Genomic DNA, 69,627 nt, shown 5'->3' with positions numbered 1-69,627 from the left:
TGGAGGTGGAGCTTGCAGTGAGCTGAGATCGTGCCACTGCACTCCAGCCTTGGCGACAGAGTGAGACTCCATCTCAAAAAAACAAAACAAAACAAAACAAAAAACACTAAAAAATATATTCTATGACTTCACTGGAATAGAGAGAAATATAATTCGTTAGTCATCCACTCACCCATTCATCCCCTGCCCATCTACCTATCCCTTTGACTCCATTCACTCACCTCGCCAACCACCCACCCATCCATCCATCCATCTATTCATCCATCCATCCATCCATTCATCCATCCATCCATCCATTCATCCATCCACTTACCCACCCATGCATCCACCCATTCATTCATCTATCCACCCTTTCACCAATTCACCCATCCACCCATTCACCCACTCATTTATTCATCCATCAATATATCCATCTACCCACCCACCCATCCATTCACCCATTCATCTATCTGTCCACTCACTCATACATCCATCCATCTTACCCACCAACCCATCCACTTACCCATTCATCTATCTATCCATTCATTTATCCACCCACCATTCATCTACGCATCCAGTCATCCATGCACCTTCTCACCAATCCCCCACCCATCCATTCATCCATCAATTCATCCATCTATCTATACACCCACCCATCCACTCATCCATCCATCCATCTGTATATCCTTCTTAGCACTCCTGCTCACTCCATTCAATTGTCTGTTTCCCTGTAAATATACTCACCCATCTGCCCACTCATCCATCTACTCATATTCCCTTTGTTTCCATTCTCCATTATTTACTATATCAGCCTCTGCAGTCATCTCTTTTCTCTGGAGATTTTTCTAGCATCTGATCCCGACCTTCCCATCATAAGCCCTCTCTTCAGATACAAATCCAAACTTCAGACTTAGCTGGCTTTCAAGGCCCTGAAACCATCTTGTCTCTCCTCTCGCTGCTCCCACCACGGATCCTGGAAGTTGTGTGGGCCCTGGGCACTGTGCCTACTGTGCCCTCCCTGGCTTTCCCTGCCAGCTGCGGCCTGTGCCTAGGGGCTTGAGTCCAGAGAGGAGAAGTGAACCACGAACATGGGAACAAGAGGGGGAAAGGTGAATGGGACCAGATTAATGCACCAGCCTCAGCTCCCCGCTTCTAATGAGGGAATGGAGTGCCGATGTCCTCCCCCACATTCTAGGCTGATTTCTGGGCTCACTGAGCTACCTTGAGGGCCAAGGTGGTGGGGATAATGGAGGGGGCTGATCACTCTTCCCGCTCTCCTGCCACTTACCCCTTAACAGCCTAGCCGACCTGGAACAGAAGGGAAGGGCTTGCTGTGGGAGGGGCAGCCCCATTAGCACTGTTTCCAGCCCCTAGGGAGCCAGGGGTCACCAGAGCCCAGCTGCAGGGCCATTAGCAGCACATTAGCCCTGCCCCTCCTTCCCAGCCCCCACTCTGGCTCCATTCAGGACCTGCCCTTCACGGCAGAGCTTCTGCCCCTTCACCAACTCCTGCAGGCCTCAGAGGCCCCCTCCAAGGTCAACATGTCAAGTTGTGGTCAGCCTGGGCAGGGCTGCAGCTGACCCTTGCAGAGCTGGGGAGGACAAAGGAAAAGGAGCCTCTTCAGGTGTAAGTGGCTGGACCCACTGAGAGGGCTTCACCCATCTCTGAGGCAGGTGGTGATGGCTAGTGGAGAGGTGTGTGAGCCGTGGGGCCAGCGAGTCAGGTGCCTCTGTCGTCTTTGCCAAGAAAGGGTTGCATTGCTGATTTCTGGCTCCCTTAGTGTATGTGAATTGCTTTTTAAGGAGGAGCTGTGCCCCATCAGTCAGTCAATCAACAAACTTTTGCTTGCTGAGCTAACAAAGTATAGGACCTCGAGAGGGAGAGCCAAGACCTTAGGCTCTCCTGGTTACATCATTCATTCATTTACTAGCAGATATTCAGTGAGTGCTCACTGTATGCCAGGCCCTGGAGCACAGCAGCAAGAGACACTCCAGTAGAGGAGAGGACAGTGAACACAGAAAACAATCAGTGGGACGATTTCTGGAAGGAAAGGGCTGTGCAGGAGATGAAGCAGGCGTCACGAGACAGGCATGGGGCGGCTGTTATAGTCTGAGGGTTTGGGGCAGCCTCTTACAGGAGACCTTTGAGCTGAGCCTGGGTGGTGAGAAGGAGCCTGCCAAGTGGAGGGCAAGGACTGAAGGTCACAGGCAGTGGGAAAGCAAGTGCAAGGGTCCCCTAGATGGGGGAGCAAGCAAGCCCTGGAGGCTGGGGGAGTGGGAGGGAGGTGGGAGTTGGCAGAGGGAGGTCATAGATTCTTACTGCTATGCCAAGCCTTGAGGGCTCAGGTCTGACTCCAGTCTCCTCGAACTTCCTTGGCTGTGCATGGGGCTCACGGGGGCAGCAGGGAGGCCTGCAGGGGGCGGCCACTTCCTGAGTCCTGGTGAGCAACCATAGGGGCTCCGACCAGGTGGAGGTAGCAAAGGAGGGACTTGCATCTGCTGAGATCTGAGCAGCCAGGAGTCAGAATCTTGTGAACCTCAGAATCAGACTCTCAGCATTAGAATTAGAATTAGGAGCTCTTAGCCCTGGCATTTGAGGCCGGCGGGAAGCTCAGCGGGGACCGCACGATCTGGGCTGAGCCACACCCTAAAGCGAGCTATCTCACCCAGAACACATTCCAGGCTGTGAAGGGCCGGATCCAGCCTGACTCGTGCTAAGTGCTTCACACATGTGTTATTCGTTCCTCATGAGGACCTGATGAGACAGATGCCATTCTTCTCCCCATTTCCTAGATGAAGTCACTTGGTCCAGGTCACTAAGGGAGGGATAGGGTCCTCCTCCCCCAGGGGTGCCTGACCTCTGGGTGGGGTCAGCGTGGGGAGGGGGAAGGCGTGGCAGAAAGAGAGTGTGCCTGCCTGAAACAGTATTTTTAGCGCTGCCTGCCCTGCCTGCGAGGGGAGGGGAATTAGAGACGGCCTTCAGGGGAGGAAGAGCATGAAGTGATGTCTTAATTGGGATTCTCATGGAGAAATAGTGTTACAAGCGCTCAATTATTTTATAATGAGCCTGCAGTGTGCAGGGAGAGCCACAGACATCTTCGGAGCTGAAGTGTGTGCCTGCATGTGTGTGTGTCTGTGTGTGCATATGTGTGTGTGTGCATGCGTGTGCGTGCACGTGCCCACAGGTGTATGGTGCTGACGCAGGACTGTGGCAGGGTGGGACGGGCTCTTTCTCCTGGTTTTGAGGAGTGGGCCCCTCTCTTGTGCTGCCTTCTGCCCCTCAAGCCTCTTGTGGTGCTCCCGCCCACCAAGTCGCTCCCACAATGAGCCACCAGTGCGAGAATTTCAGGCTTTGCTGGGCAAGAGGATGCTAGAGCCTCAACAGGCCCTCCAGGAAGGGGACACCTTGGGGAATTTCCCCTAAGCTTCAAGACCCTTTCTCCTTGCTGGGTAGAAAGGGGACTGGTTGTGAGCATCACTGCTGAGCACAGGGAGATGGCTGCGCTGGGAAGGAAGGACCCACACTCAGCTCCATCGGGGCCAGGACCCAGCTGACCACCCTGCCACAGTTCCCCACAGCCCTCCTGATGAGGCCCCGGCTCACCGGGGGAACTTCTGTGACCTGCCTGCTGCCCCATGATGACCCTGCCCCACGCTCATCCAGCCAGGTTCCCGCCTCCAGGCCTTTGCCAATGCTTTGCCACCACCTTGTCTCTGTTTAGGGCTGAAAAGCCTTCAGTCTCTTCCTTCGTGGCCTGGTTCAACTGCTTCTTCCTCTTTAGCAAAGCCCTTGTGTTTAACCTCACCCTAGTAGGGAGTCCCCAGCATGTCCCTGTCCCTGCCATCCCTGCGTAAATCAGCTCCTGCCAGGCCACTCGGGTCAGCGCATCTTGTTAATGGAAGCTGGGCTAAACTTGAGGAATTCTGAAATGAAGATTTCCACAGCAGTGGGGTAGAGATCAGACCCTTTCCCCTAGGTGCTTTGGGGAAAGCTCAGCCCCCCAACATAGCAACCCTGGGCTGAGGCAAAGCAGAACAGGACATTAGTGCTTCTATTTTACATTGAAAATGTTAAATTTCAAACTAACTTTTGAAAACATGATTTTTGTCTTCACAGCTACAGATAGGAATGAAACAGTGGCTGGGAAATGGGAAGTGGACAGAGAAGCATTGCTGAAAGGGGCTTGGGAGCTGGCCCCAGGGTCCTCCACTTCCCCGTCTGTGAAATGGAGACTCTTAATGATAATTGCCCTCCTGGTCCCCAGGCCAAGATGAGGCCTCCAGGGAGGGAGAAGCTCTCATTACTGAGGCTAGCAGTTCCTGAGAGTGGCTGTAATGGCATTGTGGGGGTGGCAGGGGAAGCAACCCAGCGTCTCTAGACAGGGGTGGGGGCCCCTTGGAGTCCTTCCCACTCTCCTCCCCAGCCTTAGGGACCAGGTATCTAGATGCAGCTGCTGGAGTGGATGGAAGGACTTCTTGACCTCCAGCAGGAGCGGGGGTCTCCAGCGCTGTCACCTGAGGCCTGTAGAGGCTGGCTGCAGCTTGAGGCTGTCGGGGCCTCGGAGCTCTGGGTGGGGAGCATTATACAATTTAGCAAGCTGGAGAGTGGGGCTCCCAGAGGCCTGGGAAGAGGATAAGGAGGGAGCCCCCAGCCTGTGGCCTCAGTCACTCACTAGCCATTCATTCCTTTGCTCACTGATTCTCTTGTTCTTACCATCTGTTCCTCCCCCACCTTCATCTCAGCAAATGTTTCCCATTGCCTTTCATAGCCAAGCCCCTGCTGAGTGCTGGGGATGCAGACACAGTCTCTGGCCTTAGGCACCTCCAGTTGTTGGGAGAGGCAGACATGTTCCAGGAACCATCCAAAAGTGCAAGTGCAGCAGCAGCTACCCTGAGGGCTTGCAGGGGAGCCAAGGGGGCTCCAGAAGCCTCTCCTCTGCCTTTGGACACCCAAATCGGCTCAGGTCACCCTTCTGTCAAACTTTCCCATGGATCCACTCTTTCCAGAAACAAAAGCAATGGCTCCCCAAGGCCTCGAGGCCCCCTGAACCCCGCCCTAGCTCCCACCCCGCTGGCCCCCGCTCCCTCCGCTCAGCCACATAGGCTTTCCCTGGAGCTCCCCACACCAGTCCCATCTCAGGGCCTTTGCACATGCTGTTCCCTCTACCTGGTGCTGTTCCCCCATGCTCCTCCCTACCTCCTTCCGGTCTTTCTCAGTGAAACAATTGGTTCAACCTGACAGTGCAACCCCTCCCCCTGTTTTTCTCCATAACACCTTATGCTCTAATTCCTCACTCAGCTTGTTTGTTCTCTCTCTCTCCTGAACTAGAACTCCACCTGCACAAGGGTGGGGATTCTGTTTTGTTCACTGTCTTGTCCCCAGTAGTGGGCACTGTGCCTGGCATCTAGTGAGTGCCTAACAAATATCACTTCAATGATTGATTTATTGATTAATTACCTGCAGGGCAGGCTGCCTGCTCCCAGTTGCTAGCCTGGAGTGGAGAGAAAGGGCTGATGGGTGGGTGGCTGCCCTACTGCCTCCTCTTTCTTCTTCTACCATGTGAGCCTTGAGGCCTCTTCTGGGTCCAGTGTAGAAGGTGAATATCCAGCTAAGTTTGACGTTTGGTTTGACTGAGTCAGCAGTGGGGGGCAGAGAGGGGAGCTGTACTAGAAAGGTTGGGATCAGATGCTAGAAAGGTCTCTGTAAGTGAGAGAAGAGTGAGAAAGCCCATGCTATAAATGATGAAGAAAGGAAACTTGTAGGCAGATGGATGAGCAGACAGATGGATGAGTGGAGAGGTACATGAGTAGATAGATGAATAAAGAGATGGATGGATGGATGAGTGGATAAATGGATAAGTGGGTGATGGAGAAATGGGTGGATGGATCAATAGGTGGATGAATGGATGGATAGATGATGGATGAATGAATAAATGAGTGGATGGATGAATGGGTGAACAGATGAATGAGTGGATGGATAGATTAGTGGACAGATAAGTGAGAAGATGGATGGATGAGTGGACAAATGCATGAAAAGATGCATGGATGGATGGACGAGTGGATAGATAAATGGATGGATGGGTGGATGGATGGATGGATGGATGAGTGGATGTATGTATGAGTGAATGGATGGATGACAGGTGAGAAGACAGATGAATCAGTGGATGGATGAATGGATGGATAGATGGATGAGTGAACAGATGGTTAGACGAACGGATGAATAGATAGATGGGTAGATGGATGAGTGGAAGGATGGATGGACTGATGGATGGATGAATGGATAGATGGGTGAATGGATGAATAGATGAACGGATAGATGGAAGAATTGTTAGATGGCTGGATGGATGAATGGATAGATGGGTGAATGGATGAATAGGTGAACGGATAGATGGAAGAATTGTTAGATGGCTGGATGGATGAATGAATGAGTGGATGGATGGATGTACAGATGGATGGATGAGTGGATGAACAGTGGACAAATGGACGGATGGGTGGATGGATAGATGAGTGGATGAATGGATAGATGGGTGGATGGATGAATAGATCAGTGGGTGGATGGATGAGTGAATGAATGGTTAGTTAGATGGATGAATGGGTGATAGATGAATGGCTAAAAAAGTAGGTGGATAAATGGGTGAACAGATGAATGAGTGGATGGATAGATAGATAAATGGATGGGTGGGTGGATGGATGAATGAATGAATGGATGAGTGGACAAGTGGATGTATAAATGAATGAATGGATAAAAGTGCATGGATGAATGGATGAGTGGATGGATGGATGAGTGGACAGATGGATGGATGAGTGAATGGGTGGATAGATGAGTGAACAGATGGAGGAGTGGTTCAATGGATGGATAGATGAAAGGATGAGTGGACAGATGAATGAGTGGATGGATAGATGGATGGGTGGACAGATGGTTGGATGAATGGATGAATAAATAGATGGGTGGATGGATGGATGATTGGATGAATGAATGGATAAGTAGATGGATGTGCAGATGGATGAATGAGTGGATGAATGAATGGATGAGTGAATGGATGGATGAGTGGATGGATGGACAAATGTGTTGCTAGATGAGTGGAGGTGTGTATGGGTGAAAGAATGGATGGAAGGATCAATCAATGATTGGATGGGTGTACAGATGGCTAGGATTATTATGATAATAATACTAATAAATCATTTATTGAGTACTTTCTGTGGTCCTTGTCTGTGCTTTATGTAATCAATCTCATTTAAAATTCTCATTACAACATTTTGAGGGAGACATTTCTTTTCTCACTTTACAGATAGAAAAACTGAGTCTTAATGTGGTGAAATGGCTTAACAAGGTTTCATAGCTTATAAGAGGTTGAGGCCAGATTTGTACTCAGGTGAGCTTAGCCCTTAGCTGTCTTGCTGTTCAGTATGGGGTCTCCCCCACATAGATAGGCATATCCTGAGGACAGGCACCCTTTGTGGGCATCTCTGAAGCACCCACTGGTTTGCCTTTTGGGGAGGAGGCCTCTGGGAAGATCTCTTGGCTTCAATATAATGTTTACAGCTACTTTTGGCCCCAGAGGAATGAGATGGGGGAGGCATGCACCCACAATCCTTCATACTACACTGGCAGCTGGTGGCACCATCCACAGGGAAGACAATGTGGGCAGGAGGGCAGCTGGCATGATTCACCAGAGATGAGGGGAGCCCTCTCCAGCTGGCCCCATGGTTCCCAGGGCCTGTGCTTCAGACAAGGGCAGTGGCACAGAGGCCAGCCCTGCAGACACAGGCCTTGCTGCCTCAGCCTGGCGCCTGCAGGTAAAACTGGTGACCTATAATCTGAACTGGCTCATAGGAAGCTGGGGCTGTATGGTGAGATGGTGGATGGAAAGTGCTAGCCACAGGGTAGGTGCTGGGGAAGGGATGAGAGGGTGGGGAGGGCAAGTTTTAAATAAGATTTCCAGAAAAGGCATCTCCCTGAGAAGAGACATTTGAACAGAGACCTGAGGGTGGTGGAAGAGTGAGCCATGCAGAGATCTGGGGGCAGAGTATTTGGCAGAGGGAGCAGCAAGTGCAAAGGCCCTAGGGTAGGCAGGACTTGATGTGTTCAGGAATAACAAGGAGTTACGAGAGGAAGACAGACAGGAGATAAGATCTCAAGGTAATGGGGTCCTGGAGACTGCGGCTGAGCTGGGGTCATGGGAGGGTTAGCGCAGAGGGTTTTAACTGGCTCCCCAAGGGTGTCATGTGCAAGGAAGCAGCAGCCCCTCTCCTGGGTGCTTTGGGGACTCAGCCCTGCCTCCCCACTTCCATCCATCCCTGGTTTCCCCCTGTGGAGGCTGCAGGGAGCTGGTAGCTGCCTCGATCAGATCTAGACAAAGGCTGGCATTAGGTGCCCAGGAGCACATACGGCCCAGGCAGACAAGATAGGGCTCATCTGGGCCCTGAGCCCCCAGACTTGAGCTTCAGGCTCCAAAATGCAAGGAGACTAGGATGGACACAGAGGCATGAGCCAGGAAGGGGCTGCACTCAGAGTCTCTGCCCAGCTTGTGCCACTGTCCAGGCTGCCTTTTGAAGCTTCGTCTTTCCATTTGGAAAAGTTTGTTGATCCAAGTTTTTCTCTAGGCAGGAACCCCTAGGGTTTGCATGGCACAGCCAGGTGGAAACTGAAATTGTTTCAAAAGCAAAATGATAAAAATCCTTTCTCAAGCTCCCAGTGCCCTCCCCAGACAATGCTGGGGGTGAGGGCTATGACTGGGGAGGCTGCAAGGGCCCTGCCTAGGAATGGGGGCCTGGGGGAGGGGGAGCCTGCCTCTCCCAGTGGGAGCTATGTGCTGACACAAAGCCCCAAATTCCCCATCTTGCTTCCCTCACTGCACCCATTTTCTGTCTAAGCCCTGGCTCAGCGGAAGGCCCAGGAGAGATCCCAGGACAATGGTGCCCAACTCTGGGACTGACCTCGTGGCCGCGCCTAGACGGGCCTGATCTCTGCTGTCCAACCCCCTACCCCAGCCCACACAGGGCAAGCTGACCAGAGCACCCCCACCCAGACACCCAAGGCTGCTGCTCAGGGACAGAGGGTCCTGGCTACTTGTACACCTCCTGTGATGGAGTGCTCACTACCTTCCTCGTTTTGTGGGAGCCAGTTTTAACTGGCTCCCCAAGGCTGCCATGTGCAAGGAAATAGCAGTCCCTCTCCTGGGTGCTTTGGGGACTCAGCCCTGCCTCCCCACTTCCATCCACCCCTGGTTTCCCCCTGTGGAGGCTTCAGGGAGCTGATGGCTGCCTCCACCAGATCTAGACAAGAGTTGGCATTAGAAGCCCAGGAGCACATGTGGGCCAGGCCTCTTCTGCAGTGTGTCTCACTCTGACCTGCTAGGATTGTAGGACGGTTGTTCTTTCTTCTGCACCAGTGCTGAAAACAGGCTGAGCTTTGGCCTCCAAGAGGCCTTGGTTCCACTGAGCACACCTCCCTGGCTCCTGCCACTATCTCTCTGTTCTTGCTGTTCTCTCCTCCCCAGGACTCTGTGCTCCCATTCTGGCTGTGCTGCTGGGCCCTTTAGACACAAGAGAGCTGGGGAACTTGGACCCTGAAGTGCTTTCCTCCAGCAGGGAATGCAGTGAGGCACTCTGGGCATCTCTGTAGCTGGTCACTTCACAGTTATGTGACCTTGGACTTAACGGCTCCGTGCCTCTGTTTCCCTCATTTGTAAATTGACAAAAAGTGCTCTAATTGGGGGAATGGGGATCTGGGTGGAAAGGCTGCCTGGAGAATGGAGCGTGCTGGTCCCAGGGATGAGCTGAAACACCGAAGATTTGGGGGCCTCCCTAAGAGGCAGGGGTGTTGGAACCTGCATTCAGCTGAGCTGCCAAATTTGGGGATGGGAGGAGGGGTTGCTTTCTCCATGTCCCCCACCTCCGGCATTCAAGACCTCCTTGCCTGTGGACAGCCCCTACCCTCTTTACCCTTTTGCCTCCCCCTACTCAGCCCTTGGGAGCCTGGCTGGGAGGGGCTGACCCCGCCCCAGCTCTTGTTTTCACTTCTTGCCTTCCTCAACTTCTGAACACCAGCTCCAGGCAGCTGGAGATGGTGGGCTTGGAGGAGACTTTGGGGTGGCCAAGGGCTTCCAAGACCCAGCCAGGAGGGTAGGGAGTGACCCCTGCAGCCGGGGGTGGGAGGGCTCTTAAGGCAGACTTGGAAATCGAGGTTCTGGTGGTGAAAGCATGAGGCCTCCCCAGGACATGAGGTGGACAGAGGTACCCCCCAACCATGACTTGGCTCCCGGCCTACGGCTCAGACATCCTCTTCTCGGTCTGACCTCCTAGAAGGGTGGTAGAGATGCTGGAGTTTGTGCAGAAGGATGTGCAAGGCTGTGAGAGAGGAAGCCCCACTGCCCATGGTGACAGGGTCAGGACTGGCTGGAGCCGGCAGAGGGTCAGTGGCCAGCACCGCCTGCTGCCATCCTTCTGAGGGGTCCGGCCCTTTCCTGACCCCTCTGCAGAATCTGAGTCTTTATGCATCCAACAACACCCAAGATTCCAAAGGAAGCCAGTTATTAAAATGGTTAAATAGCACGATTGTGATAGGGTGAACTGTGTGCTCCCTTCCCTTACGGATGCGCTGATGATAGGATCGTATGGCAGGTTTAAGCCCACCTGCAACTTTGACCCACAGACAAATGTGAAAGACCGCTGGAGGCGTCTGCCAGTCCAGAGTGGGATGCGGACGTATCTGTGGCCTCTGCTGGTGACAGCCTCAGGTGCGCTGATGCTGCTGGGGTTTGCCATCTCAGTCTACAGTGGAAGAAAAGGCCACATTTCAGCTGGAGGCTGACCCACACTTCTTCCCCATTCCCACACACGGACCCCTGATTCCGTCCTGGCGTTCCCCAGCTCTAGAGCTTTCTGCCGGGAACAGTGGCAGCAGCAGCCTCAGCAGCGCCACACACAGTAAATGACAGTGATGAGCAACAGCCACCGGACACTGGGCTGAGGGCATCCCTCATGCAACCTTCACCCAGCCCTGCAAGGCAGCCACTGTTGTGGTCCTCATTTTGCAGAGGAAGAAGCTGGGGCACAGAGAGGCTAAGTGACTTGCCCAAAGTGACATAGCTCGTGAGCAGTGGTGTCAGGGTTTGAACCCAAGCTGGTCTGACGCCAGAGGCTGTGCTGTTCCCCCTTAGAATGCCTGGCACACAAGTGGGGTTTAATGGATGTTTGACCCATTTAAAGGGTCATTGCTCAATTTCTGTGTCCACAGAGGGACATTCCCTGGGGCTGAGCTGGGCTCTGCAGATTTACAATGGGTTCTATATTTATCATCCCCATTTCTAGGTAGGTTAATGGATTTTAAATGGAGTAGATACTAATTGCCCCCGTACTGTGGATGGGCCAGCCTGGGAGAGGGCTTCCTCCAGCCCTGGGACCGAATTCCTTAGCACGGACCTGCACCAAACCTAGGGTGAGGATTTAAATGGGCCAAGACGGGAGTAGCGTGGGCACTCGGGACCCAGGGGATAGCATGGGCAAGAGTGTGGAGGTGGGGCCGGGCGCGGTGGCTCACGCTTCTAATCCCAGCACTTTGGGAGGCTGAGGCGGGCGGATCACGAAGTCAGGAGATAGAGACCACGGTGAAACCCCGTCTCTACTAAAAATACAAAAAAAAATTAGCCGGGCGTGGTGGCGGGTGCCTGTAGTCCCAGCTACTCGGAGAGGCTGAGGCAGGAGAATGGCGTGAACCCGGGAGGTGGAGCTTGCGGTGAGCCGAGATCGCGCCACTGCACTCCAGCCTGGGTGACAGAGCGAGACTCCATCTCAAAAAAAAAAAAAAAAGAGTGTTGAGGTGGGTCCTAGGGACCTGCTGAGAAGCCTTGCACGTGTCCCTTGTACCAGCAGCAAGTCCTCCTGGTCTAGGGATATGGGGCTAGGCTGTCCCACAAGAGACACCCAGCTCCCTGGAGCTTCTGCAAGATTCAGGCCATCATGGTGTGTTTATTAATCACCACAGACAGGATAGGGTCGGGCCTGCTCAGCAGCTCTAAGGGGAGTTGGGAGTGGGAAGGAACCCTGTGAGAAAGTTCAGGACAGGTGTGAAGGGTGGGATGTCTGGTCCAGACTCCCACAGGAGGGGGAGCCTCCCTCTTCTCTCAGCTTTTCAATTAATTTGAGGGGACATGAAATCCTTGAACATGGTCTAAAGATACAGTGGCCAACAGAGAATAGCTCGGCCCCTCCTCCTCCCTCTAACCTCCCAGTTGCCCTCCTGGTGGCCAGTTTCTGGCATCTCTTTCCAGAATATTCTACCAATACACGTGTGTGTGTGTGTGTGCACGTGCGTGTGTGTATACATATGCCACCTTTTAAGCATTCAGTGAACTCTATTCTCTCTTCTGTACTGCGCTTTTTACTTTGTCTTAGAGGACTTTTCCTATTAGAGTCACTCAACAAATATTTCTTGAGCACCTACCAAGGGCTGGATGCTGCTTTCTCGAGGCCAGAGGCAGCTGCCCTGGCCCATGGAGCCTAGGCATGGCTCCTTCACAGCTGGGGGCTGCTCCCATGCACCCATATGCCCTGTCATGGTTGCTTCCTTGGGGATGCTGGGCAGGTGGCTGCTATTTCAAAGATGAGTCCCCAGGTGTCATGGGATAAATTCCTAGATGTGGAACTCCTAGGATAAAAAAAAAGGTGATGAGTCTTCTTAGCTTGTCCAGCTGTTCCCAGATTGCAGTTGAAACATCAGTGTTTAGGTTGTGGGCAGGGAGGTTCCCCCAGGCTGGTACGGAGGCTGAAGATGGTGCTGGCGTGGGTGGAAAAGAAGGTGCAGGGGTCAGAGTGGGATGTGGCTGGGAAGAGCCTCCCTCTGTCCTTTAGGAGCCCCCATTGTGAGGAAGGAGCAGAAGCAGAGAGGAAGAGCATCCCCAGGGGGCTGTGGTGGGGAAGCCCAGGAGGCTATGGGTGCCCAGAGGAGGCGAGTGGCTGGCTTGGGAGGGTGGGGCATCCAGGGAGGCAGGGAGGAGGCCTCTCCACGGAGCACCCAGTGTGCACCAGCCCTGTGCTGGGTCACCTCCCATGTGTCATTTCCTGGGAGGGTTGCATCACTGATTCACTCCTCCAGTGGATAATCTGAGTGCCTACCTGGTGCTGGGCACTGTAAACAGCACTGGGTGTGAAGCAGTAGCCTCTCAGCAGGACACCATGCCCATCCTACAGCTGAGGAAACGGAGGCTTTGAGGGAGAAGGCAAAGGCTTGGGTCCTATGAATCATCTTCTTCCTTCCTGATCCCTGTCCCTGAGAGCTGCTTAGGCTGTGGGTACTCCTATAAAGAGGAGTTCTGGCCCCAGCTGGTTCCTGAGAATGAACCCCAGGTGGCCAGGCCAAGCCAGCCCTCTAGCCCTGCCCCAGAGGGCCAGAGGCCAGCTGCCAGACACCCATGGAAGCTGCCCTGGCCTGACAAGCCTTCCAACCCTGCTCCTGTGGCTCTGGCCTCCCAGGACCAAGGTGACTTGGGTAGTTGCTCCAGTTTGGCCCTGGTTCATCCCTAGCCCACACTAGGCCCCCAGCGCCATGCGCTTGGAAGACCAGACCCTGGCACACTGAAGTCCAGGGCGCAGGGCTGGCTTGAGCCCTCAGAAGTGCAAGCCTGTTTCACAGACAGAGGCCCCGAGAGGGTCATTCCCAGGGTCTGCTCAGCTCCAGGCACAGAACTGCAAACTTCTCGGGAAGGCTAGACCAGACACACCGAGGATCCAGCTAGAAGGGGCTCAGGTTCTCTGAGTTCAGCCTGAACACAAGGGTAGGGGATAGTGGGGAAACGGAGGCCTCGAGAGGCCCCAGAGCCAGGGGCTAAGCTGTGGGGCAGGCCCTCAAGGCTGGCTTCTAGTCTTCCCAGCTCTCGGAAGCCTTGCCCAGCCCCAGTGCCCGGTCATCAGGCTTTATTCCATTTACAAATAACTTGACTTAAAAAAAATTGCTGAAACAATAAATGCTTGCTGTACAAAATGCAAACAAACAGCCCTGAAAGCGTACAATGTGCCCACGCACCCAGAGTGCAAGCGACTCTCCTTCCTCAGGGCCCAGTGAGGCTGGGCTGAGCGCTTGCCCACATCTCCCGCCTGCGATGGGAGGCATGGGATCCCACCAGGTGGGTCCGAGCCCAGAGCCCCGGGGAAACAGGTTTAGACACTTTCCTCCGTGCCACAGTGAATGAGGAAAAGGTCCCAGGAGGACACAACTACCACAATTTGCCTCCAAACTTCCAGATTTTTCTCTTTGCTAATGCAAATATATCTGTCGTTTTTCTTAACATAAACAGAATCGTGCAACAGGCCCCACGCTGCCTCTTGATTCTTTTTTTCTCTGTGTGTGTTGGGGGGACAGTGTGTTTTGGACAGTTCACACTGCTGTCAGAACTGGCAAATCGACCTTTCTATTTCAGTCAGGCCAGACCCAGAGGGGCCCCGGGCCAAGGGCTGGAGCCCTGCCCCCATGAGGAAGGAGGGTCATGGGGCTGGTGCTGGGGCAGAGGCCCTATCTGTGGAGTGATGGCCCCACGTGGGGACAGGGAGGAGGCAGGCAGTGCCCACCAGGGTGGAGAGGGGCTGATAATTGGCCGGATTATCCCGGCGGGGAGGCCTCCTTGGGGAAGCTATTTTTAACTCCGAGAGATGCTGCAGCCACTTCCCTCCCTCTCTTTATTGCCCTTTATTCCTGGGGCCTGCAGGCTTTGCCCACCTTCCTGGAAGCTCTGTCCCTTTAGAGGCAGGGAGGGATGAAACGCTCCCCTCACATACCATAGAGTGTGGTCCCCACATGGTTCTGGCAGGGTTCTCATGTGCCCCATTTTAGAGAAGGAGAGAGAGCTTCAGAAAGCTTGAGGGGCATTTTGGAGGACTTGCTGGTCTTTTTACATCTATTGCCTCCACCAGCAGCCCCTTGAGGCTGTTAGAAATTTCCTAAATTAAAAAAAGGGTGGTTTTGGCTTATAATAAAAAGCCCACAGGTGGATCTAAGGGGCTCAAAAGACCAGCCCAGAACCTTGTTTCTCTCAATATCTCAGCTTTGCTTCTTCTGGGTGGGTCTCATTTCATGCAGGCTCACCCTACCTGGGGGCGAAGGTGTCCCTGGGGCCCCTGGCCAGCCCAAAAGCCCTGGGAAATACAGCTCCTGCTTTCCTGCAGACCCAGCAGAAGTTCTACGGCTGATTCTCATTGGCTGGCTTCAATCATGTGTCCATCACTCTACCATTGCTGTGATGCTCACAGCCAGACCTGGGTCTCTCACCCACCCCTGGGCCCTAGGGGTGCCCCAGGCCCACAAGAAACATATGGTAAAGGGTATGGTATAGGAGCAGGGAGACCCCAAGAACAAGGCTCTCAGAAGAGCAGCTTGGACATGGGAGGACTTGGACCAGCGTCCAGCATGCCTCTAAGTCTCTCAGCCAGGACAGAAACCCTGAAACCCAGGCCTGCCCAGGAGATGCCAGATGGAACATGGCTAAACGTCCTGGCCTCGGCCCTGGCCCTGGTGGCTGCCCTACTGGCCACAGTTAGCGCATCCTCCTCCCAGCTGCTCCTCCAGCAGAGGGCGGGGCCACGGGAGTGCTGGAGCCCGCACACGGGAAATAAGTCAACCGGTCAGCTCCAGGCCCAGCTGATCAATTCCTGCCTCCTAACGGGGCAGGACGGACTCAGTGTCCTGTTTCCAGGGCCGCCAACCATTCCTGAAGTTCTGTGTGCCTCAGATCAATGCTGCAGGGTCAGCCGGGGCCCACGGGCACCTGGGCAGGGGGAGGGGCGTGTGTGCATGCGTGTGCGCATGTGGGTGTGACTGTGTCCTGGGTCTGGGCCATGTCCCCACAATGCTCCTGGGGGCAGCCACGTCCTCTTGGGCAAGTGCTTCTACCCACCCGGGCGTCATTTCTCCGTCCATCTGCCTGTGGCCTACGACGCAGGTCGGCATTTAGCCTGGAGCCTAGTGCATGGCAAGTGCGTGGTGGGCATTGGCCCTTGTCACTTTTGCTGTTGTTAGTATCATCAAAGTGTCTCGTGACAAAAGGTGTTTAGGGAAGAGACTGGGCTGAGGGCAGGGCTGCTGGAACTGGTCTCTGTTCTGTGGCTCACTGCCTGAGTGACAGAGCCTCTTTCCACCTTGTCCAGACAGGGTGTTGACCCGGCTCAGGTGGAAAGCAACCCCACCAGAAGTGCATATCCTGTAACCGACCAGCACAGGCCCACCTGCTGGCCTTATGGTGGGTGGGGGTGGGAGGCCGGGTGAGACCCAGACCCTGGCCACCTGCCTGGAGGAGGGAGCAAGGCTTGTGCTGACAGACAGCCTGTGATTGCAGGGGCCAGCGTGGCTCGGTGATGGTGCAGGTGGAGTTGGGAGTGGCTGTGAGAGCCAAGCTGCGCAGAGCAGGGCAGGAGAATCCCTCATGGATGAGGCGTTCCTGAGCCAGGTCTGTTAGCACTCGTTTTGCACTCACTGCATGCCCTCAGCATGTGAGGTCCTGGGCTGCAGACATGCCTGAAGGACACGCTCCTGCCCTCATGGAGGTGCCATGCTGGTGGGGAAGACCACAGTGAGCCAGACACCTCAGAGAGTGGCCAGCTCGGGAAGAAAGCAAGCTGGGCACAGTAGGGGAGTCCTGGTGGTTGGCAGGCCTCTCACAGACATGCCGTTGCAGCTGCCCTTGCATGTAGGGCAGTTCAGAGAGACAGCGTTCCTGACTGAGGGGGAGGCAGGCACCAAGGCCCAGCGACAGAATCAGGCTACTGGTGCCCAGGGGCCTGGATGGCCAGTGTGTTCAGAAAAGAGTGACTGAGATGCGGAGGGTGTCTGGGGCCTCAGGGACTTTGGCTATCGCTCCTAGAAGGGTTAAACTGGGCCTGCTGAGAGCTCATTTTACATTTTGATGGTGGGAGGATGTGAGGGCCAAAGCCGGGCCAAGGTCTAGGGTGGGCAGGGGAAGTCTCAGTGGGCTCTTGGGAGGAGGCATTTTGGAGGGGCGGAGATGCTGGGACTCTGGGGAGCACTGGGTGCAGCTGCCTGCAGGGCAAGCAAAGCTGCCGGGGAAGGGCCGTCTGGTTTCACATCTCACTCGGTGATGGACTTACGCCTCCCACAAACGCATCGGCATTGTGACATCAAGATGTGATTACCACAAGAGCTGGCAGCTGCTGTCGAGAGGCTGCAGCTCTGGGGCTCCTACACACAGGGCAGCAAAACCAGCCTTCAGGACACCTGCCCTGGACAACTTAGTGGTCATAGTAGCAACCTTCCCTCTCTGGGCCTTGCTTTCCTCAAAACAAAGGCATGATTCCAAATGAGCTGAGGAGCTCTTCTGTCTCCTGGGCCTGTGGCTCCAGGGACACTCAGATATGCAAAGGCGTCTTGAACAGCCAACACGCCCACCCGAACGAAGCTGGGAGAGACTGGGCTGCAAAGAAGCCTCAGTCTCACCCCTGTCTTGGAGAAGCTCCCATCCTGGAGGGGAAGAATCTGGGATCAAGGGAAAGCCAGGTGCAGGGCACACAATTCAGGGTGTTGGGAAGGTGTGTGCCTGGTGGGACAGCTGACTGCTGTTCATCTCCCCGGCTTCTCCCATGGCTGTGCCAGGAAAGTTACTACTCTGATGGCCTCGGCTGTCACTATCACCCCCATTTTACAGAGAGGGAAGTGGGGCCTCAGCAGGGGATGTGTCCCAGGTCCCCTGCTGGGCAGTGTCGGTACTAGGCTCCGTCCATTTGGCCTCACCCAGCCACTCTCGACACTGCCCCCTCCACACTATAGGGGGCAGGATGTCCTCTGCTCTGCCTTCACGCAGCACCCCAGGAGGGCCGTGAGCCCCTCTGCCCACGTGGGGATCCCTGGGGCAGATGTGTGAGCTGCTTAGAGAGAGATCTGCCCACATCCCTGCCTCTTTGTGTCCCAGCCCCTCCTGGAGGGAGGCTGGTGCCCAGTGGCCTGGCAGAGGGGCTTTGCTTTGAGGGGCCCTTAATGGCTGCTCATGGGTTGCAATTACAATTAAGAATTGAACTCTGACCTTGCAAGTGGGTTGGGAGGGTGGGACGTGGAGCCCAAGAGAGTGGCCCAGGGAGTCAGGCTTGCGTCTCTGCTGGGTGACCTTGGGCAAGACACTTGCCCTCTTTGTGAAATGGGTCTGATAATGGCTCTGGGAGTGGGGATAGGGAGGGGCGGAGACCTGGCCTGACTCACAGTGGCCATCTTGGGTGGTGAGTCCCCGGGCAAGGGCCCTGTGTGTATGTGTGTGGGCGGGGGGGGGGTGTTCCAGGCTTGAGGATGCCCTGGGCACAGTCCCTTGTCCCAGGAGCTGTCAGAATCTTAGACCCAGAGGAGCCCTGAGGTGTTCCCGCCCATTCCCTTGCCCCTTTCTGGGCCACCAGAGTAAGGCCTCGAGGAAGGGATGTCTCAGGCCCCATTCCTCCTGGGACAGCTGGGTGGTCTCTGAGGGTAGGAGCTGGTTCGAGGCTTCTTCTGCAGCTGGCTTGGGCTTCCCCATCTGGGAAATGGAGCAGGGGCAGGTGGAGAGCTGAGTCATTTCCCTCCTTGGTCACTTGGAGGGAGAAGAAGGAAGTTTCCTGAGAGCTTTTGGTCCCCTGGGAGGCTGTTCTCCCAGGAGGAGGAGGAAACCAGGACACTGTGTGCCCAGCAGGGCAGGGTGGGGGGCTGCAGACTCCTGCGATACCGCTTCTTTCTCCACTGCAGTCCTAAGTTGAGGACACACCTGATTCTGAGTACTGGCTCCACCATCTGGTAGCTCTGTAATTAAGCAAGTGACCACCCCTCCGTGCCTCAGTTCCTTCATCTGTAAAATGGAGCCAATGAGCTTATCTACCCCAGATGACCGCAGTGGTAATGAAATAATTCTAGCTGGGTCCATAGCACAGAGCTCAGAACATATTGAGTGCTCCGCCTGGCTGTTTTACCAGCCAGGTCAAATGCTAAGCACCTTATGTAGACTCATCTCATTTAATCCTTGCTACAGCCCCATGAGTGTAGTGAGTTCTACTGACAACAGGGAACGGAGGCACTGAGTGGTGAAGTGACTTGTCCCACAGCTAGTCAGTTGAGGTGGGATTCAAACCCAGGGCAGACAGATGTCGGTCAGTGCTGGGCTGGTTTCACCCACCAGCTGCCTGGGGCCAGGATCCTAGGGCTGGTGGGGCCTGCAGATCACTCTGCTCTGAGCCGCCAGCAATCTGGGCGCGGGCCAGAGAGCCGTCCTCCTTGGTTAGAATCCTGCAGCCAGTCTCCCTGCTGTGCAGACACATAATTATATTTCATATTAAAGGGGAAGCTGGAGGCCAAGGGGGCCAAGAAGCCCTTTGAGGCTCATGCTCTGGGCACAGACTGGCCTCCTCGGCCCAATTCTGAGGCCCTAGGGTCTAGCTGGGGGTCAGACTGGTGACAAAATGGGGTTTCCCTGGGTCAGTCTGCCAGGATGAAAGGCTTGGCCCCTGCGGGGAGGCTCAGAGATATGAGGCCCGGACAATAGACCTCAGAAGGCTGGGAGGGCAGGGCATTTGGGGACAGGTTGGGAAGAAAGCCTGAGCCTCCAGAGACAGGGGCTCGAAAGAGAAGGGGGGTCACATGGGGATCCGGTCGGCAGAGAGAGGTCCGGGGAGGAGCACAGAGAACGCAGGAGATGGGAGAAGCCAAACAGCTCAAGATGGAGAGGAGAAAAATGCTATTAGGGTGGGATGGTGTGTAGAGGGTGCGTGCCTGGTGTGCAGGGGGAAAGGGCTCTGTGGGAATGCACAAGCTTAGAGCTGTGTGTGCGTATGCACACGTGCAGATGCCATCCTTCATGTGCACATATGAGCGAGTGTGCACATGTGCACCTGCGAACATCATGCATGTGGGGGCATGTATCCTGTATGTTTATGCCTGTGTGTGTGCTCGCCTTGCACCTGTGCGTGCGCGCGTGTCCCCCGGAGGACGTGCCTGCATGTGTGTGTATGTGTGTGTGCGCGCATGTCCCCGGGAAGACGTGCCTGTGTGTGTGTGTGTGTGTGTATGTGTGTGTGTGCGCGCGCGCGTCCCAGTGCGCAAGTGGCTGGCGGTGTGTGTGTAGGGGGCGGCCCGGGACTAGGAGGGGCTCCGGGCCAGGCCGGAGCCGTGGTAGGCGGGTGCAGCGGCGGCGCGGCGCGGGGCGGGCGTGCTCTCCGCGGAGAGTTAGAGGAGTTGCCTAGCTGAGCTCCGGTGAAGCGAGGCGCGGAGCTGGGTGCGCGCCGAGCCTCTGCCTCCCGCCGCCTCCTCGCCCTCCATTGCTCGCTCCCCGTCTTCTCTGGGCCACGCCGCCACTGCTGCCGCCTCCCTGGGAACAGTAGCCGGGGGATGGGGACTGGCGCGGTCAGAGACTGCGAAGAGGTGCGGGGCGCCCGGGCGTAGGGGAGCGCGCCGGGCCCTGCCCGAGATCAGATAACAGCCGGCGGGGGAGGGGGTGGGCCGGCCGTGCTCACAGCCGGACCGAGGGACCGACGCCAGCCGCCCCGGCCCAAGCGAGCGCCCAACGGCCGGGGGCGCCGTCCAGGCGCGCGCCCCCGACCCGTGGCTGGACCAGGGCGATCCGCTTTGCGGAGAGACGCGCCCCTCGGCATGGAGCGCCCGCGGGAGCTGCCCTGAGGCGGTGGCGGCAGCGGCGGCGATGCAGCCAGCGCGGCAGCTGCCGGGGCCAGGAACGGCCGCCCGGAGCTGGGAGGACGCCGAGCGCGCCGCGCCCGGGCCACTGACCGAGGTAAGTGCGCGGCCGCGGGCGCATGGTCCCTCCCGGGCCCGGCCCCAGTTCCCCGCAGGCTGCCCCTCGCCACTAGCCCGGCCCGGAGCGAGCACGAGGTTGTGCAGCAACAGGGAAGGTGGAGCGGGAGGGTGTTTTCTTCCTCTCGTTTTATTTTTTTTCCTCCCTTGGTGAGACATCGGAGGAAATGCTGACTGCGAGCTTTTCTTTTCCTGCCATGTCTCCGGCTACCACCACAAGGAACTTTGCTCCTGGCTAACCTTCGTCCTGGGGGGCGCTCCGGGAAACTTTGAGGAGCCCTCGGCCCCCCTCTGGCTGATTTGCACGAGGGGGCTCGGGAGGGAGCATGCGGAAGCACTCTGGCGCGCGGCACGGGTCCTACGCGTGACCTTCCCGGAGACCCCGCGATCGAGGTGGGGTTCGGAGGTGGGCGCCCGGGCTATATGAGCCGCCCCGAGAATGCCTCCCGTCAGAGACCTGCGGGTTCTTGGAGTCGTGTCTCTTTCTCACCTCCCGTGCTGTAATGGAGTAAAAATATTCTGGAAATGATTCCATGCCAGCAAGTCAGCCAAGTCCAGAGGCTCCCTTTTGCTTTTAGAAGTCGGCCTTGATCTCCGAGGGGATGGCCGCTGGCTGAGAATCTCCCAGGGTTTCAGGGCCAGGGTCCACCCTGCGCTCGCACGGCCTCTCCGGGTGCCCTGGGGGAGCGGGGTGGGAATCAGGGGCTCTTGGGCAGAGACAGCTGGGGTGGGGCGCTCCTTGGGGGGTTCAGATGGGAGTTGAGGCCCAAGCGAGTGTCTGTGCCTCGGTTTTGATCCAGCGTGCCCATGTCATGTGAATATTTTAAAACCTGTGATCGGAATGGGGGTCAAAGTGTTTCTTTGGGGACGATCTTGTTCTGGAAGGTTTTCCTGCCTCCTCACAGCCTGGACTCGCCGGCACCTGGGACTTACCCCTCCCCATTTCTCAGGGGGCGTTCCCATCTTAGAGTGCCGCGCTGCCTGTGGCCATTTCTAGTTTCTTTTTTGCTCCTCTATACCCAGGTTCGAGCCCAGCAATAAAGCGCTGGGGACCTCCTGGCCCCCACATCTGCGCCCCCAAACCCAGGTTCGCAGGCTCCGTCTCCGAGAGCGCCGAGGCGCCCACACGCCGCTGAAATCGGCAGCCGCCTTTGGAAGGTGCGAACCCGGAAAGCGTTAGCCTTGGGCCTAGCCTTCGCCCCCTCTGAGATGCCAGAGGAGGGCCGGTCCCTGGCCGCGCGGCTGGACCCCAGTCTCCCTCGCGCTGCGCTGCACCTCCGTGGCCCCTCCTCGCGCAGCTCCGCCCTGGACCGCCGCCCTGTGGCGGGCGAGGGTCAGGGAGGGGAAGTCCATCTCAGCCCTGGGCGCCACTGGAGGCTTGCGCTCTTTTTGAGGGGTACTTCCTTCTGTATTCTGAGAAGAGCCCCTCAGTGTCTGCTGGGACCCCCCCCCCACAAAAGACTTCTCAGCGAAGTCTGCTCCTCAGTTCTCTGGTGGCACCTCCAGCCAGACAGGGGACCCGAGGTTGGCAGCTCTAGGAGGGGGACCCTGGGGGCCTACCATTTGGTGGGGCCAAGCCCCCTGAGAGAGAGCAGGGAGTGAGGGCAGAGGGCACTCACTCGAGCACCCTGGAGACAAGGAGGGTGGCTCCAGCGTGCTGGGCCACAGGGACACCCCTCTTCTCCACTGGAGGGCCGCTGTAGGCATACAGTAGGCAGTCTGTAAATGCTGGCTGTTGACCCAGAGCTGGCAGGTAGGGGCTCCAAGTCCTCTATCACCTCCTTTTTCCCCTCCCAGGGGAAGGCATGGCTGACACCTCTCATCCCCAGCACTGGAGGGGTGGAGCCTTCTCTGGGAGGGGCAGGACCTGAGCTGTCAGTCCATCTCTGGACACTCCCCCTGCAGCTACCCCGTCAAACCCCCATAAGGTTTCCAGGCTGCTCCGGAAGGGACCCCTCCAGGAATGTGCCTCAACTGTGCTGGAAGGAAGAGGTGCCTGGGAAGTGGTGGAGGGGTATTGCCTAAAGCCACGCAGTGGGTTGGGTTTGGACAGATGCCTTCACCTAGCTCTTTCCAGGCCAGGGGCTTACCCCACCAGCCTTCCTGCCCCAGGGCCATGGTGTCCCCATCCCTGGGTCTCCTTGAAGCAGGACAAGGTAACACTGAGTGGCCCTGCAACAGCAAAATAATAATGACAGCAGTGATAACAGGAGTAACAGCAGCAGCAGCAGCACCTGCAGCTCTGCAGCACTGGGGCCGGTTCCGCCTATGGGCAGTTTTCTCTGCCTAGCCAGGCCTCCGGTACCCTGGGCCACAGTTGGCAGTACCAAGCGTGGCACCCGGAGGCCTTGGCATACCGCTGGGGCGGAAGTGACTGCATCATTACTGTCATCAACCTCTGTGGCCCTCGCCAGGTCCCCAGGCAGAAGGCTACTGGTACACACGGTGCCCACCCGGTGGCCACCCTCACCCCCCCTGCTCCCAGGCCCAGCTCTGGGCTGGGCCCTTCCTCCAACAGGTGCAGCTGGTGCCTGTGGCTGGGCCCTGGCCAGGGCTTTACTGTGAGCGACACATGGGTACACCTGCCCGTCCCCTGGGCCTGCCCTTGGAGCCCTGCCACAGGCTAGCATGGAGGAGAGTCAGGGAGGGGGCAGCTCGCGGGCAGCAGGAGGGGTGGAGGCTTGGCTGGCCACATGGAAGGTGCGGTGGGTGGGGGCTCAGCCCCATGGGATGGCTGTGCCGGGAACTGGCAGGGTGATGGGGACACGGCAGCAGGGAAAGGCTGAAGATGAAAGAGAGCTGGCCTGAAACTGGGCCGTGTGCAGGTTGGCCAGAGCTTCAGAGGCACCATAGGGTTGGGGGTGGGGGGGGCCTGGCAGAGGCAGGTGGGTTTTCTGAGGTGCTGGGCTCGGGGCAGGACCAGAGCCCCTGCTGGGCACTGGCCAAGGACCCAGCCCTGGGTCAGCTGACTTAATTTCCTAATGGCCTGCCAGTGCAGAGGGTGGCATTAGCTCTATTGTGGAGACAGGGATTGGAGGCCCAGGGAGGCACTGGAGGCACCAGCCTGTGGGGCTCAGACCCAGAGCCCTGGTGCTTTCCCAGGGACAGGACTGCACCTTCCCCCATTCCACAGACACGCCCCTCAGGGGCATTTGACTGCCAGGGTAGCTTTCTCCCTGTCTTACCACCAGGCAGGTCCCACACAGGGCCTGGGGCCTGCATGCCATCCTGGCTCCCGGGAGCTGTATTCCTAGGACCTAGTGAAGCCCTGGCACAGAGTAGGTGCTCAGTAAATGCTCGATGATTCCATGTCTGGACTGCTTCTTCCAGCCACAGAGGCCTTGCTGTGCTGGTGAGAGCTGTGGGGGCTGAGTTCTGGGGCTGGAGACCCCAGGCCCTGTTGCCTAGCTGTGGCCCCTGTGCTGGGTAGGCATACAGAAGTGCTTAATCAATGGGCATTGCATACGGGGAGACCCAGCCCCTGCCCTCAGGGATCTCACTGTCTCAGAGGAGACTGTTGGACAGACTCGGGGGGGCAAGAGAGGCAGGTGTTGCAACCAAGATGGGGTCACTCTTCTTGGCCTCAGTTCATCATCTGTGAAGTGGGACTGGCTCCGGAGAGTGCCCAGGATGGGGCAGTAGGAATGTGAGACTTGGAGTGTGCCTCTGGGAGTTGGGGGTGGGGAGGGGCTGGTCTCAGTAGAAATGGACGTGTGGAGAGGGGGATCTGGGAAGGAGGGGGTGTGAGCGTTTGTGGAGCCAGAGCCTGGGGAACTCGTCATTTCCCCATCCAACCTTCCCTTGGACATGGGGGGAAGCAGGCCCAGGGCAGGGCAGCGATTTGCTGCAGCAGTGGGTCCCAGATGGCAGTGGGCCCCGATGCAGGCCTCCTATTTCCTGGTGCGTCCTCAGTGTCCCCCAACCCCAGTCACCACCACTGGTGCTCCATAGCTCACCCCTTCCTGCCTGGCTGCTGAAGTGGCAGCATGAGGCTGTGGAGACCTTGGGGACCCCTGCCCAGCCCTCTAATTAGCCTTCAGCCATGCATTATTGGTTCCATTTGCTTGGCCAGACAGGAGTGGGAACCCCTTTCTCAGCTGCCCCAGGGAGCAGTTCCGCCTTGGCTGTGCATTAATGCTGTCCTAGGGTCGGTGAGCACAGCCTTCTGGATCCTGCCTGATTCCCCCCACCCACCTGGACTGAGCCCTCCCTCCTGCTTGGGCAGCCAAAGCCTACCTCTCCTGCCCTCACCTGCAGCCCAGGCCTCTTTGAAGGACTCAGGCTTGGAGAGGGACCAGGGAACAAACAATAAAGCTTATGGAGTGGAGGCTTCTACCAGAGCCACTCTGGGCCATTGTTCCTTGAGCACTTACTATGTGCCTGGTGCACTCTGGGTGTCAGGGCCCTCTGTCGATTCCCACCACACTCCTCCCTGGGACCCTCAGGGCCCTGCATAGTCTGGCCTCACTTCCAGGACTCTTGCTTCCTCCCCGGGGCCACCCTCCTGCCTGCCTTGCTGTGCTTCCAACAGATCAGGCCCACTCCTACCCCAGGGCCTTTGCACGTGCTGCTGTCTGTGCCTGGAGTGTTCTTCCCCAGATCTCTGCACCGCCCCTCCCTCACCGCCTTCATGTCTTGCCCAGATGCCACCCTCTCTCCAAGACCTCCCCTGATTCCCCTTTGGGACACTGCAGCCTCCCTTTCCCCCATGTTCCTTTTCCAGCTTTATTTTTCTCTGTAGAACTTAATGCTATCTGCCACAATATATTTTAGTTGCTGATCTTGTTTACTGTCCCTCTTTCCCTTGGAATAGGATCTCCTCTTTTTGGACCTATTCTACCACAGCTGTGTCCCCAGTGCCTAAGCAGTAGGCAGGAGATGGCAGGCGCCCAGTAAACACAGAGAGTGAATGGGCTGCTTCAGCCGTGCCTGGTGCGTGACATGCAGCGAGTGCTTGGTAGCAATGGTAGCCAGCATTGTCAGCCCATTCTGCAGATGAGAAAACTGAGCCTCAGAGAGGTCACTGTCCAAGAACTGTGGTGCTTGTCGGTGGACAGAGCTGGATTCTGACCTTTTCTCTGAGCCTTTGGCCTGCCATCTGTCTGTCTGGCTGAGTGGGAGGGAGTTGGGGCTTCCTTCAGGTCCCCGCTCTGGGTGGAGTGCTTTATATCTGTACCCTCACTGCTTCAAGCTCCAAGCCCTGCTGTGTCCCCTAGCACTTGGCCTGCTTCAGCTCAGGATGTCCCCACCCGATTCCTTCCGAGGATCACAAGCCGCTCCCATTGCAGATCCCAGCAAACTGAGGCCTGGGGCGTGGGGCCTCTCATATCTCAGCTGATGGCTGAATCCTTTTTCCCGCCTTCAGCATACATGTTTGGAGGGCGGCTGAGGGGATGGGGCTGGAAGGGAGGGGACAGTGTCTCTGTTTCTTGCCCAGTTAAGCATTCCAGACTCCCAACGGTCATTGAGTTTCACGTCAATGCATTTCACCTCTCCTTTCCAGTCTTTTTTTTGGAACATGACACCCACGTTTTAAAATGTTTAAAAATGTTTACGATTTGCAATGATCAACTCTAGCGGCTTTAGTGGCCAGCAATGATCACCTCTGCAACTATAGAGACTGGAATGCTTTCTGCTTGCCTGAGCACAGCTTGTCCCTCCTCCCCTGGATGTCCATGTTGTCTCAGAAAAGACAGGGCTGGTGGCCCCTTTTGTGGGGAGCAGATAGGTTCTGGTCCTGGGCCTCAGCCAGGTGTGCCCGGTTGGCCAGGTGTGCGGCCAGGTGTGCCAGGATGGGGGATTGTCTCCTGAGGCTCACCTGGGGAGTGGGGGCAGAAAAGGACACCAGGTAACATGAGGACTGGCAGCAGGGATACTTCGAAGCCCTCCCTGCCTCCACCCCAAGGGTGTACAGGAGGGTGCGACATGACACCTCCACCATCGGAGTGGGCAGCCTGAGGCCGGAGAGGGTCCCCACAGCCTGAGGTCACACAGTTCCCAGAGGAAGGCTGGGGCGCAGCCTTGAGGCCACAGACCCTCTGTCCCTGAAGCTTCCAGGCAGCTGTTTGGGGACTTGGCAGGGGAGGGGCCGGGGAGAAGGGAGCATGTGGAGAGTGAGATGTGTGTGATAGAGAGGCTGAAAGGCCGGGGGCAGGAGAGGTCAAGGGGGATGGAGTGGCCTGGTGGCCGGAGGTGTGCCCTTGCCCCTGCCCGCCCCGCTTGCTCCAGCTGCAGCCGGGCCCGAGCTGGCGGCTCCAGGCCCGCAATTCTCCAGCACTTAAAGCAAAAATAAATTGCTGCCAGCAGCTGGCATTCTGTGTGGCAGCAGCCGAGCCACCCCCGCCCCGACCCTCTGCCTCGGGGCTCCTGGTTCCAGGCCAAGCCAGGCTTCCATTCAGGCCTGGGGGGCACCGAGGCCAGGGAGGGCCCAGGGGAGCTTGGCTTGGCCAGAGGGGGTGGGTCCTGGCATGATCACAGGGAGGGTAGAGGCAGATGGATACCTGGGGCTTCCAGGGGTGCTGGGATCTGGGGCAGGTTGGGGATGCTCAAAAGTGGGGCTTCCGACAGTCTTGGGTCTTGTGGAAATAGGGCCTGGGAGGGGCAAACTCAGGGGTCACAGCCACCTGTTTGGCCCTGGGGATCCTGAATCACAAGCTACCCCCAGCCTGTCCCCTGGGTGTCCCTTTCTTTCCATCCCCTCCCTTCCCTTCTCAGAGAATCCTAGAGGTCCTAGAGGTCAGGTATTTGCATGGTAAGCTTTGAGGATGCAGGATTTTGGCCTCATTCCTGAGCTCAGCAGGTGGCTGGGGATGTGGCCTGCATAAGACCCCTGCCCTGGGAGGCTGACATCTCAGTGGGTGGGGCAGGATGAAATAGACAAGAAACACGAGCCATCACAGACATTGTCATATTTTGTTGAATATAACAGTTTTTAATTATAAGAGTGTTATGTGCTCACAGTAAAGTGATAAACAGCTGTAAGCGGAAAAGTGAATTTCTCCTCCTCACCCCCTGCCTCCCCCACCCCCAAAATTTCATGTCCTTGCGGTGACCATCATTAGAGAGGCTTCTGGGTTTCTCAGTGCTTATGCAGACGTGAATATGTAAATGGAGGCATAGAAACTGCTAATATCTAAGTTGCCTTTTTTTTTTATTCATGTGCGACCATTGCATACATGTCATGGTGTCCCCTGCACCATGCGCGCTGCTGTGTGTTGCCCGTGCCCATTGGACTCAGGGGTCTCATCCTGTTGTCCTGGACATGGATTGAGGGCTGAGTCTTGGGACTGTAGGATCTTTGTGGCGTCTGGATACACAGAGCCACCGAAGTCTGTGAGTCATGGGTTCTTTTCGTTGTCATTTTAGCTGCGTTGAGACAGAGATCCTGGATTGCAGGATTTGGTTTAAGTACCAGGAGAGGTACTGAGTCCTCACCTGGGTGCCTCCTTCCTCAGATCCCTCTGGGAGTTGGGAGAATCCAGATCCCCTGCCTCCATTCCCCAGAGCTCAGAGGGTCTGGGGGGCTTGGGAGTCACAGCCCAGCCCCTGCTGCAGTCAAGCCCCCTGGGGCTTTGGGACCTCTGAGTGAACCTGGCTCCCACTCAGGGCAGAGTAGACACCCTGGAGCTCGGAGGGGAGGCGCTCACTGCTGCTCCCGCTGGGGTCCGTCTTCCTTTAGCCCTGACCTCCTAGAAACAGGATCACTTGTTCCTTCACTGTCTTCAGGCTGGGACAGGCCTCTGTGTGGGGAATGTTGCTTTGTTTGTTTGTTTGTTTTTGTTTTTTTTTGTTTTGAGACGGAGTCTCGCTCTATTGCCCAGGCTGGAGTGCAGTGGCGCGATCTCGGCTCACTGCAAGCTCTGCCTCCTGGGTTCACACCATTCTCCTGCCTCAGCCTCCCGAGTAGCTGGGACTACAGGAGCCCACCACCACGCCCGGCTAATTTCTTTTGTATTTTTAGTAGAGACGGGGGTTTCACCATGTTAGCCAGGATGGTTTTGATCTCCTGACCTTATGATCTGCCCGCCTCAGCCTCCCAAAGTGCTGGGATTACAGGCGTGAGCCACCGCGTCCAACCCAGGAATGTCACTTTGACCTGTCTCCAAGCTTCCCCATCTCTGTGCCTGTCCTCTCCTTGTCATTCCTTTGAACCTGGCCTGAGATGCATCAGGGTGGTCCCACCTTCCTCCACCAGGGCCCCTTATTAGAAAGGATCTGCTACACTGATTGGGAGAGTGACCAGTCTGTGGTCACTCTCAGTATCTGTCTCAGTGTCTGTGGGGATCAGATATACCTGGTGCCCTTCTTTTATGGGCCTCAGTTTCCGTGTTTGTGAAATGGGGAGGCAGTCCACTCTCGTGTCTGGGCATCTGTTCTCTCCTCCCCTCTGGGCTTGGGCACTGCAGGCAAGACAGGGCAGCTTCCTGGCCTCCTTGATCCCTACTCTGCTGTGTGGCCGGAGGCTCAGCCCTGCCATCATCTCAGCCTGCTGGGCTGCAAGCTGTCAGCAGCACCTGCCCAGCCGGAGCAGCCAGGTCCCTCCCCAGGCCCTGGGAACCTTGAAGACCACTGGAGGCAGTGCCCCAGGAGGTAGCCATGGAGTGGCCCAGGCCCTCCCTGGGGGTTGTGTAACAGAGGAGACCCTGCTGCCCTCCTCTTCTCCTCTGCGGGGTGGAGGCTGGCCTGGGCCCTGCCAGCACAGCCTCCAGGCCACCCATGGGTCCTGGTCTCCATCCCATGCAGATGCCCTGACTCTGCAGCACCAGGGCTCATGACCAGGCTCTTGGTGGCCTTAGGACCAGCTGCCGCTGGGTGGGGATGCCCCAGATCAAAGGCAGGTAATAGGAGACTGGGAGGACAGTGCGTGGGGAGCAGGAGCCCTGGGAGCCTCAGTGTCCTCCCCTGTGAAATGGGAACACTAGAGAAAGTGGGTTGGGCAAACCCACACACCTACCATTGCGTCTGGGGTGTAGAAGGAGCACTGGGGCAGGAGTCTGGCAGCACCACCAACCAGGTCCAGTAAAGAAAGCAGAGGCAGGGATCAGAGGGTGGCAAGCCAGTGAGACCCTGTGTCGGTTTCCTGCTGCTGCCACCATAACAGACTGAGTGGCCTAAAACAGTACAAATGCAGCATCCATTCTGGAGGCCAGACTTCTGAAACCAGTGCCTGCAGGGCCGGTTCCTCGCGGAGCCTCTGAGGGAGAAGCCATTCTGGGGCTCTCCCCCAGCTTCTGGGGGCTCCTGGCAGTCCTGGCATTCCTCGGCTTGTGGGCATCACTCCAGTCTCTGCCTCTTGTCTTCACGTGGTCTCCTCTCCCTGTGCTGCCTCTCCCTCTCCTCTCTCTCACTCTTTCTGTTTTGAAACAGCCTCACTCTGTCAACCATGGCTCACTGCAACCTGGAACTCGCAGGCTCAAGTGATCCTCCTCCTGCCTTAGTCTCCCAAGTAGCTGGGACTACAGATGTGCACCACTATGCCTGGCACATTTTTAATTTTATTTTATTTATCTTTTTTTAACTATATATTTTTTTGATATGGAGTCTCGCTCTATCGCCAGGCTGGAGTGCAGTGGCATGATCTCGGCTCACTGCAACCTCCGCCTGCCAGGTTCAAGAGATTCTCCTGCCTCAGTCTCCTGAGTAGCTAGGACTACAGGTGTGCGCCACCACGCCCAGCTAAATTTTATATTTTTAGTAGAGATGGGGTTTCACCATGTTGGCCAGGATAGTCTCGATCTCTTGACCTTGTGATTCATCTGCCTTGGCCTCCCAAAGTGCTAGGATTACAGGTGTGAGCCACTGCGCCAGGACCTCTACTTCTAAGGATGCTTGTCATTGGATTTAAGGCCCACCCTAATACAGGATGGTCTCATATCCAAACTCTATATTTGCAAAGGCTCTTTTCATCTGAATAAAGTCATATTCACAGGTTCTGTGTGGACATCTTTTTGGGGAGGGCACCATTCAGCCACTACTCATGGCCAACCCAGATATGCCACCCTGCATCCTTTTTCTCTTTTAAGAAACATGCTCTTCACTTTGGGAGGCCGAGGTGGGCAGATCCTGAGGTCAGGAGATCGAGACCATCCTGGCTAACACGGTGAAACCCCATCTCTACTGAAAATACAAAAAATTAGCCGAGCGTGGTGGCAGGCGCCTGTAGTCCCAGCTGCTCGGGAGGCTGAAGCAGGAGAATGGCGGAATGGCGTGAACCTGGGAGGCGGAGCTTGCAGTGAGCCGAGATCGCGTCACAGCACTCCAGCCTGGCGACACAGCGAGACAACGTCTCAAAAAAAAAAAAAAAAAAAAAGAAACATGCTCTTTTTTAGAACTGTACTTTGGAGACATCGACCGCCGGGGTGAGGTGTTTTGGCATCAGCTACCAGCAGTGCATCCTTGGGCGGGTTTCCCAGCTGCCCTGTGTCTCAGTTTCCTCACCTGGGAAGTGGAGCTATGAATGGTCCTTTCCCTGTCGGAGGGTGTGGGAGATGTGACACCTTTTATTATTATATCTGTCAGCATCTGGTGTGAACATCTAACTGGTATTTCCCGCAGGAGGCTGGATTTCTGTTTAGTTAACCGGCCTCACTGATGCGCTCACTTTTAGGTTTCCCTCCAACCCTCAGCTGTCAGTGATATAATGCTGCTGTAATACCTGGACACAGAGGTCCTCCTGCCCCAGCTGTCCAAGAGAAAGTTCTGGAAATGGCCTGTTCACTTGAGGGGCTGTGCCTTTGTGGTTTTGAGGTGTCACCGCTGTGCCCCCCGAGGGTCGTGCTGGTTGGTAGCCCCCTTGGCAGAGTCTGTGTGCACTGGGTCCCTACCTTCCACTCCTCCCCCACTACTGAGGCCACCAGTTCTGGCCGTGAAGATGGCACCCCTGCTGCCATCATTCTGCTTGGCATCTCCTTTGTTTTAGAGGTGTAGTGGCTTTTCAAGTTAAAACCTCTTGTTGTAGTTCCATTTCTGGCAGCTGCCAGCTCCTGCAGGGAGGGTGTTTTCCTGACCTTATCCTTCCTGGCGGAGAAGCCCTCAGGGAGTGGGTGGGATGCCCTGGCCACATGCCAGCCCTCTCTCATCCTCCTGGGTCTCTATGGCTCACCCAGGGATGGGGAGCAGCAGCCTCGCTTCAGATGCCTGAGCGGGGCGTCGGGAGGACCTGCCATACCCCATCCCGTGCCAGCGTTCTTGCCTGCGCATGGAGCCCGAGAGTGGGGCTCCTCACTGCCTGGAGGGAGGGGCTGGGCTCACACCTGTGACCCCCTTGCCACACCCTAGTCCCTCTGGAGGTGGGTGTAGGTGGGATTGCTATAATGCCCCTTGGCCAAGGAAACCTGGGTGTCCTTGGCCCCCTCCTGTGGCTCCCAACTGCCGCCAGGAAATTTGGGATCACCAGCAATACGAATGGCCCCGTGGTGAATCCAGCAGCCTGTGGTGTCACCGGGTGCCTTTATTTCTCAGGAAGCAGTGCGACGTCGTGCTGAGGCTTGGCACCCAAAAACAATAATGAAAATGACTGCTTACCCAGCGGCGGCTGGTGCCAGGCGCTGTGTTCAGTGCTTTCCCGAACATTATCTCACTTAATTCTCAAAATGTCCCAGCCAGGCAAGGAGTGGGGCTTGAGAGATGGGGCCACTGGGGGAGGTGGTGGCCAAGCCAGATTTGAACCCCAATCGGGAAGCCTCGGTTCTCTGAAGAAGGCCCCGCTGGGCTCCCTCATGAGGGAAGGTAGAGACATCCTGGGCCTGGGATCCAGGAGGTGTCTTGCCACTGAGATGTCTCTGGCTTGGAATGGCAGCGCTGGGCATGAACTTGGGGCCTGATTGACACGGGCTGCTCTCCCACCGCCATCTGCTGTGTGACTTGAGGTAAGCTGCATCACCTCTCTGAACCTCATTTCCCTACTGTGAGAAATGGAGCCAAATTTACCCCATTGAAACTGCAGTTGTGTGGGGAGCTTGCCCGGCCAGGCGTTAGGCTGTTTCAGAATTCCAGATGACGGGGTCTGAGTCCTGCCATTCACAGATGGAGAAACAGAGGCTGGGAGAAGGGGAGGGACTGCCCAGAGCCTTGCCTCCCACTGTGACCTCAGCCACAGAGCATGGCTGGTCCAGGCACCTCTTTCTTGACCCTAGACCAAGCTAAGAGGACAAGCCATTGCCTGAGCACTGCCGTGTGCTGGGGGCACGGGCAGGGAGAGACCCTGCTCTCAGGGTGAGGCCTGCCCCTTCACCCGTTCCCTAGAGGTGAAATGGCCTCTCTCCATGTGCACCACGTCCTGGAGCCCCGGCCCCCTGGCTGAGCTCAGGCCTCCCACGAATCTTTGGGCCCTGTGTGATGCCGCAGGTTGTGGTGGTGGCAGCTTCGCTGCTTGGGGAGTAAGTCGATGACTTACTTACCCACTCACTCATTCACTTAACTTTGGGGATCCCCAGTCCTGAGGGGGAAGCAGCTGTGCCCTCAGAGCCCCATGGCTGAGTGGAGGTCTCTGCAGAGGGTGGGGTGCGGTGGGGCAGGGACGGTTTCCTGGGGAAGAGGCCCTGGATCCTGACCCCACGTGGGGGTTGGGGGCTGCTGTGGCACCTGTGTCCCCCAGCACCAGTGTTCAGCTCAGGAGAGCCCTTACAGAGCCTTTCAAAACCATCCCTGGGCCCTAGGCAGGGAGGTCCCCAGCCACCTGCTTCCTAGCCCTCCCTGTGACATGCAGGGAGCAAGACTTAAAGGGCATGAACCCCGAGTCCAGCTGCGGCCTTGCTGCTCAGGGCTGCCCATCAGCCTTGCCCTGCCTCTCACTGCACGTCCCGCTTCTGAGCTGGGGTGCTGGTCCCGGACCCTCCTCCTCCTGCCTCATTCCAGAACCCACTCTCTCTTTCTCGGGCCCAGCCCCCAGGCCCCCACTCCTGCCCCGTGCCTGGCTTTCTCCCTCAGGGGTCCCTGACTCCCCACCAGCAGGGTAACCACCTCTTTCACTGAGAACATCGAAGAGAATTTCAACTCGTGCCCCTCACACCTCCCTTCCCCATGATGGCCTGTCACCCCTCACCCACAGGGCCCACCCCTCTTGCCCACCCAAGGCTATCGCTGTCTCGAGGCTCCCTCCCTCCACTGGACCCTGCACTACACCCTGGTTGGGAGTGAATCCTTTCAAAGGTGGCGATGGAGGGCCCACCAGGACGGGCACTGCTCCCCAGGCCCCAGGACGCTCCAAGGCACAAAACAAAGTCCTGCCCCATGGAGCTTCTGTGCCAGTGGACCACTGACCGTAGACTCCATGGGAGAGGGACTCGCTTCCGGAGAAGGGGCCCAGACCTGTGTGGAGTCAGGGCGGGAGCTGGCTGGGCGTCCAAGGGAAGCGGGGCCGGTGGTCAGAGGTGGACAGAGCCTGACCAAGGGGCAGGGGCACGGGGACGGGGAGGGGGAGCAATTGCAGGGTCTGGAGGCTTCAGCAGCATTTCTGGTTTTCTTTCTTTCCTTCCCTCCTTTCTTGTAACAATAAGCATTTCTTCCTGCTCCCTGGTCCAGAGTTCGGTTGTGGCTCTGAGCTGCTGGGAGGAGTTGGGCTTGGATATGTCAGGCCGAGGTTGGTTTCAAATCTCCTTTGTGTGTCTCCTCCCAATTTTTTTTTCTTGGAGGTGAAGTTCAATTTTTTTTTTCTTGAAGGTGAAATTCACATAAGATGAAATTAAGCATTTAAAAATGAACAATTCAGTGGTATTTAGTGCATTCACAATGTCGTGCAGCCATCACCTCTGTCTAGTTCCAAAGCCTTCCGCCACGCAGAAAGGAAGCCCTGTCCCATTGGTAGTCACTGCCGGTCCCCGTCCCATCCCCTGGCAGCCACTAAACCACTTGCTGTAGCTGTGGATCTTCCTAATCTAGACGTCGTGTGTGCGTGGGGCCCTGCGTGGGTAGCCTTCTGTGGCTGGCTTCCCCATCTCCGTCGTGTCCTCCAGGCTCGGCCCTGGTGTGCTGTGCATCAGCACCGCCTTCCTTGCCATGGCTGAGGGATGCCTGGGTATGGATGGAGACACTTTGCCTGCCCATTTGTCAGTGGTGGATGCTGGGCTGCTTGGCCTTTGGCACCTGTGAATGGTGCTGCCATGGACATGGAACACAGGTTCCCCTGGATGCCGGTTTCCAGGTCTCTCCATTTACCTAGAGGTGAAATGGCTGGGCCTGCGGCAGCCCCGCCAAACTCTGGAGGGGCTGTTACCTTTGGAAGAGGCTCTGACTCCAGGGCACCCTCCCTGTGCCCCTCCAGCCTGCGTTATTGCTGTACCCCCAGACCACAGGCCTCCTCACAAGACTGTCCTGCTGCTCCCCAGCTTCTCCTCATGGCCATCCCCTGCGATGCTTTGGAAACGTTTAGGACAGGGTTACCAGTCACCTGGTTTGTCTGAACCTGTGCTCTCTGGGAACACCTGCCTTGCGGCACTCCGCCCAGCCCTCTTCCTCCTCCTGCTCTTCTTCTTCTTTGGAGGCCAGGCATCTTCCCACGCACACTCGCTCCCCTGCACATCTGGCCTCCTCTAGCCCCAGGTTCATGTCTCGCCCAGGCCTTTCTTCCCCCATTTGCCCAGGTGACATCTCCCCTGGAGTCTGTGGGCACCTGGATCCTACATGGTCAGAACTGGGCTCCCATCTTCCTCGAGCCTGTGATCCCCCGACCCCAGTCTCCTCGTCACTGGAAGGGGGACAGGCTGAGACCTCCCCTGCCACCAGGCCTACCTTGGCCAGTGGGTGGGAGGGCCAAGTGTGGGGTCATGTCTGGCAAGGTGGTCTCCCAGCTATGGGGCGTTGCATGGCTCCAGGCTACAGGCCGGGGCTCCTCATCTGAAAGTGGCTACAGGAATCCGTCTTGCCTCCTAGGGCTGTGGTTGAGGTAGAACTGGGTGACTTATGCTGAGTGTGGTAGTGGGGACTGTGGGCTCCTGGACAACTTCCTTCCCTCTCTCCTGAGCTGCAGTGACTTCGAGGGAGGTGGTCCAGGCTCCGGCAGAGCCTTCCTGAGCCTTAGTGTCCCCAGGTGTGAGTGGGAACAAGAAGCTGCCCTACCCTCTGCACACAGCACCACCGGACCATTGGACCTACTGGAGGTGCTGTGTGAAGGGCTTCCCACAGGTCCAGGCACATAGTAGGCGCTCAGTGTGTGCTCACTTGTGGGTCATGGAAGCCAGCTGTGTTTGCTCAGAGAACCCAGTTTAGTGGGCTGGGTCCCTAGGGAAGGACGAGTCTGGCCACCGCAGCAAGGAGCAAAGGCAGACAGGGACGCACGCCCCCCAACAGGGGCCCTCTGCCTCTGGCCCCATCAGGCTGCAGCTGCTCAAGGCAGGGGGCAGGGGCCCAGCTGGTCCCCACTCCTTAATCATCTTGTTGGCACTTAGGACCAGCAGGAGCCCCACCAGGGCTGCACCCGGCACTGGCCTTGGAGGGGCTCCAAGCCACCTGGCTCCCTTGGCCTGGGAGTGTTGGTTCTATAGTGGGGGGGTTTCATGGACCCCCATCCTCCTCAAGTGGGTTCAGAGAATGAGGCCTGAGACTGGCTGTGTAGATGGCTTGTCTAAATGGCAGACATTTGTGGTCCATGATGGTGGCCACAGCATTTGGGCAGTATAGACAGGGAGGTGGATGGTGGAGACAGGTGGAAGGCCTGAAGGTGGGTGTGGGCAGCACGGTCGGGGCAACCTTGATGGTGTGCCTGCAGGCATAGGCCATGTAGCTGTGTCTGAATTTCGTAGGCAGGGCAGGTCAGGTGTGTGTGGAGATGCACAGATGGTGGGGGTCAGGGAGGCTAGGGCAGGAAGATGTGGATAGTGTCCCTGGGTCTGGGAACAGGATGGGCCCCTAACTTCTGCCCCTTCTTTCCCAGTCCCCCACTGTCTGGGGAGGGGCCAAGGCTGTTCCCAGGCCTGTGCTGGAATTTTAAGTCCATGTGCTTCCCTGCACGGCCGTACCGACTCTGCCTTGCCCGCCCCTACCCTCCCCTACTGGAAAGGACGTGTGTCAGAAGCTCGTGCTGCTTAGGAGTTTTGGGTGCTGACTCATCGCTTTCTGTGCTTGTCCCCATTTTACAGATGGGGACGCTAAGGCTCAGAGAGGTGGAGGGAATTTTCTGGGACCCATGGTGCTTTTTTGAGCCACAGTAGAGGGATCTGGCTCTGGCTGATGGGGCAGCCCTCAGAGGCCCTGCTTCAGGCCCTCAAACAGTCTGAGTTTGTCCCTGAGGCTGGCTGCACCCTGGGGCTGACCTGCACACCCTGCCCCACTGCTAGAGCCTCTAGAGCCCCTGGCTTCTGCGTGCACCCTCCCCTGTGCCTCTGGTGTGTTTCCACTCTCGCTTACGAAGCCAGCACTGCCTGCTGGCCATTTATCCAGCTAACCCTGTAGTGCCCCTCTGGGAGCCTCAGACTCCCCCATGTGGGTTGAGCTGCCAGCAGACAGTGGAGGCCTGAGGGCAGCACACCTGGCAGGCCCTGGGTCCTGGGGCTCCACCTCATGGTTCCACAGTTGCTGAGCATCTGTTCCGTGCCAGGCGCTGGAATTGTCTCACTTAGTCCCCTCATGGCCCACTTTACAGATGAAGCCACAGGGGCCTGGAAGGCACCATTCAATCCCATGTGTTTGACACCAGCCCCATGCCCCTAGGCCTTCACCTCCCGCCTCCACCCTGAGCAGTAGGGCAAACACCTGGCCAGTGGCCTGAGGCTGAGCGCATCCTCCCAGGGCCACTCATTTGAGCCCATGGAGCGTGTGGGCTGTCTAAGTTTGGGGCCAAGGGTGCCACTCAGGGCACTGCTGGTCTCTGGTGCTGGCCTCTTATGCCCCACCCACAGGACCCAGGCAAAGGAGGACAGGTTGGAGTAACAAGGGGTTTGGTCTAGGCTGTGGTCTACCTGAATTCTCCAGTGAAGGCTACTTCCCTGGGCCTCAGTGTACTCATCTGTAAAATTATAATATCTATCTCGTGGGGATCTCGTCACGTGTCAACTAATGACATTTGTCAGTGATGGAGGGTGCGTATGACAGTGGTCCCATAAGATCAAGGGGCTGCCCTATACAGGTGTACACTTTTTATCTTTTATACTGTATTTTTGCTGTACTTTTTCAATGTTTAACTATGTATAGATACACAAATGCTTACCATTGTGTTTCAGCTGCCTACAGTGTTCAGTACAGTACTTGCTGCACAGGTTTGCTGCCTAGGAGCAACAGGCTCCATCACACAGCCTGGGTGTGCAGTAGGCTGTACCATCTAGCTTTGTGTAAGTCTCTCTATGATGTTTGCTCAGTGATGAAATTGCCTGAGGACACATTTCTCAGCAGGTATTCCATCGTTAGTCGAGGCATGACTGTATGGTACTCAGGGGCTAAGTCTGACACATAGTAAGTGCTCAATAAACCTAAGCTCTCATTATAGATTACTGTTGCTGTTCTGGAAACAGACACAGGGCCCCTGCTCTGTGCCTGCCCTGTGCTGGGTGATGCACTGATTCTGGAGAGAAATCAGGACTGGAGGCTCAACTCGAGGCTGAGGGTGGGGAAGGTGAAGACAGAGACCGCCTGGTGTGGTCAGGGCTGTGGCAGAGAGAAACCCTGGCATAGGCACCCTGGGAGGGGACTGGCCTGGCGTAAGGCGTTGGAGGTGGGAACTGCTGGGAGTTCAGTGTTGCCAGGGGTAAACCAGTAGAAATTGTTCATCTTAGTTCCAGAAATTCTTTCCAGGCCCTGCTGGGGCCACAGCAAACGGGTCCCTGGAAGTGCTGAGGGACCCCTGAGGGTGGCAGGCCTGGACACAGACTATGACCACATGGGATCCATGGGCTGCTTTCTTCTTTAACCCAGTGCCTGGCACAGAAGTGTTGATGATGCCTGGGCAAGGTGGCTCACACCTGTAATCCCAGCACTTTGGGAGGCTGAGGCAGGAGGATTACTTGAGGCCGGAAGTTCAAGACCAGCCAGGGCAATAGAGTGAGACCCATCTCTACAAAAATGAAACATTAGCTGGGTTTGCTGGAGCATGCCTGTAGTTCTAGCTACCCGGGAGGCTGAGGAGGGAGGATCACCTGAGCCCAGGAGTTCAAGGCTACAGTGAGCTCTGATCAAGCCACTGCACTCCAGCCTAGGCGACAGAGTAAGATCCTAAAGAAAAAAAAAAGACGGTGCACAGTGATTCATGCCTGTAATCCCAGCATTTTGGGAGGCCAAAGCAGGTGGATCACTTGAGGCCAGGAGTTCGAGAGCAACCTGGCCGACATGGCAAAACCTCGTCTCTATTAAAAATACAAAAATTAGCTGGGCACGGTGGCACCCGCCTCTGGGAGGCTGAGGCATGAGAGTTGCTTGAACCCGGGATGCGGAGGTTGCAGTGAGCCAAGATCACGCCACTACACTCCAGCCTGGGCGACAGCCCCTTGGAGGACTGGGATGGGCATGCCAGGGCTTGCTGCCCGGCAGGACCTGTGCACAGCAAAGCACCAGGCAAGTAGAAGCTGTGATCGTCATCAACGTCGTCTGCAGAGTGGGAAGCAGGGCTTTGCAGCGAGCTGGCTCTGTGACTCCCTGGCTGTGTGGTTGCAGTGACAGCCCCTGGCCATCTTGGTTGGGGTGAGGTGCCCCTCCTCTGTGAGGATGACGACAAGAGGATGTGATTCAAGGGCTCTTCACAGTGGTCACTGTCCTAACCACTGGACCCCTGGAGTCACCAGAGCCGGCCAAGCTGGGCCTCCACTCAGCACTTCTTCTCAAAAAAAAAAAAAAAAAAAAAAAAAGATAAAAGAAAAAAGGAAATAATGGACATGATGATAACAGGGATAGTGATATAATATTTCTCTATGCCAAGCATGGCTCTAAGCTCTTTATGAAGTCATTATTCCTCATGACAATCACATCATATTGCCCCCATGTTACAGATAGGGAAACTGATCCCAGAGAGGTGAAATGACCTGCCCAAGGTCTTACCACGACTGAGTGGCAGAGGTCAGGTAGAGGTTGTGCACTGGCCTGGGGAGAGGGGAAGAGTATTTGGGGTTCAGCTGAGGCAGAGGAGTGGCTGGAGCCCCTCTACTTGGTGGGCAGGGCCGTTTCCAGAGCATGTCCTGCTCTGCCCTGCCTGCCCTGCTGTGTGGCTCAGGCATGGCCTGCCCTCTGTGGGCTCTGAGCCTCTGCAGCCATCCCAGGATGTCCTCGGGCTTCTCGGCTGGGCCACAGCCCTGCTGTACCTGGGTCCCTGCCGGGCTTGTTATGGTGGCTGCCCTGGGCCCCCGGGAGCAGGCAGGGGCCAGGGGTCATTCCAAGGTGCCAGCTGCCCTGGCCTTGTGGTTGGCATGGGGGTGAGGGACTGGCTGGGCTCTCGAGAACTTGCTGAGGCTAGAGCTGAGTGCTACATGCACCTGGACTCCTTGCTCTTCCTACAACCTTGAGAAATCCTCAGCCAACAGGCAGGGAAACTGAGACTCAGAGAAGGGCGGCCAGGAATCTGAGATGACACAGCCAGGGAGTCACAGAGCCAGCTCGCTGCAAAGCCCTGCTTCCCACTCTGCAGACGACGTTGATGACGATCACAGCTTCTACTTGCCTGGTGCTTTGCTGTGCACAGGTCCTGCCGGGCAGCAAGCCCTGGCATGCCCATCCCAGTCCTCCAAGGGGCTGTCAGCGCCCATCTGACAAATGAGGACACCGAGGCTCAGAGAGACATCCCCATGCCTGGCCGGGGTTCTAGCCAGCTTGGTTCGCACCAGTCTCAGGAGCCAGCGGTTATGGGATGCCGGGGTGGGTATCAGCCCCGTGTTGATGGGGAGGGCCATCTTGGTTGGGGTGAGGTGCCCCTCCTCTGTGAGGATGACGACAAGAGGATGTGATTCAAGGGCTCTTCACAGTGGTCACTGTCCTAACCACTGGACCCCTGGAGTCACCAGAGCCGGCCAAGCTGGGCCTCCACTCAGCATCCAGGGGTGGGGCTAAGGCATCAGCTTTGGGGCCCACCGTGGTTATGGCCTCAGGCAGCCGTGGGGCCGGACTATGCAGAGCCTCCTGGGGAGGCTTCCTGGATGCACGCAGGTGTTTGGGAGGCTCTGGCCAGGGGTCATAGTTCAAGGGGGTCTCCCAGGGCACAGATTGGAGCACACTGTCCATCAGGGTCATCTGCCTGGCCTCCATTCCTAGCTGTGTGACCCTGGGCAAGTGTGTTTAGCTCTCTGGGCCTCAATTTCCTCATATGTGAAATAGAGATCCTCATAGGGATGCTTGGGGACTGAATTTGCCAGACCAGATGCTGGGCAGTAAAGGTATGGGCTTGTTCCCCAGCTCTGCCTCTTATAGGCTGTTTGGCCTTGGGTAAGAAACTTCGCTTCTCTGAAGCTTAGTTTCCTCATCTGCCCAATGGGGATAATAGCAGACTCTTCCCTGCAGAGCTTTCTCAGGGCGCAGTGAGGCAGTCAAGGTAAGATCCCTGTAGCTGCGATCACAGCTCCTGCTGCAGGCTCTCAAGCAAGGGCCACCCCAAAGAATGCAGGAGGCCTCAGCTTCTCCTGCCTGAGATTGGTGCCGTGTGGGGCTTCAGCGCCCGACTGCCTGCAGGGAGCGGATCACCGGTGGTTTCATCCCCGTGCACTCTTGTCTGATGAAATATAAATAGCACGCGATGTTTTCGAGCAAGGCTAGGGAAGCGTCTGTGGGTCGTCCTCCCCGCCCGGCAGAGGCTGATGAGCTGGCCTGGGGATGGGAAGGAGATGGGAGCTCCTGAATAAATCATCGTGGGAGCTGGGCTAATGCACTGGCCATGGGCAGTGTGTGCAATTAGTGTGTTAATTGTGCAGAGAGGATGACTTTGTGAGGGTGTGGCCCAGAATCCAATGGTTTGCAGAGTGCCTGATGTCTGGGATGCCTGCCCCCACGACTCTGAGAAAGGACCCCAAGCCGGAGAATCAGCCATTGCGGCCTGACTCAGGGCCTCATACTCTGCCCCACCCCCTCCAGCTCCCCTGGCAGCCCTCAGCTGGGGCTGACAGGGCACAGCAGGGATTAGCAGTTGGACCAGGAGCAGAGCCTGGGGGCTGAGACTTGCCCCCTCTCACCCCTCCCTTCTCCTTTTCTTCTTTCAGCCCCTTTATGCTCAGTGGTTTGGTTTTGTTTTTTGCCTTTGAACCAAGGCTGTCCCAGACTTAGCTGCTCCTGCCCCGTTGCCAAGGTGACCAGACCATCCTTGTCACCCTGCAGCCACTGCCAGGGCTGGGTGAGGGACATAGCCCTGGACGTGTGTGTGTGTGTGTGTGTGTGTGTGTCCATGCCTGTGTACATATGTGTACAAGAGCAGACACGCAGAGACCCCTGGGTCTATAGCCCCACACAAATGTGGGCATGGATTCATCGTTTGAGGAAGGACGCAGGCCCGAGTCTCTGTGCACGCTGGAGGCACACGCAGGTGGACTGCACATACCCATGTGTGCCCATGCAGGAGCTCCCTCGTCATACCCCACACTTCTCTGGTACCCGAGGCCCTGCCCACTGCCTCCTCTGGCCACTGGAGCCTTCTGCATGTGCAGCCGAAGGAATGAACGCATCCTCCCCTGCCTGGCAGCCCCCGTGGCCAGCAGCATCCCGAGGCCAGGCCAGACCTCTACGGCCCCCACTGCCCACAGCAGGCTGGGCCATCCCTCCAAGGGGCATCCTTGCTGGGGATAACTCTGAGGCGTGTTCTATGCCCAGGAGGCTGGAGCCCAGGTATCCTCAGCGGTGACCTGCTCATCTATGTAATGATTTTTGGCTGCTGTCCTGTCCCCATCTCATGTCCCCACTCCCTGGTGCTTCCTGGTGTCACCTCCAGAGTAAACTCCCTACTCCCAAATCCTTGACTCAAGATCTGTTTCTGGGGAAAGGACTAGAATAGAACACACCCTTATCCCAGGTTGTGTATCCATGTACACATGTGACATGTTGCCAGCAAAGATGCATTTATAGAGTCGTGGTGGCAAGAGCAGGCATGTGCTAGCATGCATCATGTGTGTAGTGTGCATAGCACATAGCACTGTGTGCTGGGCCTGTTCTGGGTACTGTGCATAGACTAACGTCTGCTGGACCTGGGAGGCAGAATGATTAGGCCCGTTCCACAGATGTGGAAACTGAGGCAAGGATGAATCCATAAAGGTGTGCCTTAGGGGTGGAACCCTGGCAGGAGCTGGGACCCACCCTGGGAAGTGAGAATTTGTGCACCCCCTCAGCATTGCTGCACTACCCACCGCAAGCCCTGCAGATGCTAGCAGGAGGCTGGAGGTGGCAGCGGCCGCATTCATTTTCAGACCCCATGGAGCGAAGCCGCCATCCCCCATGCCTGCTTCTGGCCCTGCACCCCAGCGACTGGGTGCATGCGCCCTTTCCAGGACGCCTGGCCCCCAGATGCTGGCTGATCATGTGGCCTTTGGGCTCTGGATTCCCTCTCTGAGCTTATTTCTTCGTCCTGGGGCAAGGATAGTCCCCGGTGTGTCTCTTGGGGTTGTCAAGAGATGCACAAAATAGGTCCTTTCTTCCTGCTCCAGGCATGAGAAAGCATTTCCTGGCTGTCTCAGTGGCCACCCACCTGCTTTCTGAGCAGACATTGCTGGTCACACCTCTGCTTCAGGACAAATGTCCTGCTAGATCCCAGCTCAGAGAAAGACCATAGCTCCAGGTCAACACAACACAGCAGGGGCCAAACAGAGGCCAGACACCAGGGCCCTACCCCACCACTCCTGGGTCCCACAGCCCCTGCCTCCTCACAGCACCAATTAGCTGCCACCAAAGGAATGGAAGAGAGGCAGGCAAGAGCCACATAGTCAGGGAAGGCTTCCTGGAGGAGGTGGTCCAAGCCAAACCTGGAGTGGCTGTGGTGTCTCCTAGAGACACCAGGGCCAACGTGCGTGGTCAAATCCTAGGTCTTGATTTCCACAGCCCTGGAAGTCCTGAATTTCTATCCCGGCTTTGCCATGGACTGGCTGCGTGTCCCTAGGCACGGCACTCATCCTATCCGAGCCCCAGTTTCTTGCCTCTATCAAAAGAAACTGGTGTGAATGGAAGTGGCATGTGTCACAGTGACGAGTGTTCCTGACGCACAGCAGTTGCGCAGTCCCAGTTTACTGGGGTTGGAAAGCGTATGTGGCAGTAAGAGGTCTGTGCAAGGCGGTATGGGGTCAGAACAGCCTCTGTGGGGCCCCGCTCGCTACCGTCTAGCTGTGGGGTGCCTGAGTCTCCTCACTGTGAAATCAGGCCATGCAGAGCCACCTGCTACCTAGTACTAGAGGGAGTGCAGGAAAAAGTGCAGCCAGTGCTTCCAGACCCTTCCCTGTGGCCTGAAGGGCTCCCCACCCCACCTGGGTGGGCTGCACGTGCAAAGGCCACCTGGGGGTGGGGAGCAAGCTCCTGGCCTCTGAGCAGCCTGCTCCCACCCTGTCCCCTCTCAGAGCTCATTTCCCTGCCCCTCCCTCCTGTCTCCTCACACCCTGCCTTGTGTTCTGGGCCGGGGACCCTGCTCCTGTTTCCAGCCCTGTTGCCCCCCAGCTGGCCTCGAGTCCCTCCTCCTGGGTGGTCACACAGTCCCTCCTGTAGCTGGAATATCCTGTGTTTCTCCGGTTTCTCCTGGAATGTCTGTCTCCCCCCATCTGTGAGGAGCCAGGCACAGGGCTGACCACCCTTTTCATGCTACACCCTGCACAGAGCCTCAGACGGGTTTGGTGCTCAGGAAAGACTTGTTTATGGAATGAACAGGGAATGAACAAGTGGCTGGATGGGTGGGCGAGGGGCCAGGCTGCCCTGTCCTTTCCCGACAAGGCCCTGGCCCTGAGCTGGCAGATGTTCAGCCCTTCTCCCTCTGATCAGCGTGCTGAGCTGTTCGTGTGCTAGGGATGCCTTTGACATCCTCCTTCTCAGAATAACGCTTTTGAATGCAAGAGAGAACCCATATAGGGCTACAGAGGAAACCAGAAGTAAGTGTTGCAGTACTTATCAAAACATTATTTTAAAATGTGTGATCTAGTAATTAGCATGCTGTTGCCTATGAGCACCTTAACTAGCAAGACCTGGTGGCAGCTATGCTACTGACTCCACGGGAGCAGGGAGGAGAGCCGTGCAGCTCCAGTGGTCTGCATTGCTATAGGGCCTGGGGTGAGCCCAGGCTCGGTGTGTCCAGCATACATTTCACAGAGAGGTTGAAGGCAGGAAGTTGATGATTCTTCCCCCATCAAGTTCACAAAGCCCTGGCTTCTGTCCTTGGGCTCTGCGGCAGGACCTCCGGGAACCTGCTCCACTGTCTCGGGGACTGCAAAGCCTGCCCCTGCTTTGCCTGGCCCCCTTGCCTTGCCCCCAGGGTCCTTGGGCAGCCCTCCTGGGGGTCTGGGGACCAAGGCAGGCATCCCGACTGTGACCTGAGCTTTAGTTTCCTAGCCATGGTGGGGGAGAAGTGGTCGGGGTCAGCTGCATCCCCAGGCCGCCACACCTGGCTGTTGTGGGTGAAATGCCCAGGCCAGGCATTGTGAGTCCCCCAGCAAGGCCATAGAGCAGAGAGGATCTCCCATCACCCCCAGGCTCGTCTGGAACCCTCCTGCCGGCCTGGCAGAAAGCTGACATTTCCTGCCTTGTGGGCCGAGCTCAGAGCTCAGCAGGGGTCAGAGAGTGACAGCCATGCTTTCTCCCTGCAGGGGCCACCCTGCTGTGAGCAGTTCATAAAGGAGGAAGGTGGAGCTGCCGTGTTCCCAAGCTATGGGGCCTCTCATTTGACACATGGGGAAACTGAGGCCCAGAGGGGACAGGGACGGGGTGGTCCCATGGTAAGCTGAAGCTGGAGTGCCCTTGGGTGGGCTGCAGTGCTGCCTGCCATCTTGTGATTCAGACTTTAAGGACTCTAGAGCACTCTTGGGGCACAGGGACAGAATCCTAGTTCCCAATCCCTTAACATTCCACAGGGACCTGGTTCTGTGCTGAGGCCCCTCAACACAGTCAGACCCATGTTCTACCCTCAGGAGACCCTTGGCCTGGTGGACTCAGAAAGACCGGCTGCACCCAGCATGGTCTGGTCCAGGACAGAGGGAAGCACAAGGGGTGGGGCTTGGAAAGGGGTGTTGAAGGATGCATAGGAGTTTGAGGGAGAATGGGGAAGAGAGGGCCTTGGTAGTGTCTGGCATGCGGCAAGGCAAGGGATGGGAAGCCTTTCCTCTGAGTGCCATTGATGAAGAGGTGCTCCCATCTGCCCAGCGTGCTGCGCGTCATCGGCCAAGTCCCCTCGCTTTCTGAGCTGTGTGCCTCTGTCTTGCCATCCATCTGCTGTCCCTGCCTCCCTTTCCCCCACCTCCCTGGCACACTCACTTCAGCCCCACTGCCCTCCCCCGGCCTCAGCCTCAAGGCCTTTGTGGCTACAGTTCCCACTTCAAGGAGTACCCTCTTCCCTCATTCTCTTCTCACTAGCTCTCCAGATGTCACCTACTCAGGCAGGCTTCCCTGATCTCTGGAATAGTCTCCACCCATCTCTGGATTTACTCAAGTTCTTTTTTTTCCCTAGCCTGTTTTTTTTTGGTCTGTCTTGCCCCAGCAGCATGTGGGCCCCCAAGCATGATGTCAGCGCATAGTAGAGGCTGGGCAGACGCCGCTGAGCGTGTGAGTCAATGCTGAGTGTGATTCTGGCAGCAGTGCCAGGCCATGGTGCGCTCACAGATCTGAACTGTAAATGGGGCCTGGGGCAGAGCGATAGGCTTTCTGGAAGGCCTACCCTATTTTCCTGGACTCCACATCTCTGAGGTCAGCCTCCTGCCCGTGGTAGGGTGAACCCCAGAGCCCTTAGAGTCCATCAGGCCCTCCCAGGGAATCTTCTGTACCTGAAATAAGGCCAGATTTACAAAATAAAAGAAGGAAGCTAAGAAAGCAACTATAACGTGCTCCCCTACAGAGAGCAGACAGGTTATGGGGGGGCTGAGGCCCTAATCCTGGCTGGCCCTTTGTGAAGAAATAAATGCACCCCTCAAGCTGGGGACTTCCTTCCTGGGAGCAAGGCAGGCCTGGAGGACTCACTGAGGGGTTGGTGGCTGGATTACAGAGGGACTGAGGCAGGACACCTGGGTGCTAGGCCCAGCTCTGGCTCAGACTGGTGACCTTGGGCATGGCTCCTCTCTGCACCTCATTTCCTCCTCTCAAAGAAGCTTGGGCCACCCCACCTGGGACTTCTGTGATGCAGTGAGCAGAAGCCAAGTACTGGGTCCTAGGGGCTCAAGAAACATGCTAGGAGTACTCACGGAGGAGCAAGGGACTTGGGGAAATCTTGGAAGGCTTCATGGAGGAGGCATCCTTTGAGCTTGGAGGATGCATTGCAGTCTGAGAGGCAGAGAAAGGCATTTCATGGTGAGGGGCCAGCTCCGGCTGAGGCTCTGAGGTGTGGAACATTCCAGAGACATTGGAAGCCCAACCCTAGCTCTCTGCTCATTCCTACTGTGTCCTTTTTTCTTATTGATTCATAAGAACTCTTTATATATTAAGCACATGGGTCCTTTGTAAACAAACACATTATTTTTCTTTTATTTTACTTACGATTGGTTTTGACAACATCATACATATTTTTATGTTGGCAAATTTCCCAGCCTTTCCTTTGGTGGTCTTTCAGGTCCCAGGATGCTTCTTGTGTCCTTACCTTGGGTCCTTGCTCTCCTGTGCACATGTTGGCTGCTCAGGACGTGTCTGAGACTCAAATTAAGTTGAAGCTGGAAAATTTACAGCTGTACGAAAATCAGAAGCCAGGGTGCCTTTGCTGACCTGTGCCTCCCGCTGGGGTTCCTGCCCATCATTCCTTCTTGCCTGGAGTGGGGTCCAGCTGAGGCCCTAAAGGGGCCTGTGACTCTCTGCAGGGTGAGGCAGAGGCTCATAGCTGTCATGAGGGGAGAGGGTGGGGGGACAGGGAGTTCCCAGCTGGCCAGTCTCCATGTATTCACTCATGGAAACCCCATTGCAACCTCATGAGACAGGTGCTATGATTAGTTCCATTTTATAGATGAGAAAACTGTGGTTCAGAGAGGTTATGTGGCTTGCCCAAGGCCACACAGGAAGGGATGGAGACAGGATTTGAATTCATGCCTTGTTGCCCCAGAGCTCTTACAGTTTCAAGCTCTCTTATGGCCCTTGGGCTCCCCATTGCCTTTGGGATCAAGTCTAGGTTCATTAATATGACATCTGAGGCCTCCTGGGGGGATGCCTCGGCCTCTGTGCCTGCACACACTGAGCTTCCCTGATATGATGGTGGCAAGGCTGTGCCCATCTCTTCACACCTTCCCCACAAACCCCGAATAGTTTAGATCCTGGAATGGAGGGCTGGCAGGGCTTTTGTGGAGTAGCTGGGCCAGCCCCCTGGTTTGCACACAGTCAGGATGGGTCTTGCCCAAGGCCCAGTGCCTGGAGAGTGGAGCTGGAATCTGCACCAAGACTGCAGGACTCTGGTGCTCTTAGCTGTGTCACTGTGCTATGGTTGGTCTCAGGTGGGGTTCTCTCCCCTGCTGCTCGCTGCTGCCTCCCGACTGGCAGATACTCCTCTAGGAAGCACCCCTCCTGCCACTGGGTTAGACACCTCCCCTGGGCTCCTGAGGGCCCAGCAAGTTGTGACTGCTGACTTCTCACCGTCTGCCCTGTGAGGCAGGGTGCCCCATGAAGGCAGCACCCAATGCTTCCTCTTCAAGTCCTCGGTGCCCAGTGAGGACTTGAAGAGGGAGACCCAGAGAGGGACAGAGCCCTGTCCCAGGTCACACAGCAAGTTGGGGCAGAACCAGGAGTCCTGGAAGGGCCCCAAGACCCTCCAGGTCTCCCATGTTCCTGAGACTTAACAGAGCCCAGGGACGGGGCAGTGTCTGCGATGGCCACCCCAGCAGAGGGCACTACTGCAGGGCCTCTGTTCTCTGCTTCTCCCAGGGGCCTGGGGCCAAGGACACCCTCTCTCCTTCCTGCCCCAACCCTCTGTGAAGAAGGATGTTCTCAAGATAAAAATACTGTCAGAAACATTCCCTGGTGTTTGGTGTGACTGTCGTCCACCCTGTGGGGCCAGAATCTTCTGACCTGGCCTCACCTCAGGGCTCAAGGGTGGACATTTGCCTTTTCTGGCCACTTGGTGCAGTCTCTTCTTGGGGTCCGTATGTCCAGCCCCCATCTTTATGCCACAGAATGTGAGGGGTCAGTGTCACTCAAGGTTCCTGCAGCTTCCACTTTCAAAGCATTCTCTGTGAGCCAGGCACATCCCGAGCATGGAACAGCAAGGCAGATCCTGCCCTTATGCGTCTTGTGGTTCCTTGTGGGCCAGGGGGGTTTCTGAGGACATCCAGCAGGCCATAGGGAGGCTTGGGCACAGCCAGCTTTCCGTCCTGTTGGGAAGCCTGCTTCTGCTTTCAGTGCCCACGTGGTGTCAGGAATGCCTGCCACAGTGAACGCCTGCAGGACCCACACTGCTGCACAGTCTCTGTGGGACAGATACTGAAGCCAGGGCTTGGCTTACACTCGTGACAGTCTCCCGAGGTGTGTGGGGTCTCCTCATTTTGCAGATGGGGAGTTTCAGGCCCCAGTGAGCTGGGGGGCTGCCAGGCCTCTCCAGGGAGGGTGACAGCTGCCACCTCCCAGAGACCCACTGGGATCAGGCCCAGTGCCCGGACTGCACCTTCGTCACCACCTTCAATTTCATGGCACATCCTCTGAGAGGCCTGGCAGGCGTCACCAGCCTCATTTTTCAGGGGAAGCTGAGCCTCAGGAAGGGGAAGTGCCTTGCCCTGTTCCGTGGGGGATTTCAGCCCCAGCCTCAGCCCAAGCCCTGCCCTCCCCTGCGGGAGGCTGTGGGCCAGCCCGGCCTGTTTGCCCTCAGTCGTGGTTGTGGGGAAGCACTGCCCCCGCAGCCCACCTCCCCATTCAGGATTGTGACCATAACCCTGGGAAGCATTTATGGGACTTGGCGGGGTGAGCTCACATGGTGGCTGCTGTGGCCCCCGCAGGTGGCAGGAGCTCTGGCCAGGGCATCTGGAAGGCTGGCTCCTGTTTGCAGGGTCCTGCCCTGCCCTGTGACTTCAGGCAAGTCGCTTCTCTGCTCCATGTCTCAGTACCCCTGTGTAGAGTAGAGCTAATTTTGCCTTCCTCCTAGATAAGAACAAATCCAGCTGGATTTGTGGTCTGGGGAATGCCCCTTCCAGGTAGTAGGGAGTGAGGGATGAGGTTGGGAGAGGCTGGTGCAAGCCAGGTGACCAGTAGGACGTGGATAGAGGCTGCTGCCCACACTCTGGCCCTCACCCCTGCTTGGCTTCCCATGGCCCTGTGGCAACATCCGACCTTCACTGCTCAGAGTTCCAGCTCCAGGTGACTGGGCAGGTGACTTAGCTTCTCTCAGCCTCAGTTTTCCTATCTGTCCAGAGGGGAGAATTGTCCCTCCTCCAAGTCAGGGCTGTGAGCGTTGGGATAATTGCAGCCAGCTGCCAAGCATGCAGGGCCAGGCACAGTGTTGGCCCACTCAGGGAAGGGCGTGGACCCACGCGGACCGTGGAGGTCCCCAGCTGTGTGATGTTGGCTTGTGATAGAACCTCTCTGAACCTCTGCAGCTCATCCACCTGTCCATCCATCCACCCATCCATCTCTGAACCTCTGTGTCTCCATCAGTTTTGAGAGTGGAATGGCTGAGAGAGGCAAAGTGTAGGCCTGTGGCTTCTGCTCCCAGAATGATGAGGGATGGGGAAGCAGGGGCTGGGGATTGGGGGACTTGGAGGGTGAAGAGGCACTGAAGGGCCACTAGAGACCAGGCAGGCCATCCCATTTCAGAACAAGCTGAGAGAGGGGAAGTGATTCACTCAAGGTCACACAGCTTATGAGGGGCAGAGCTGGGATTTGATTCTAGGTCTGTGTGCCTCTAAACCACTGTCACCTGTCCCAGGAGGCTGATGAGGTGGGGGTGATTCACCAACAGTTGCCTTAATTCCAGCCAGAAAAACCAGTGTGACAAACCAGCCTTGGCTGTAACCTTGGAAAGGGCAGGCCCCATGAACTCCCTGGCTGGGAGGTGCGGAGGTGAGAAGCATGTCAGGTGGCTCACCCTGGAGATCCTCAGAGCCCCTTCCCACCAACCTCTTCTCTGATTCTCATGGCACACTGGATAGGAAGGCAGGGGGACCCCTTTGACAGGTGGGGAAATTGCATCTTGGAGATTGCAGGGACCATGTAGGATGTATGTGTACCCAAGGCAAATCTCTGGCAAATTACTGATGTGTGCCCATCCACGTAGTTAGCCATGTGCCCACCCGCTCATCTATCTAGTCATCTATCCTACTCACCCAAACACCCTATACATCCATCTACCCACTCATCACCCACCCTCACACCCATCCACCCATCCTTCTATCCATCTACCCACCCATCCATCCACCCATCCACCCATCCACCCATCCATCCATCTACCCACCCATCCACCCACCCATCCATTCACCCGTCTATCCATCCATCCACCCTTCCATCCCTCTATCCATTCATTTCTCTACCCACGCATACACTCATTCACCTGTCCATCTATCCACCCATCAACTCATGTATGCATTCACTCCACCCATCCATCACCCAACCATCCATCCATCCATCCATCCATCCATGCACCCATCATCCATTCATCCATTAATCTGTTCATCCACCCACTGACCCATATACCCACCCATCCACCCAGCCATCCCTCTATCCATTCACTTCTCCACTCACCCATCTACTCATTCACTCACCCATCCATCCACCCAATCATCTGTCCATCCATCCATCCCATTCATCTATCCATCCATCCACCCACCCATTACCCATCCATCCACCCATCCATCCATCCATCCATCCCTCCATCCATCCATCCATCCACCCATTCACCCATCTATCCCTCCATTCATTCATCTACCCATCCACTCAGTCACCCACCCATCTACCCTTCTGTTCATCCATCCATCCAATCATCTACTTTCACACTTATCCATCCATCTATCCAACCATCTATCCATCCATCCATCCATCCATCCATCCATCCATCCATCCATCCTATTATCCATTCATCCACTCATCCATTCACCCATTCATCCACTCATCCATCCTCTCCTCCATACAGCCATCCACCCTCACACCCAACCACTCATTCACCCATCCATCCATCCACCCACCCATGTATTCATTCATCCGTCTACCTACTCATCCATTTACCCATCCACCTACCCATTCATCCCTGCATTCATTTATCCACCTACCCATCCATCATCCATCCATTCATCCATCCATCCACCCACCTAGCTATTCACAACTGGCTCCAAGGTTGGCGTTGGGAAGGCTCTGCAGGTGGTGGCTAGGAGTACAGGCTGAGGGCCTGAATTCCTTTGTGACAGTGGGAGAATTACCACATTACTTGCTTCTCTGGATTAGTAACAACAATAGTTCCAACCTTGTGGAATTGTGAGGATTATGTGAGATGATGTATGTAAAATGCCTACTATAGTGTCTGGCATGCAATAGGCACTCAATAATTGTCAGCTGTCATTTTTCTCTGACACCCCATCTTGTTCTGCCCTTCTCTGGTTCTGGATGGTTGCTATGCTGTGAAGGTGTGGGGCATCAAATGTGCAGGCCAGAGGCCCTTCCGCCTCCTGTGGGGCCCCTGGGGAAGTGAGCAGAAATGTGGGTTCATGTGGTTATGTCTTATTTGTGAGCCCCTCTGAGAAGAGCAGCACCGCCTGCAGTAACTTGGCTTTACTCTTTTAACTTTAGGATGTTCTAGTGACTGGATCCTTTCCAGCTGGTGCCTGGGAAATGGCAGCCACTACTAATTCAGCCTTGAAGACAGTACCGTGCCCACTCAGCACCATTACATAGAAGATAGAACTCAAGAGGTAAGAGTGAAGTCATTGACATGCTCTTGTGCATCTAGGCATTCCTTCCACCAGACTCTCATCTGTACATCCTTCACCCCTCCACCCACCATGCCATCCTTTCATCACCCATTCCCCCACCCATTTATCTGCTCAGCCTTCCATCCACCCACCCATGCCTCCACCCCTCCACCCATCCCCTCGCCCATGCCATCCATTCCTCACCCATTCCCTCACCCATTCATCTGCCCAACCATCCATCCGCCCATCCTTCCACCCACCTAGCCAGTCCATCTATCTGGTCACCCCTATCGTCCACCCACCCATCTGTCAACCCAATTTATCCACCCATCTGCCCGACCACCCACCTGTTGATTCAATCACTGTTCCACCCATCTCCTCATCCATCCCATTCGGCTGCTTAGTCCTTCACTCTTCATCTGGCTGGGGAGCATTTCCTGGGTGCCCCTCTTTGCTAGTACCTACATCAGCCTCTCTAGGCCTCTGAGCTTGGTCAGAGATGGGGCCTGGGCAAGATCAACTCTCACACAAGGTGGGAAGTAGCTTCTGGCCTGAACGGGAAAAGCCCAGTGCTAGAGGATCCTAAAGAGGGCCAGGGGAGGAGGAGGAGGAGGAGGCGGAGGAGGCAGAGGAGAAGGTGGCTCAGTATTGTGGGGCAGGAGGAGGAGGAGGAAGAGGAGGAGGAGACTTGGTGTTGTGGGGCATTTGGGAGGGGAGGCCAGGGTTCAAGAGCCTTTGCTGTGGAGCGGCTACTGGAGACCCTATGAGGAAGGCCCAGGAGACAAAGGTTCCAGTGCAAGTAGTTTCCTGGGAGGTGATCCCAGGAAATAAGGAAATGAGGTGAGAAAGAGAAGGAAGTGATAAAGGGCATGTCATTGATACAGTTACTGCTGGGGCACTGGAGCCGACTCCTGCTGGGGAGGCCAGGGAAGCAGTGCCCCTCCCAGGGGCAGCTTGCTGGGGCCCAGCCACCCGCTCCCATCAGTCACTGACTGAAAGCTGTCCTGGCAGCATCAGCTCCTCAGCCTGCCCTCTGAATGGCAGAGCGTGCCCACGGCTAGAGAGAGCTTTTGGGCAGAGAGACACTGTGGTTGGTGTAGGCATTGAGACAGGTGGGCCTGAGGTGGTAAGGGCCTAGGATATCAGTGGGGCACCCACCACCCCATGCCCTGCACACAATGATGCCTCTCTTCTCGGGCCTAGCCTGCATTTGGCATAGGAAGCTGGCATGGCATTGGACCCAAATGTTTGGGGGCCATGGGTTAGCTTGGTGGACAGAGGCCAGCTGAGTCTCTGGTGGGGAAGTTTGGCCTGGAAAGGGAATTGGGCGTAAGAGGTCATCATCTTCTTCCCAGATTATGAGACATAGGAATGCCACCCCCCACTCTCCCTCTCCCCTCCACACCAGCCTGGGTTCTCCCCCATCCAGCCAAGCTTCCTCAGTGCTCCCAGGGTGCCCAGCGCGTCTTTGCCTCCCACTCCTGGCTCTGGCAGTGTCCCCCAGGAGTGCCCCTCCTGGCTGCCTGTGCCCAGCCTAGCCTTGATGTGGTCCTACACCCTGGGCAGGGCCTGGCATGAGGGAGAGCCCCTAACCCTGCAGCCAGCCCTGCCTCTCACACCCTATGTGACGGAGCAAGGGCACCGGCTCAGAGCCTCAGTCTCCCCATCTGCAAAGGAAGGGCTGGGCTTTCCAGGCCCCAGTGCTGCATCTGATGAATGGTGCCTGGATTAAGAAAGATTCTGAGCTGCCCTGGATGCAGCGGATGAAGCTCTGTGGCTGAGGAATGGTGCTTGCCTGGGTGAGGCTGGAGCAGGCACCTTGGGCGGGGAGGCGTGCGCCAGCCTTCCCTGCATTGAGTGATCTCCGAGGGGTCTTCCAATGGTGAGGCTTGATCATGAGGTAGAGTGCCCCATCACCAATGAGGGTGAATGGCCGTGGGTCGGAGTGCTGGTGAGGGCCCTTGAACCTGTGCTTTTGAGTGCCGATTTGCGGCAGTCTACATCTCATCACCACCTGGGATTGCAGGGGCTTGGGACCAAAAGGACTGCAGTGCCACGCACACAGTCAGGCCTCAGGTCTTGGTGTTGTGGGGCACTGGTTTCACCCACACAGCCTAGCCTGGAAGCTTCACTCCTGAAAGGCTGTGTAACCCTCACAGTGACTCAATCTTCCTAGGCTTCCATCTGCTCATCTGGAAAATGGGGATAATAATCACACTGTGAGGGAAGGGATTAAATGAATCAGTTTATTAAAGCTCTTAGAAGAGCACCTGGCAGGTAGTAAGCACTTGGTAGATACTGAGTGCTGTGTTCATGCCTCGGGAGGTGCCCCAACTAGTTTGACAGTCTCTGCATGGGGGATGGGGGCTGTTGGCGCCTCCCCGTCTGAGTCCCTATGTCTTACCCTGGGTGATGCAGGCCCCTGCACTCTCCCTTCCTGTCAGTGCTTTCTTGGTGTCTGGGAATGTGGGTCCAGGCCTTGCCCTGGGCTCCTCCCGGATGTCACCGAAACCTGAGAAGCACAAGGCCTCAGGGCAGTGGGCATGGGGCATCCAGTTCCATCCGGAAGCCCCTCCCGGTGACTCCTGGACCCCATCCTTAGGTCACGTGGCAGCTGCTGTCTGGCATCCTCTCTAAAAGCTCCCAGCCCAGGCCCTGGTCCGTTCTTCCAGTGGACTGGTCGCTGGGAGGCTGTGTCTGTAGGCACTGTGGCCAGCAGGAAAGCAGGGATCTCTGGGGGTCTGCCGGGCCCGCGCTCTCTCCCCACTGCCTGCTCTCTCCCTGCTGGGTCTGCTTCACTGCCCCTTGGTGTTGAAACCGCCTTGTCTAGCTCAGGTAGTGTACCCCAGCGCCCCTACCCCATTCCCCTCCCAGTGACCCTGGGACCCTGGCAGGCCAACCTGGGTGTCTGCGGAAGACGGTCCTAATTTTAGTAGTGAGCACCTTGTCCTGGCCCTTGAATTGCTTTGTGACCTGGGACAAGTCTCTTTTTCTCTTTTGGACTTGCTTCTCCCATCTGTGAAACGGGGAGCCAGCCTCCTTGCTTGCTAAGGCCTCTTCCAGCAAAACAGTTTCTCTGATTTCATGTCTTGTCTGATTTCACCGTATGCACCCCATTGAGCAAGAGCCAAAAAGGCCTGTGTGTCCCTGGTGGAGGATATTGTCCTATATTTTTTAAATTGCGTCCTTAAAGGCCGCATGGTTGTGTAACTTCTTGCCACGCCTGTGTTTACACAGGAGTGTTCTTGGGACATTGTCTAGCTTGTGGTGCTAGGGTTTCTATGCCAGAGTCCCCTTCTGGGTCTTTGTGGTGCTGTATTCACCGAGTGCCCAGTGAGGGGGCTCCCAGCACCCCTGGGGAGGGTCTCTCTCTCTCTCACACACATGCACACACAGCAGAGCAGGGCTGTATGAGGCTGAGGACTGGCATTCTGGGCTCCAACTCTCTCTTCTGCTTAGTTTCCAGGGATCCTGGGACAGGTGTCTTTGTCAGTTTTTGGCTCTGAGAAATGAGGGAGTGGGGCGTGAACTTGACCTTGTTGATGCTTTCTGTGTGGTAGAACCACGCAGAGAGGAACGTCAACAGAAGTGGGGGTTTCCAAGCCTGTATGACACCATTTGGGCAGGTCTGGGGCACCCGGCCCTGGCAGAGATGCCAGAAGCTGTGGCAGCACCCTCACCAGTCTGGTAGCTGGCCAGTTTCGAGGCCGCCAGCTGCTGGGAGCACATGCAGACTGGGCTCTCTGGCCTTTGATTCTTGTGATTCTGTTCCTTGCAGGCTTCGAGCTGCTCGGAGCAGAGGCTGGAGCAGCCATGACGCGCTGGAAGTCCCTCAAGGCCCCTGGGCCACACAAATCCAGCCCCTGTCAGCTGGTGGCCTCACGCCGGCGTCTGAGTGCCCCGGCCCTGGCTGCCTCCTTCTGGAGGGTCCAGGAATCTGGGGCCGAGCCCCCTTCCCAGCACAGCCTCAGGGGTCATCCCTGCTGCCGGCTCCCTACCTCCTGGCCCAGGCAGAAGCAGTGTCCACCATTCCGGCCCTGTATCCCAGCTTCTCAGCATTATGGTGAGGTGGTCAGCCACATTGGTGTTGGGGGAGGACGGCGGAGTAAGGAAAGGCGTCCCCTGCAGAGCTTGGGGGCCCATGGTGGGAGACTGCGCGAGAGGTGGTTTAAATCTCAACTCTCCTGCTTAATGGCTGGGGAGAGTCACTTAACTTCTCTGAACCTGGATGGTGGCTGCACCCCCGGGTTGTTGAGAGGATGATCTGAGAGCAGCTGTTGATGGATCTGCCTGCCGAGGCGCCCAGGACCTCGCCTGCTCTCCCTGTGTCTCTCTCAGGCGGCAGTTGCTGTGTGCTGCTCAGACCGGCTGGCTCGGGGCCGAGCAACTGGTGCAGCCCCTGGGAGTGTTCCACAGCCTGGCTGGGCAGGTGGCTCCACCATCACCTGTTGCTCAGGTGTTTGGAGCAGAGGTCAGAAGCCGCGCCTGCTCTGAGGCGCAGACTAGTGTGGACGTGGCCAGAAGCTGGGTCACACAGACCGGGACTGAATGCTGGCATTGCTGCCTCCTGCCTATGGGACTGGGACAAGTCCATTCTGGCTTCTGGGCCTCCAGGTCCTTGTTTGTAAAGCAGGGTGGCCCACCCCTCCCTGGAGGGGTTGAGAGGACTGCAGAAGGCTGTGTGTGCAGCACCCGGTCCACAGTGGTGCCAGCCCCCCAGGATGTTCTCTTGGGGCCTCAGTGTCTTCGTCACTGAGTAACGTGGCTGCAGGCGTGCTAAGGGACAAGGCTCTGTCTAGCTCTGAGGTCATGGTGTGACTGGACTGGGACTGGGGGTGCTGGGTCCCCGCGGGCAGGGAGGGGTGGGCCTGTCCACCTCCTCTGTTCGGGGCTAATGCTGGAAGGCCCAGATCTCCCTGCTTCCAGCCTAGCCCAGCCGAGGCAGGCTGCCATCCAGATGCGGCTGTGGGCCAGGCGGTGCCATAGCCCCTAGCTTGCAGATGCCCTAGGCTGTCACTGACAGGCCAGCGTGGGGCCTTTAGTGGGGGCAGCTCAGCCTGTGTGTCCTGAGGGTGGACACGTCGGTGGCTGAGAGCAGGTTTTGTTCTGGCTGGCATGGATGCCCTGCTGGGGGGCCTGTCTTGGGGTGCCTGAATGTGCAGTAGGCTGGCCTGGAGCCAGGTGCTGCCTGCAGTGAGCTGAGGGTGGTGCTGGGAACAGGTGACACCCCTGAGCACTGCCCAGGTGCCAGGGTAGCAGCCTTGCAATCTTCCTTAGAGATGCGGGAAGCAGGGGCTGGGGAAGGCCCTCGGCTGAGGTCAGCCAGGGAGCAGCCCATGTCTGGGTGCCAGATCTTGCCCTCTTTGGCACTGCTGGTAACCAAGAAGCTGCAAGCATGGAATGTGGGTGGACACTGTAGAGTGGGGGGTCTAGGTGTCAGGAGGGTAGATGGGACCCAGCTTGGGGTGTCCAAAGTGGGTGGCGACAGGGGTGGCAGGCCCTGTTCTAGGCCCTGGGAGGGACAACAGGAAGCAAAAGAGAAAACGTCTCACGCCTGTAATCCCAGCACTTCAGGAGGCCGAGGCAGGTGGATCACCTGAGGTCAGGAGTTTGAGACCAGCCTGGCCAACATGGTGAAACCCCGTCTCTACTTAAATTACAGAAGTTAGCTGGATGTGGTGGCGGGCACCTATAATCCTAGCTGCTCAGGAAGCTGAGGCAGGAGAATCGCTTGAACCCAGGAGGCAGAGGTTGCAGTGAGCTGAAATCGCGCCATTGCGTTCCAGCCTAGGTGACAAGAGGAAGATTCTGTCTAAAAAAAAAAAAAAAGAGAAAAGAAAAGAAAAGAAAAAAAGAAAATGTGCTGCCTTTAGGGAGTGGTAGTCTCAGGGTGGGGTTGATGGTTGAGTGCCCCCGGCTACGTTATTGTTATTGCTGCCGCCATTGTGCCCTTAGAAAGGGCAGTGCTGTGGATATAGCAGGGATGGGACATGGGTCTTCCCGGGGCACAAGGAGGCCTCTGGTGCCAAAGTGGCGAGGCAGTGGCAGGATTGTCTTAGGGGAGGGTGTCCAGGGTGGGTTTGAGGGACAGCTTGGGGCCAGGGGCTGTGGCTGGAAGGGGAGTCTGATGGAGGAGGCTGGGAGGTGAGGTCTGAGGGGTCAGGGGCTTCCCTGTGTAGGCCCTGCATGTCCTGGGGGTCCTCTGGCATTGAGCAAGGGAGGGACAGGCACCGACTCAGCTTCCACAGGCCCTCTGTGGCTGCCATGGAGACTGGGGGGCCATGGGCAGAGGCAGAGAGGCTGGCAAGGTGTGCCCCGAACTGGCTGGGCAGGCACTGGTGAGATTCAGGCCTTGAGGGTGGGAGAAGGGGTCGGATCCTAAATAGATTCTTCAGAGCCCTCAGTGTGGGAGTGAGGTGTGGAGCTGAGGTTGTTGGCTGGAGCTGCTGGGGGCGCGAAAGGGGTGGCCACTCGCACCGGGAAGGCGGAGTGGGGAGCTGGCTTAGGCAAGACCAGAGCACGATCGTGGGTCAATCAGAGTGGAAGCGTCCTCCAGTCATGTCTGGGGGCCCTGGGATGGGGGTGGAGGAGCCCGGAGGCACCAGCCCAGCCAGACATGCTGTCCTCTCTGTTGCAGGAGCCGCCCTGCCTGGAGCTAGCCTGGGGGCGAGCCAGGGTCCCTCAACCCCCGGGATGACCGCGGCCAGCCGGGCCAACCCCTACAGCATTGTGTCATCGGAGGAGGACGGGCTGCACCTGGTCACCATGTCGGGCGCCAACGGCTTCGGCAACGGCAAGGTGCACACGCGGCGCAGGTGCCGCAACCGCTTCGTCAAGAAGAATGGCCAGTGCAACATTGAGTTCGCCAACATGGACGAGAAGTCACAGCGCTACCTGGCTGACATGTTCACCACCTGTGTGGACATCCGCTGGCGCTACATGCTGCTCATCTTCTCGCTGGCCTTCCTCGCCTCCTGGCTGCTGTTTGGCATCATCTTCTGGGTCATCGCTGTGGCACACGGTGACCTGGAGCCAGCTGAGGGCCGCGGCCGCACACCCTGTGTGATGCAGGTGCACGGCTTCATGGCGGCCTTCCTCTTCTCCATCGAGACGCAGACCACCATCGGCTATGGGCTACGCTGTGTGACGGAGGAGTGCCCGGTGGCCGTCTTCATGGTGGTGGCCCAGTCCATCGTGGGCTGCATCATCGACTCCTTCATGATCGGTGCCATCATGGCCAAGATGGCAAGGCCCAAGAAGCGGGCGCAGACGCTGCTGTTCAGCCACAACGCCGTGGTGGCCCTGCGTGACGGCAAGCTCTGCCTCATGTGGCGCGTGGGCAACCTGCGCAAGAGCCACATTGTGGAGGCCCATGTGCGCGCGCAGCTTATCAAGCCGCGGGTCACCGAGGAGGGCGAGTACATCCCGCTGGACCAGATCGACATCGATGTGGGCTTCGACAAGGGCCTGGACCGCATCTTTCTTGTGTCGCCCATCACCATCCTGCACGAGATTGACGAGGCCAGCCCGCTCTTCGGCATCAGCCGGCAGGACCTGGAGACGGACGACTTTGAGATCGTGGTCATCCTGGAAGGCATGGTGGAGGCCACAGCCATGACCACCCAGGCCCGCAGCTCCTACCTGGCCAATGAGATCCTGTGGGGTCACCGCTTTGAGCCCGTGCTCTTCGAGGAGAAGAACCAGTACAAGATCGACTACTCGCACTTCCACAAGACCTATGAGGTGCCCTCTACGCCCCGCTGCAGCGCGAAGGATCTGGTGGAGAACAAGTTCCTGTTGCCCAGCGCCAACTCCTTCTGCTACGAGAATGAGCTGGCCTTCCTGAGCCGTGACGAGGAGGATGAGGCGGACGGAGACCAGGACGGCCGAAGCCGGGATGGCCTCAGTCCCCAGGCCAGGCATGACTTTGACAGACTCCAGGCTGGCGGCGGGGCCCTGGAGCAGCGGCCCTACAGACGGGAGTCAGAGATCTGAGCCAACCTTGGCCGACATGCAGCATCCACCCCCGGCCGGGGAGAGGCCCCGCCGTCGCTCAGGGGCCCTGGGTTTGAGCAGAACGGGCCCGGTGCCCTGGGTTGCAGACTCAGTAGCGTTTTAGTCGTTTTATGTTTCTTTGCAACGGCCTCAGAAGGTTGGCCGGAGAGGGGGCAGCCAGAGCGGCAGCCCCCGGCCTCAGAGGCTATCACAGGCTCAGGGCAAAGAAGTGGCCTCCTGGGGGGCCAGGCCACGGGGGCCAGGGCTTCTGCCTGAAGATGGAGCTGCAGCCTGCGGGGAAGCAGCTCAGCTCGATGGTGGGCCCAGCCTCTGCTATTCAAGGCTGGCTAGCTGCGGTGCTCCTTGCTGGTTTTTAACTTGGGGAGAAACACCGGGTTTCAGCTTTCTCGACCTTAGCTTGGGTGAGACTGTTTACAAAAAAAAAAAAAATTACCATGCAATTGAAAAAAATGTTTTTTAATTCATAGGGGGCAAAAATAACAATTAGAATTCCATGGGTCTGCCAGGATGCAGCAGCTGGCTGGAGGCCCCAGAGTGTTCCCTGAGGTGGGACCGGCCTCTCCCTGTGTGTATGGGCACTGCAGTCCCTGGGCAAGCAGGGTGCTCTGGGACCGCACTTCGTCGAGCTCACGAGCCAGCTAGGCTCTGTTTGTGATAGAAAAATCAAGACCATGTTAATGATCGTAATAAAAGCTTTCTACTGTCGTTGGGGTGGTGGGTAGGGGCTGGGAAGAAACTGGTTTGAGCTTTTAGAGTTTGCCTTTGTACCTTAGAGATGCATCTCAGGGCCAGGCATGGGACCTGCCATCGAGGGTTCCTCCCCCAACCCTCCATTTTCCTGTTTTGCTTCTCTGTCCATTTCTGTCCAGGCCTCCGCCCCTCCCACAGTGAGGGGTGGTTAGGAGCCATAGGCCGGGATGGCTCCTTGGGAAGGGAAGTCGGGATCCCAGGCTAGGAGGAAACTGGCAGCCCTGTCCCCACTGGGCCCACAGTGTGAGTCGTGCCTTAGAGACTCCGGGTTGTCCTGTTCTTTCTGGGCTCGCTTATCTCCCCCCAACCCTGTCCCACCCCACCCCGCCCATACCTCCACTGCTGAAGTTCCTCCAGCCCCTCTGTCTGCCTTGTGAAGGTGGCAGGGGCCAGGTCTGCCTGACATAGGACCACATCCTGTCCCTCCCTCACCTGGAGCAGCACAGCGGAGTTCAGGCGGGGCACAGCCAGGCCCTGGTCAGCGCTGAATGGCAGAGGAAAGATCTTAGGAAAGGAGAGGAATCATCACCCCCTCCTGCCAACTGGGATGACTGGGGAGTGCCACGCTCATTCAAAGCTGAATCAGAAACCAGCCAGGGAACAGAATTCCTGCCGAGGCTTCCAGGGCCGCTCCTCCATCACCCTCCCCCAGGTAGAGGCACTGTGGCACCCTCCTCAGGAAGAGGTTTGGGGTCCCCTTGTTGTCACTGCTGGCTCTGCCACCCCATCTTGTTCATGGCAGCTGGTTGGGTCAGGTCTGTGGTAGAGCCAGGCCCTTCCCAGGGCTGCGGAGAAAACCTGCTTTCCTCTAGTCGGGCCTCTCCAGAAGCCGGGAATCAGAAAGGATGTGCCTCCTGCTCCAACTCTGCCCCCGAGACAGCTCAGAGCCAGAAGGCACCAAGGACTCTGGCCCAAGTGGGGAAGCTGAGGCAGAGAGCAGAGGGGGTCATGCAGTGAGTGGGTGGGGTGCGGGAGACAGAGAGGGGCTGGGGGCCTGGGGTGGGGGTATCTGCCTCTTCCCTCCACCTCCTCCCTTCCTTAGCAGCTGAAGACTCAGCCCCGAGGTCTGGGGCAATGGAAGTCAAGACACCCGACTCCTACATCCTTGGGTAAGCCCGACTCAGCATCCTGCCCCAGCTTCAGCCCCACACTTATTTCTGGCATAGAAGATTCCGCCGAGGCAGCTCTTTCCTCTCGGGGTCTGCCAGGGGTGCCTCAGCTGGTTCCTGCTCCCAGGCCTGGCCCCGAAGCCTGAGGGGCTTTCTCAGACTTAGCCCTGGGTGCTGGGGTGAAGTTGGCAGGGGAGAGCTTGACACTTCGCCTCCCTGATGAGGGACAGTGGTGACCCTGGTCACTTGGTGCTGGTGTAGGGGCCTGTGCCCTTCCAGGGCCAGTGAGACAGCCTTCTACTCCCCCAACCCAGAGCTGAGTCTGGGGGCCCCAGGCCCACCCCCTGGCCCTCTTGGAGGTCTGTGCTCTTGCCTCCCAGCCCCCACCCTGCGGAAGAGCAGCCCCAGCGCCTCATCTCCCCAAAGGCGGCAGATGCTTGATTCTCCTGCCCTCTTTCTTCCTTCCCCTGTATTTATTTATTTATTTATTGCTTGTGCTAAAGACCAAAATAGTCTCCCTCTTTAGTGCACTTGAAGCGGGAGGGCGGATGGGACGAGCCAGGAGCGAGGAAGACTTGGCCCCTGGGGAGTGTGTGTGTGGAGGCGTGTGCCTGTGTGAGCCTGCATGCATACATGTGTGGTGCACACATGCACACTCGGCTCTTTACGTGTATGACTGGGTTAGTAATACAGATACGTGATCTATATGTGTATGTGTGTGTGTGTGTGTGTGTGTATGCAGGTGGTTATGTGTCTGTCTACCCACAGGCGTTTCCGTGTGCAAGTTTCCTATGAGGGGGCCTGTGAGGGTGGGCACCCACCCATCAGGTTGGGCACTGGCACAGTTGAACCCCACGGTCCCCGACCCTCTGCCCTGATTACGCACGTCTGTGGCTGAGCGGAGCTTGTGTTCCAGGATGAGGCACCTGGAGGTGAGCGTGTGCATCCGGCTTGTGTGTAGGAGGCTGTGTGTGCGCCCATGTGAACCCATGTATTTGAGTGTGTGTCTGTGTGCAGCCTATGCCTGCTGCTCAGAGCACAGTGGCCACCCCCTGAGCCTCTGCTGGTGCTGTGCTGCCCGGTCCCCACCCAGAGGGTCCTGGGGGGCGGGGAGGAGCCACCGTTGGGAGGCCCCTGTATAGGGTGTCTGCCCTGCGTGAGGTAATAGAATGTCAAATTATTTTAAATGGTGAAACTGGAGAATTTTCATGTTATTTTCAATACATAGCAGTATCTAAAGACGTAGGCGATGAGACTAGACCGCATTAAATGCATTTTGATCTCTTTGAGGTTCCCTGTGTCGAGATGTGTTTTCTGAAGGTCGCTTGCATGGCTCCACAGTGTGCTGGGTGTCTGCCTGGCTTCCTCAGCCTCCGCCTTGGGTGGGGGTTTCCTGGGGCTTCCTCATGGGTGAGGGTGGGACATGGTGGCAGCTGTTGGGAGACAGAACAGAACTCAGCCTCCTTGCAGCTCCCAGTGGTCTCCAGCAAGCACACAGGGCTTGTCCCATGATGTCACCCCTCCCAGGCGGCAGGGCCGAGCCTCCTGCCTTCCCTTCCTTCTGCACGGATGTGCTGGGTGCCTGCTGTTGCAGCAGCGCCCTCCCCAGCTGGGGGAGGCTGACCTGAGACAGGCAACTCCTTTCCCAGGAGGGGAAGCCCTGCTCCAGCTTGTAGCAGGCGGGGGCTGAGGAGGAGTTTCAGAGCATGCTGGTGTCTCCACTGAGGTGACGAGACAAGCCTGGGGTGGGGCGAGGGAACACACATAGCCCAATTTTGGGAAACTAGACTTTCATCTGTACCTTGAGGCTGAGCCCCAGATCTCCAAGGTCTTCAGCAGGGACTTGTGGGGAGAGAATTCCTTCCCTTCCCAAACTATGTGAGTGGAGAGTTCTCCACTTCTCTGCATCAGCAAAGGACTCAGGGGACCCTCTTTCTGCAGGATTTTGATGATGATTCCAGACAACCCCACATAAGAATCCCCTGCCCGAGTCATTCCCGGGTGATGGTGCCATGCATGGCAGAACCTGGAGCAGGGGCTTGGGTGCCAGGGCCTAGAGGGTCATGAAAGCTTCCCAGTGGGAGCTCCCTTGAGTTGGACCTAGGGTGACCGGGGGACCCTGGAGGTGGCTTGGTTTGGTGGGGACCTCCTGTCTGACTCTGGGGCCCTCCTGGGACCCCAGTAGCAGGATCTAAGCCAACTGGGGCCAAAACACGATGGCATCTGTCTCCACTCCACTCAAGCCCTCCGGGCCATTCCCATGGCACTGACTGACAGGCATGAGGCCCTGGCCCCAGTTGGTGCTCAACAAATGTTTATCGTAGAGTCTCCAGGTGCGCTGTCCTGGCTGTACTAATGCCACAAAGGGCCCTGGGTCAGAATCCAGGCCACTCATCTGCTGGGGGACCTCCAGTGAATTCCTTTCCCCCTCCAGCCTCGGTCTCCTGATCTGCAAAAAGGGGATGTTCATAAGAATGTCCAGCTCACAGGTTTGTTGGAAAGGAGGAGAAAGAACCCTGACATAGTGAGTGCTCCTCGGTGCCTGCCTTCTGCTAAGTCAGATTGCACTGGCACTGCCCGCCTTCCTGAGGGGCATGCAGAGGTGCTGTTCTGGCTCAAGGTCGCAGCAAGGAACACATAGCCCAGGCCTAACCCCAGGTCTGCGTGACTTCCGTGCACTTCCCTGCTTCTCCAGGGATGATGTGAGCCCAACCCAGAATTTGCTTTAAAACAGGTAGAGCTGGGGTGGGGGTGGAGAGCATGTGAGTGTTCACTGGGCGCCTGTGAACTTGAAGTTTGAGGTCTGTCAGGCCCCGCCCTTGATCTTGGGCTGGCCCGTGTCAGCAGGCCTCAGAGGCACTGCTAACCTATTTTAGAGGAGGTTGGTTGAGGGAAGCTAAGGGACTTGCTCGAGGCCCCCACAGGGTAGCTCCTCAAGCTGGGATCTAAGCCAGGCCCTGGGCCCTTCGGTCAGTTGACCCAGATGCTGCCATCCTGCTGGGCACTGGACACCTCAGGGCCTCCACCTGCTGGTGACCAGGGCTGGGCTGCGGTCTCGGCCAGTGGAGGGATGCCCCAGCTGGGGCCTGCCCTGAACTCATCTCCACTTTGCTCTTCCTAAAACCAGTCTGCAGGGAGGACCCCCACAACTCAGGGGGAATCACAGCCCAGATCAGAGCTGCCTATGTGCTCCCCAACAGCAGTGGGGGCCCCCAATGACACACCTGACCCCCTTCAGCCCACTCTCCACCCAGCACCAGAGTGGTCTTCTTACAACCAGAATCAGGCCTTGCAGCCCCCCTGCCTGAAACCCTCCCTGGCTTCTCCCTAACACTGGCAATAAAATCCCAGCTGCTCCCTGCCTGCTTCACCTCTGCAAGCCCGCCCCATGCAGCGCAACCTTCCCTGCTCTCCCTCCCGCTCCTGCCCCTCAGCTGCAGGCACCCTGCCCCTTGAGTTCCTTGACATTCCACGTGTGCCCTGACCCCAGGACCTTTGCGAGTGCCTTACCTCTGCCTGACACTTTCCCCTCAGGTCTCAGCAGACCTACCTCCTCAATTTTCGAGTCTAGGCCTTCCTGGACCCAGTGTGAGGGATGGCTGATGCTCCCTCTGGAGGCAGCCATCACTCCCAGGCTTGCTGTCTGCTGCCCTCACCAGGCTGCAAGCTCTGCGGGGCAGGGACTGCCGTCTCGGTCCCCGCTGGTGCCCAGCACCAGGAGCAGGGCATGGAGGAGCTCCTTGTGTGCTTGGATGGGGGATGTGGGCCCTGCAGGCATCTCTCCCACAGAGACGGCTCTACAGGTCTTGCCACCTGAGGCCCCTTTTTTTGCTGACCCAGCCAGGATGGGACCCAGCCACCGGCCACACCCAGGGAAGAGCAGCCCAGCCTGGGGCAACTGGAACCGGGAACCAGGAACAGAGCAGGCGAGGGCTTTTGTGCTGAAGGCGATTTGAGCCCAAGGAAGGCTCTAGGTACTCCACCCGCTTTCCTCGTTGGTGCTGCCAAGAAAATTTAGAAGGCGGCTTCCCTTTCACCCACAGCTGGACTGGGACCTGGATGGCCTGGCTTCTGCACTCTGCCCTTAAGTGTTTATGACTGGCCCACTCTGGGCCTCAGTTTCCTCCTATGGAACAAGAGCTCCATTCATTCCTTCAACAAGTATTTATGAGCTGCCACCGTGAGCGTCAGGGGCCAGGTGGGAAGGAAGCCAGGCCCAGCAGATGGTGAACAAGAGTCTGGGCCGGAGTCCTCTAGAAGTGGGGATTCTGGTGCAGGGGAAGGATAGGGGAGAGGGGAGCAGCCCGGGCAGGAAGGAGCTGAGGAGGGATGCGAGTGTCACTGGAGCCCATCACCGTCTGGCATTCCGAGGAGTGTGAAGAGGGGCAAGGGATTGTCCTCCTTAGGTGAGGGGGACGGGGCGGCGGTGACAGCTGTTGCGCTCATCAGTCAGTCCTTGCCTGCAGCTACCCTGGGAGAGGAGGTCGCTCCTATGGATCCAGGACTATTCTCCAGAGAAGGGTAGTGGGGAGATGGGCACTCCTCCCAGGAACCGGATCTGGGTGGCCCCAACCATGTCCACTGCAGCAAGGAGCTACAGAGCAGCGTGGTCCCGGCTCCAGCAGGACACATGCAGAGGCTGCGTCCGGAGGCAGGGAGGCCTGGCTGGAGGGACCGGGGTCCTCCCAAAAGGAAGTGACACTTCCTCTGGGATCTGCCGGACGAGTGTGTGTTTGCCAGGCACACAGGGAAGTGCTTCCCAGGGAGAGGGACAGGCACAACCAAAGGCCTTGCAGTGGGAGACAGCAGAAGGAAGCTGCTTGGCTGGGGTGGGAGGGTCACCGAGAGCCCGAGGACCCCGTGCAGGGCCCAGCCTCAGTCCTGTTCCCAGCCCCTCCCCGGCCTCCACCATAGCCACAGCGTGGCTGCATTGCCCACCCTGGCATGTCAGCCCTTGGGAGCAGGACTTTTTGTTCTGCTTTGTTCATGGCTAGGTCCCAGCCCCCAGAACTGCAAGCGCCGGCACCCAGTAGGTGCTCAGTAAATCCTTAGCTGCTTCAAGATGTAAAAGGACCTTCAAGCCAGAGTTGGTGCAGTGTGAGCTTGTCCCTGGGGTGCCTGGGACCCTGCTGCAGGGCAGGGTAGGGTGGTAACCACCAGTGACCGGGAGCAGGAAGGGATAGGGTCCACAATGGGTCCCAGGGGCTCCTCTGCACAGCTAATGCCAGAGGTGCTGGGGGGTGGGCCACACAAGCAACCCCAGCCTCAGATTAGGGACCCACCGACCAGGATCCACTGTGCCGTCAGAATAACATTTTGAAAGGCAAAAAATAAAACACATAGAGTTTCAAAGGAAATCTGTTTTACTGAAATGCAGTTATCAAAATATGAACAGATACATTGGTGGTATACCAACGACCTTATTTCCTCACAGACCTGCTAATGGCCTCTGCCTCCCTGGCTGGTGAGCGCAGCCCCTCCCAAGGGGGCCAGCAGCGTCACAGGGCATGGGAATGCCTCCTGATCTGTGGGCGACAGGACAGCAGGCACTGGGCACTGCTCACCCTTGTCTGTCAAGGAAGAAATTGCAAAACTTCTCTGAGAGTGAGGTGAAGTTGAGATTGAATGCTTCTCATTTCCCAGTGCACGTGCCCTGAGGCTTATCCCCAGACCCTGAGGGAGTTCAGGCCACAGGGGCTGGGCTGGGCCAGAGTAATTTCTTGAACCCAGTGCTGAATCTCAAGAGTCAGAGCGCTCCTGCCCACCCCAACCCCCAGCCCCCAAGTCTGCTCAACCTGAGGGAGGATGGGGTGCTCCCTACGGAACACCAGGACAGTTCAAGGGTGTTCGCCCTGCACGTGTTTGGAGGCTGCAATGGTGGGTCCTGGCTTTCACTTCATGGCTGTTACAGGGCACTCCCTTTGCGCTTGGCCCAGAATCCATAAACACTATGAATGCCAGGGACAAGTGAATAGCAGGGAATGAAAGCTAGGGATCCTCTTGGGCATGACCCTATGCCAGTCCTGGAGCCACCCAGAGAGGACATCTGAGGACTCTGAAGACCTTGGCTGCACTAACTTCTCTGCGCCTGTTCTCTCCTCTGTAAAATGGGGCTGATGATCATAAAGCCACGGGTAAGAAGTAGGCAACTGCCTGTGGCAGCGCCTGGCACATGGGCACTGCTTGAGCACCAGCTTTCCTCTCTTGCTGCCATGATCTGGGGTACAAGCATCCCAGGTGGGGCAACCCTGGACTGGTGCTCTGTGGCTGGAGGAGAAAGGGAAGGCCAGCGGGGCTGGGCCAGTTAGAGCCGGGGAGGAGGAATAGGCCAGGGCTGGGGCTGGGGCTGGGATCTGCTGACTCCAAGTGTGACGGGAGCAAGAAAGACCCCTGACATGTTTGACTTTTCAGGATCATTCCTGTTGCCATGTAGGAAGCAGGCCAGGGAGGAGGGCCCTGGGACTAGGGTAGGAGGCTGAGTGTGCAGCCCAAGAAGGGGCCCGAGGAAACATAGCGGCATCCAGGCTGGTCTGTGGACTTGGGTGGGAGCAGCCAGGCAGATGGGGGGGGACTAGGGAGGAGAAGCTTGCGGAGAGTGATGGCCTCTCTGCATGCTTTAAAATGCAAACAAAGGCACAGCCACTTTGGAGGTTGGTTTGCAGTTTCTTGATAAAGTTAAACGTACACTTGTCAGACGATCCTGCCATTTGTCAACTAGGTACTACTCAAGAGAAATGAGACTCATGTTCACACAAAAACTTGTAAGTGGATGTTTATAGCAGTTTTACTAGTAATCACCCAAACAAGGAAGTGGCCACATGTGCCTCACCTGGTGAGGGGACAAGCAAGCAGTGGCCGACCCCGAGATGGAAGCATCCCGAGCAGGGAGAAGGGAGGATATTGACACCTGGCACCACAAACGTGTCCCAAAGGAAGTGGCTGAGTGGAAGGAGCCAGGCCCCACCACTTCCTGCTGTGGGTCCCACGCGTGTCCATGGAAGCTGTGAACGGGGTAGGCGATGGAGAACTCATCCGTAGCTGCCAGGGGCTGAGGGTGGAGGCGTGGTTACCACGAGGGACAGGAGGCAGTTTTGGGGCTTGGTGTCTTGATCATGGCTACACGGATATGTGCACTTTGTCAAAACTCACAG

General features: G+C 57.1%; 1 protein-coding gene across 2 annotated transcripts; it reads left to right on the top strand.

Moving 5' to 3' along the window:
- The first annotated feature begins 20,035 nt into the window (after positions 1 to 20,035).
- Positions 20,036 to 63,765, top strand: LOC129462496 (ATP-sensitive inward rectifier potassium channel 12). 2 transcript variants are annotated; one of them, XM_055242517.2, is made up of 4 exons: positions 20,036 to 20,716; positions 52,480 to 52,601; positions 56,380 to 56,664; positions 59,239 to 63,765. In XM_055242517.2, the coding sequence occupies exons 3-4, from the start codon at positions 56,415 to 56,417 to the stop codon at positions 60,594 to 60,596; spliced, it is 1,608 nt and encodes a 535-aa protein (XP_055098492.1). In that variant the 5' UTR covers positions 20,036 to 20,716; positions 52,480 to 52,601; positions 56,380 to 56,414; the 3' UTR covers positions 60,597 to 63,765. The 2 variants fall into 2 exon arrangements, with proteins under 2 accessions (XP_055098492.1, XP_055098493.1); XM_055242518.2 differs by lacking the exon at positions 56,380 to 56,664 and having other exon boundaries at positions 20,037 to 20,716.
- Positions 63,766 to 69,627: the final 5,862 nt, after the last annotated feature.

Source organism: Symphalangus syndactylus, chromosome 14 (assembly GCF_028878055.3).
Source record: "Symphalangus syndactylus isolate Jambi chromosome 14, NHGRI_mSymSyn1-v2.1_pri, whole genome shotgun sequence".
Lineage (NCBI taxonomy): Eukaryota > Metazoa > Chordata > Mammalia > Primates > Hylobatidae > Symphalangus > Symphalangus syndactylus.
The sequence above is the reverse complement of the archived record's forward strand: the minus strand, read 5'-3'. Positions and strand labels throughout refer to the sequence as shown.

Coding starts and splice junctions, on each gene's coding strand:
- LOC129462496 (XM_055242517.2), top strand. CDS start 56,415: ATGACGCGCTGGAAGTCCCTCAAGGCCCCTGGGCCACACAAATCCAGC. Junction 56,665..59,238: donor CCCAGCTTCTCAGCATTATG/GTGAGGTGGTCA, acceptor TCTCTGTTGCAG/GAGCCGCCCTGCCTGGAGCT.